Here is a 72,089-nt window from a genome sequence, read left to right on the forward strand (position 1 = left end):
ATAATGTGTGTGTGTGTGTGTGTGTGTGTGTTGTTTTTTATTTTATATTACCAGTATTATTTGGTGTAATTTACTGTATGTCATAAAGTTTTATTACAGAACTATTTCCTGCTCAGCGGTGTCACCTGAAACACTTTCAGGGAACAAGTCATTGACGCTGCCATATGCCATATAAAGTGTCTTTAGTTCAATGAAAGTATAATGGATTCTTTCATTGTTTTGCCAGGAATAATGACAATTGACTTTAACATTTGGGCATGTATTTGCAAGACAAAGAAAACATGAGTCATTGTCAATAAAACTTTTCCAGTAAAATCAAGTCATAAAAAGGGAAAGACAAAAAATAAAGAAAATCAGGTTTCTGCAAATAAGAATTAATGGCAGTCTCCATTTGGCATTTCAAAACATTGCCTGTCTTGACATGAGTACAAGATAACCTTACTGAATTCCTAAAGGCTTGGTTTCAAATTGAGGTGCCTATATGAAAAGGTCACTTTCCAGCTATACCAAGTTTTTTTTTTTTTTTTTTTTTTTTTTTACCTATGTAAAAAGCATTACCACAAAGCCTTGATCTATCACTGCTTAGAACTATTAAATATACCCAAGATTGCAGTATAGCTTTGTCTTGTGTTTTCCTCAGCACACAACCTAGTTAATGAACACATTCTTATAACCAGTGATGAAAATGTTAACTTTCTCCAATGAGAGGAAAATGTTTTCAAACCCAGGCCCTTGCTATGACCTCTTCTATTTTTACATTTCTATTTCCAGTTGATAAATCCCTTCTAAATAAGCCATGTGATCATTGACCTCCACATGACTGCCATCTCCAAGTCATTTATGGTAATCCACACAATGAGAAAGATCAGGTTGTTTATATGTAGAGTCCTTCTACTGGTGCATCCTTGCACATTTGAGATAAATAAAAGAGGCATTGTAAAGCAATTTCTGAGAATATACATACAATATACCATTGTAAAAGTTTACCACAGTATTTGTACACATTATTTTTGCAGTTTTTTTCACATGGTTCTACTACTGTATGCATTTACTGTAGTTTACCCCATTTATCATGCTTATGAATATGCTTTACCATACCTCATTGGTCTTTACAATGCCTACCCGTGTTTTACTATGCTTTATAACACGGTGCTACGTGAGACATAACCATAAAGGTGACCCATTATACAGTATATAAAACACTGAAATCATCACATCTCCATGCAGTGCTGTGTATAACGGTGGAATCTGAACTGGCTGTACTTTTCATAAATATAAATAACAAAGTTTAAAGGTGTGTATTGTTGCCTTTAAATGAAAACAACAGCTTCAAACATTTTTTTTGTAATTATGTAGAAATGATACCTTAGCTTTCGCAGTATGTGCTTATAGTTGCCCTATAGTCAGAACATGATCAGTAACCAGTCATGTGTATGTGCTACAAATAATGCAGTCACTTTAGTTTTTGCTTTTTTAAAGTACAATTTTAAAACCTTTCAAGTCAAATACGTTAAACAAACAGTTGTATGTTACTAATAATTGTGATGCATTTGAACTAGACCTAATGGTTTAGTTAGTGGCCTTGATCCGACTGCAAGATTTCTAATGAACTTAAGCATCATAGGGATTCCCGCCAAAACAAACCCTAACTACAAATCCTTTACATTTTATTATTGTGTTCCAGGAAGGAACTGTGAAACACACACAAAGAATGGCTAAACCAGTCTTGTGTAAAGTTTGCACGGATGACTTGTTTGGGAAAAAATAGCTTTTTTGTTGAAGTTTACTGTGGTGGGCAATTCTGATTTTTAGTGTTTTGTGTTACCTTGGACTCTTCTGGCTTTCCTCTATTCATGTTAGGAATCTCATTGTTGGTTTGGACAGCATTCAAGCTGGTGCTTTAGGGCTGGAGAGAGGCTCTGGTCCCATCACTACCATATTTGTAGAGGGAGGAAGAGGATAACACAGCCACATTCTGTACCTCACCCACAGTACATACAACAAATCTTATTGTAAAAAGATCAAGCAGGGATTAAACTGATAGTTGGTTTGGGCTTTTTTTAAAAATGGCTCTCTTGGGCTTGGCGCTTCCATGGTCCTTGTTAACTTTATTGATAGGTTCTTCAACTTCATTCTATCTGGAGCCTGAGGAGGGTAAGTGAATTAAACATGAGTCAATTAGTCATTTTTCATTAATGTAAATGTATATATTGTGTCCTAAACAAACAAATGTAAATCAGATAACAGCTATACAAATTAAACCCAGATTGGGGTGGCAAGAACAGCAGTGGAAAAGCACTGGTACTGTTACGTGTGAATTCAAATCTAGTTTTAATAAACATTTAAATCATTTGACACAAAAGTGATATTGACACATTAAAAAGTGATATGCATAATATTAAATATGGCTATATTATAAATTATCTTACATGTGCTCTAAAGGTTCTTTTAATCAGTGATATTTAAATGGTTTAAATAGTTTAGTCCTGCATCAGATGTATTTGCTGTTGACTGTTCTTTCCCATAGTTATTTATTCACAATGATTAAACTAGAAAATCCATTTAAGGTGCTCCATCTTGTTTCCAGGGGTGACCTGCAGGCAGCAGCAATAAACCCAGGACAATGAGACATAAAGATACACAGGGCTGCATGAGACTGGGATCAGAAACGGGCATCCAGTCTGTTAATCGCACTGGCATGTCATAATCTAGCATAGTTAATTTCAGTATGTGGGCTTAAGGTTAAGAAAGTGTCCTGTTCAGGTGTACTGACTTTTTTCCCCAGAGTGCATTGGTAATCTGTTTATTTATTTGCTTAAATAGTAAAAGTGAGGAAGACAGGAATTTTGCCAACAAATGGTAGACACTTTTTTTTTTTCTTTTTTGTAATGGGTGTTTGCAGAAATGAACTTGTCTATTTTGCCATATTGTTATTTTTCCCACTTGTATAAAATCCGATGTAGGCCCACTTATACAATTTTGCTTAAGGTTTTTGTGAGTGCTGCAATATCATCTTTCAATGTTTTCACATCTCATTATGCTAAACAACATACTGAAGACTTGTAAGCGAAACCCCATGTTATAGATTTTTGTTATTTAGTGTTTATAGTAGGAGCTATCAGTGGCACTGTCAATACTGAGCCCCACTCAGAGACTGCTAATTATGCCAAACATGAAGTGACCTAAGGTGGATTTAAACCCCTGTTCCCAGGGGTAAAGGGCTAGAAAATAAGCATGCCTAGTCACCAGTCCCAAGCGTTTCTGTTTGAGTGCCACCAAAATGTATAGAATAGGGGAGACTGGGAAGGCGGTTTGTCCTGTATAATATAATGAGCTGTGCTGGTCCATATGAAAGAAGTACAACAAAGTTTTTAATAGGATCCGCTAAATATGTGTATGCAAAACAAAGGTCTGTTGTTCAGGTGAGAAGTGGAAACTAAAGCTAAAGAAAGTTCCTCTTACAGGTATATACAGGTAAAATGTATATTATATTAAAAGGTAAAAGGGTACTGCATAATCAGTGTTGTATAGTTTTTCTTCTTTCTGATTCCTCTTAGAAATCAATGAGACTGTCATTTGTACCAAAGACCTTATGGAAGTGGACATACCTAGTGCCTTCTTTCTCAACAAAGTTCCTCCAGTCTATGTAAGTAAAAACCTTCACTATCTTAAAACTTAAAGGATTAATTAAACCAGTACAATCAGTATAACTTACCTGTTACTAAAAGTAAGGACCAGAAGGTCTTATTGTGTGCATGATGAATGTATATTATTCATTTTTGAATGCAGTGTTTTCACACAGTACTGAATGTTAGAGTTCACTCAGCGCACAAGGAGAAATGTGGCCAGTTCAATCTTATACTTTACCAGCATGGTACCCATTGCGAGCTAAGCTGACAAGGAATGGACCCCACAGTACATATTGTACCAGGGCTCCTTCGACTGCAACACACTGCTCTAAAACTACTGAACAACGTACATATTGGCAAATGACATCAGACCAGTGGTAAAGAAAACCTTTGCAAGTTAGTTATAAAACTAGAACAACTATCTTGCAGGAAGGGTCTGGAAAGGTCAGAATAGTTTCTTGCTAGTAGTTTTTTTTACTATTAATAAAAGGATTTTATTCCACTGAATATTGTCCTTTCCCTTTGATTTGTACATCAAGATCATGTGCCCATCCTTTCCACAATGTGGAGAGTATGCATATGAAACCGAGTACCAAGCACTGTCAAGTTTAATCGTGATGTGTACTAATTCTACTAACGAGTGATAAGTATATCAAGAATCTCCGCTGAGCAAGCAAGGTAGAGATGAAGAAGATTGTTTAGTCTTACCAGCTGTCTTTTAGATTGATTGCGTATTTGAAACATAGTGGCATATTTATAAAATGCTTATCCCCAATCTTTATTGTTTTTCTTGCTCTTCAGATTTGGGATTTACACCTTAATGACCCTGAATGTAGAGGGATGGAAACAGAGAACTCCTATGTATTCGCAATTAAAACCAACCTGTCAGACTGTGGAACCATCACGGTACAGTGCTCTTAGTTACCTTTGTTTGTAAGTTAGCTGTACTGTATACTTATTGAAAGCCCTCATAGAAGTTTAAAATTTCTGATGTTTCCATGGTTAAAATGACCCATCAACTCCTCTTTAACTCTAGATCACACTAAGTTTCAATGTATAGCCATCATTGTATTGATAAATGCAGTATTGTAAAACAGTGGCATTGAAACAGAAGTGAATAATAATTGAAGTTAATGAACATTTTACAACATCCCTTTAAAACCACATAAGTCCTTGTGACTATCACAACATTGACATTAAAATGCAAATGAACTAACGGTCTAATTTATTATTTCTCTTCCGCCATGGCCTCTATGACAATAAATAACATAATATTAAATTAATCAATTTCACAACTAGTGATTGCGCTGCAGTGGAGTACATTGCAAAAGCATTAACCTTTTGATAAGTTGCTAAATGCTGAATGCTCAAAATAAATTAAACCTCTAAAAGACATAATAGAGAATGGATGACAATGACTCATGAAGCCATTTTGCTTAACAATGATTGGAGAAGTGTCTTCCCTAAAGCTTAATGGGGATCTTTCACTATTGTGAAGTATATGTTAATATGTGGAAAGACTATTTCTTCTTTGAAAAAGGGGGTGTCTTGTTTTTCTTCTACATTCATTCTATGAGTACTTCTTTAGAACACTGTTAAGGAGCCTCACAGCACTAAATTATCTGGATTTATATGGAAATTATAGCAGTGTTTTCAAGGGCTGTGAATAGGCCGGTCGTATGTCAATGTCTGTGTTTGCAGTTCCTGTATCTTTTTCAGCTCTTCTCATGGCGTGACCACATTGCAAGGATGATCGTTTTCTTTTTTACAAGATATAAATCTGGGCCCCAAGCAGTCTTAAGTATCTTTGAATTTCTTACTTAGAATGCACAGAGCATTCCTTGTAAAGAGTGTAAAAGGTTAACTTGACTTTGTCGGGGGAGAAGTTTTCTTTGTTTCAAGCAGTTTTACACATGCCACGTACATATACCACATACCTCCACATACCAGCCTGGGCAAAACTAGAAGGCCCAAATTGGATTTACTCAGCTAGAGCGTCGGTCTGAGCTTATGTTACTCAGCTTGCTTTTGTGCCCTATAATGCTGTTCTATTACCTGTCAAAAGTTTGAAAATATATCTTGACCTTATGAAGTCACGTGACAAGAATGACTTTTCTAAGCAGCACTATACATACATAATAGCGCAATATGTATGTACTGTAACTGAAGAGCTTATAGTTAAGGCGTGTTTGTATGAAATAACTTACAGATAGACATATATATATTTTTTACTATAAATAGAAAAAAAATCTTGGTACATTTTTTAAAAGAATAAAAATAGAAAAAAATCATGGTGTTGAGCTAATTTCACGATTTCCGCGAAATCGCGATTTTCTCAGGGCCCTATTTATTAATCACCAGATGATTTACTCATGCCAAAAAAAAAAAAGCGGTATTTTAATGATTGTAATATGAACCACTACTGTAACAAGTTAATAGGAGAGTGAAGAAAAAAAATATAACAATGTAATTTCAGTGTACTTACTCTTTAAAAAAATGTTTCTCTACACTTCAGGCTTCTGATGACACCCACATCATGTTTATAAACAACATACACAATAATAACACGGATGTCATCACAAGAACCTACATCAACATCACGTTTGTGTGCCGCTACCCTGCCAACTACATGGTCAAGCAAACTAATGGCAACAACATGATAAATGTTGATATAAGGTAATAACTTTCTCCTTGTTATAGAACTAAGGTAAGCAGTATTGTATTCATTTATGATGAAATGGCCCCCATTCTCAAATATTTATTATTATTATTATTATTATTATTATTATTATTATTATTATTATTATTATTATTATTATATACTAAAATGCTGCTAGTTTTTCATAGTGCTGTGATAAAAATGCTAATTACTTTAATAAAAAAACAAACAAAAAAAAAAACACATAGTGACTCATCAGTACTCTTAGTGGCTCATCTTAAGAATACTGTTAAGGGATAGTTTTGTTCAGAAACATCCCAAATCTGAAAAAAAAAAAAAAAAAAACCTTCATAGTTTAATTCTAAAGTGGACACATGATCACCAGATTTGTGTCTTTTAAACTGAGGAATACATATATACAGTACAAGTCTTGGCATTTGTCAAGAAGTTCCCTACACTATATATACTGCAAGTGAAGGTTTTATATTTATGTATGCATGTATGTTGTGCAGGACAATTACACTCAGCACTGAAGATGGCAACTTTTCTGTTTCAATGATGCTTTACAAGGATGAGGGTTTTGAAGACAAATGGACAGATGTTCCTTTCCTAGCATTGGAAGACAACATTTATGTAAACATCTACATGGTATGACCTGTTCTGTAAACCAAAGAGCCACTTGAGTATGGGTATGACTATCGCAGTTATCTTAACTAATGTATTCTGCTTGATGTTTAGGTTAACTTTTTATGTCATTTTCTGTTCTGGTCATCACATGCTGGTCTGTTTTTTAAGAATATGAAAGGTCCCCAGTATATATACCCACTAGGGCATAGTGTTGTAGTGGGCAGGTTAATAGTTAGACATATTCCTAATATCTCTGTTGAGGCTGTGGGTTGCTTTAAATTTGTGAATTTACCAGGATGTGATGATGGAAAACAAAAATGATATACAAAATCATTGTAAACAACAGGAAGAAAGCAACACAGGCACCTGGTGAAAGCAAGTGGACACCTACAGGGCTGGCCTTTGTCCTCCAGAGGCCGGTAGCTCACTGACATCCTTTCTTGAGTTCCTGGGTGTAAATAGGAAATTGGCTTGGTCATGGGATTGGAGGTCCACTGACATTCTAATTTGGGGAGAAAATCAGGGCTAGAATAATTGGCACGCTAAATAAAACAATTTAAAAAATGAAAAGCTGTAGCTGGCCCTATGTGCATTTGAAATGAAAAAGCATTCCCACTTTATACACAGTATGACCAGCTTAATACAATAGTAGTTAACATAGAACCTTTAGATCTAGGAACTGGGTTTGACCCTAGTTAAGGTTGGGTCTGCAATAATAAGATATTCAGTATTATTTTTAAAAGGTTTCCCTATGCTGGGCAGCATCTGCACTAATGGTCAGCATGCCTAAGCATGGCCAGTTTTAGAGTTGACATTTTAGGATGTCCGAAGTCATAGGGGTATATTTACCAATATAAGCAAATTGCCCTCACCCTTGTGATGTACAGTTTGGCATGGAAAAATTAATGCCCGCTGAGTTTTAAAACTGGTACCTAGTTTTGAGTGTGAGATCAGATTTTATTTGTGTGAGAAAATGGATTCTGGCAAACTGTAAGGCTGCTTTAAACTGCTTGCGGTCTGAAAACTGGAGATGGGATCAGCAGCTTGCCATTAGGGCTGATGATATTTCCCTTGACTGGAAAGATTTACTGTAGCTCACTTTGAAAACTGCAGCTGCTGAATATGACAAGGAAAGCACAGGCTCCTTGAGAATACTGATAGCTCCCACTGGCTTTATCAGCCACATCCCCTTGTATCTGTTTCCCCCAAGTTTAGATATGAAGACCGACCATTCCAACCACAACCTAGATCTTCAGCTAGTTTATAATTATAGTCTTTAAAGATCAGGGTTGAGTGGGCACTTTAGCATCAAGCTTTCATTCTGTATGAGATGTATCAGCCCTAGTCTGTACAGATAGCCTGCTTGCATGAGAGAATAACAAGTTGATTTACAGCATTTGACTTTGGCGCAGAGTCAGGAACTGCTCCAATTACAAGACAGCATGAATTTGATTAAAACAATCAGTAGGGAAGGTGCTTTTAACCCTTTATGTGTCTTGGTATTGTCTTTTTCCAAGCAACTATATCTCATGAAAGAATACACTGCAGACACTATCATGTAACTCAGTTCAAGTGTTTCTAGCTAATGAAATAATTCCATAAATTGTACCTGCCGTGCCATTCGCTATGGTGGTCTCACATGTGCAGCTTTGAAAGAAGCACATGTTATAAAAAACATGTATTTTCATAAGTCACCCTTATCCAGGGTGACTTACAACTGTTACAAGATGTCACATTATTTTACATACAATTACCCATTTATACAGTTGGGTTTTTACTAGAGCAATCTAGGAAAAGTACCTTGCTCAAGGGTACAGCAGCATTGTCCCCCACCTGGGATTGAACCCACGATCCTCCGGTCAAGAGTCCAGAACCCTAACCGCTACTCCACACTGCTGCCCTTGCATAAAGGCATACAAACTGAGACCTTGTATGGTACCAAATATAGCACGCTTCCTTTAAAACTGCACCTGAGGCTTATGCAGTGTGATTTGTTTTTGGTAGATGGGATTCACGTTAACTCCACTGCCAGGTCATCACGTTTTTAAATACTTATAATCACTCCTTTTGAAAGAAGCTGTACTGTATGTACATTTTTAGCCTGTGCCCTGTGCTCTGGCTTGTTACTGCTATATGTTGTTTTGCTACGTAGGTAAATAACTATACTACTAAACACATTGATAATCACTACTGAATACATTGACAGTCAATCCTCTGTCATTTTTTAAAAATAATTATTCAATAATACACTGCAGTTTGTTAATCATTCCATGTGTACAATGTAATTTTAGATCGAGCAGATGTGGATTCAGCCTGCTTATGGCAGGGCTGCTTGATGCTGTGCAATAAACCTTATTGGATTTAACACTTTTTTTTATTTTCTATTGCCTTGCAGGTACCAGCTCATTTAATAATGCGTCTCGAGAGTTGCTGGGCTACTCCAACAAATGATCCATACAGTGACATTCAGTACACTTTCATCAGAGACAGGTCTGTGTGCATACCGTGGTACAAGACTACAATATTCCAACAGTATCCTACACTATTCCATTATAGCCACTTAAAAATAGCAGAAATAGTGAAACTGACATTTAAAGAGACAAATGACTTTGGATTCAGTGAAGGTTCAAATGCAGAAGTCTGTCCAACCATGTATAGTTAGTGAATAGTAAGTTGCAGACCTGGGTTTGAACAACAACTTTGTGACTAGAGTCAGCTGAACATGATGTTGAAACAATATTGTTTTAAACTGAACAGCTGTGCATGTCCTTAAGAACTGTCTGGTATTTTTGGTCTGCTAGCAATTGGGTAACCAAGAAGTACACTGTGATTTCTGTTTACAGAGTCACAAGATGAAAGCTTGTTACAATTAGTTTTTGCCAAGCTATTAGGTAAACATCCTTTTCCAATATCATGCCAAATCTTATCCTTGCATGATTTCAGGATCATGATTTTAGTCTGTTTAAACACTTTTTTTCCACACAGATAGTGAAGTTTAATTTTGCAACATATTCAAAATATATTCAAATAGAAATACAATTTAAGATTGAGAGGATATACTTCATAAGTCTATAATAAGTCATAATGTAGCACAATACTGGCGGTATATGAAGTTTATAGCAGTAAAATAGATAGAGAAAGTTATAAATGTGATACCTTTCTCTGAAGAAATAGAGAATGTCCACATGCCATAGATGCATTATAATTGTATAGTTACTGTAATACATGTACTGATAACTAAAAAATAATGACAATCGGGACTACAATAATAGGCTCAAATTGTGGTTATTGGGAATAAACAGGGAATTTGTCTTCAGTTTGAATTTGGGCAAGTCACTTCCCTTTACTGTGCCCGGGGCCTCTCAGCTCCCTATTAAACATACAGCTAGTAGAAATTCCTGTATAAAAAGGGGATAAAATAAACTTGTGAGTTCAGCCTGGTCTGCCACTGAAACCGGTGTGTGGGTTAGAAGGGTTGGAATGATTCCATAATTATCAAAGCCAGAGAGACAACAGTGAAGTCAGGCCTTAAGTAATGGATAATGCTTTCAAAGATGAATGCCTTCATTTAATTGTATTTCATTCACAGCTGTCCTGAAGGAACTAATGAGCAAACATTAGCGGTATTAAAGAACGGCGAGAGCTCGGAGGCAATGTTTCGGATACAAATGTTCAAGTTTGTGGGCGACTCCTATAAAGACGTATTTCTCCACTGCAATGTTCAAATATGTCACAACAAAGTGGGGGTCTGCCAACCAGTAAGTGTTCTACCACAGTTCATGCTTCTTCATTTCATATGCACATTATCTTAGTCGTCTTTGATATGGTCTGTAAACCTAGAAAATACAGTATTTCTATACAACTTCTTTTTTTTAAAACTGACATGAAACTATTCCATATATAACTGTACTGTTTTCCTATTCTCACTTATGTCTTGCTTTACTATAACTGGATGTTCTGAATACATCCTTAAGGCTTAAGTTCACTATAATACAAATACACCAAGTGACAAGAAATAAGCGTCCTTTTTAAGTGCTCTATGCAGTAATGGGTTCATTGCAATACATTATGCCTAGGGAGTAGTAGTTCCTATATCACACGTGTGATATAAAAGCTGTGAGCAATCTATCAACAGAACTGTTCGGAAGAAGCGATGACAAGGACAAAAAGAGACATTGTACCATCTCACACAGTTTCCTATGGTCCCATTAGAAGACAGACACCCACTAAAGGAGAAGCAGGTCAAAGTAAGTAATCATCTTTCCACCCCTTTAAACATGAAAGGACGACAGTCATTTTTGATTTCCATTAATAGTTCAATCAACAGAAAGCCAGTAAAACATATCAATATGGCGACCTGCTCATTATGATGGAGTGCCCAACTGCTATGTTGTAAACAGTGTGGTTTCTATGGTGCTTCAAGATAGGTATGTCAATAAATTGTGTAATGGAGTCTATTAAAGTAGATGGATCATTCAATATTTTACAATTGTGTTTACAATTCATAACCAACCAAAATACAAATTCCTGTAGTACTAAACTAAATTGGACGTGTCTGATCTAAAAAGACACTGGTACTAAAAAGACAATTTCCACAAAACTAGGAACATTGTGGATTGGTAAAAGGCCTAGCCTAGAGTAATTAAAGATAAAGGCAATGAGATTATCTTGAAACCCCTAAAATGGATTTGAACATATTTTCTGCTTTCTAATACAAACATACCATGAATATGGTAACTTAACAATTTCTTTCGACTAGGCACCTACCCCAGCACTATAAGCTGTATCAATACAAAAACATACGAAGGTAGCTCAAACACCTTTACCTAAATTTCATAACTGACTGATTTCAGGTGATTATTTTTCACTCAGGGATCAGCTACTGAACTGTAATTTCACTCTCATGTAACCCAATGGAACAACTACTTTTGGAGTTGGTTTTACTCCAGCAGTAACTAATCCACTGCCCAATGAGAGCATAATGTATGCAATATTGATATGCTATTGCAGTCTTATTAACAGTGCCAGTTGCAGGGTGTCTTTGTGAACCATTATCATGACACCAAATCTGTCACCTGTCGTAAATTAATAGTTTACCTGCTTCACAAATGTAAATGCTAATGATGAAATGTACTTTCTCAACCCTTCTTCATGTTGCTTGCAGGCACTGCACATCTGCCACTGGTGCAGACCTTTGTGCTAGGAGGACTGCTGCTGGTTGTTCTTTTACTCATTGGAGTATTTGGAAAGCTCTGGATGCGGTCACGAGGGCAGTATCCCACAATGCAAGCTCAGCTGACCTTGTCGAATATTCACCACCACTCAGAAGTTGCCTCTTAACCAAAGTACCATGTACTTCACCCTCCCCTTGGAAAAGGGTTTAACATGTCCGAAAGTTTATAGGGATATCCTGGCTGTATATAATGTATATGTTCCCAGTGAGCTAATGATGGATGTTATCTGTCATGCTCTTCCATGCACTGTGCTGGTCTTGCATATGTCGTTTTGAAAGAAGCACATGTTATAGCAAAAGTGTACCTTTCATTGTACAAAATATATATCTGCTACCCCTTCAAAGCCTTCTTTCCTGTCATTAACCAACCAGCTACTTCCCGTGATGACTGACATGCCAGTGACATGTTTTCTCAACGCCAAATCCCAAAGTCTCAAGTATAACAGACATCCTGACAGACATGCAAACTGGGGGCTTTCTTTAAACTAGTAAGGTTAAAGATATTATTTGAAAATGAAAAGGAATGTTTGATAAAACATGTGCTATTGAAACTGCACATGTGAGACCTTAGCAAACGGAAGAGAGGTATAGTTTATGGAATTATTTCATTGCCTATAAGCCCTTTAAAGGAATGTGAATCAAGTTTGTAAAATCAATTTTCTTATAACGTTCTATTTGATATTTTTGCATATGGTACTTTTAAGAAATGTAACACCATCCGTTAAATCAAGAATGGTGTAAGTTAATAAAGGAGCATCCTATTATAGAAAATCTGTATGCATCTCATCTCATGATGTTATTACTTCAGCAGTGACCATTATTTTCACAACATGATTCTTTTCACAACAAAAATGTTAATTAATGTATAGTCTGAAACTCCTTTCATTAACCATGTCAGAGCACTTGAACAGTACCGTATTCATGTAAAATGACATTTGATTTCTAACACAGAACAGAAACAAAAAGGCCTTCAATATTCTGGCTTTATTATCAAAAATGACTGCATTTTATATACATCTTGTGCTGTGTTGCTATTCTTTTTTGTACAGGGGCAATAGACCATCTTTGGAACATAGCCTACATATTTTAACTGAATACATTTTCACAAATAAACTGTAAGTAAGAAAAGCTGCTCTAGTATTGCAATCAGACAGGTCTACCTTTTTTTTGTTTTTTTTACAATAAACACTTTTAAATATTGTATTTGATTTGTATTCTGATTTAATATATTTTTCTATGTATATTGTCTTGTCTAGTCATGTGTGTTTAAGCAAATTAATTAAGCTACAGCTGCCTTATTCAACTGTAGTACCGGTAGCAGAATACCAACCAAGCCAGGCTGTGTCTCATTTGATGAAACTTTTTTTTCTTCAGAGTACCTAAAGTAAAGACTTGGAATGCAATTGCATCAAAGTCAAATTGGTAATGCCTTTAATATTCTAGCTTGACTATCAAAAGCAACTGTGTTCCAATAGACATACACATTTATAATGTTCATCTACAATGAATTTCAAACCAATATAAAGAAATTAAAAAAAAAACTGCCATAACAGTGGTAATTTGAACCACCATAGGCAGCAATGATGTCAGGTCTACTAGATGCTTATATTGCTCTGGACTGGAGGTATAACATTTTCATTAACGACAGTAGAGCTGCAGTGCAATCCAGTCTAATGGTATTTCGACATGCATGACTTGCCTTATTCAATTGAAGTACCGGTAGCAGAATACCAACCAAGCCAGGCTGTCTCACATTTGGTGCAACTTTTTTTTTTCTTCAGAGTACCTAAATAGTCCAAATCTTTTATGTAGCATGTGATAACTGGTGCGGTTTCATCTTTGCACAACAGTTATTTTTCCTTTTGCACGCTATCGAACTTTGACTGCTGCGTAGTGACGCCATAGACGAGCGTTCGCCAGCAGCCAGCCAGACAGGAGACCAGATGCCGACAGTGACAGCGCGAGCGAGAAGGAGAGAAGGCGAATTGTAAGACTAGAAAAGAGAAGTTAAAAAAATAAATAAATAAACATCATCCTTTTAAACCAGAATCACCCAGGGCCAGAGAGAAGAACGGGCTTATGAACTGCGAAGGTAAGGGAAATTGTGTCAGTTTATTGTTCTTGAGACTAGTAGTGAAAGTTTAGTCCCCAATCGAGCACAGTCACAGTGGAGTCGAGAGACTTCTTTTTTCTCACCAGTTTCTTTTCAGCCTTAAAACTGCAACACGGGGCCATGGAACTAACTCCACTGGGCCTGTCGTCAAACTTTACCAACATTTTATGATCTAATAAAGATAAGAGAACTACTATTACAACTGTTTGTAACAATACTTACCGTCTTCAATGAAGTGACAGATTGGAGGCCGGGAAGAAGGGGGGCAGTGGGTAATTGAAGTCTTGAGTTTTTTCTTTTTCTTTTTTTTTTTTTCCATACAAATGACAAACATTGGACAACGTAGTACTGTGAGGACTTACGGCACTTTTTTTCTGTTTTTATTCTTCATATTTTATTTATACGGGTACCTTTATACGCTAATAGAAAGTTTTTAAAACTAAAACAAAAGCTGGATTGTAAGACGTACGATGTTTACGCCATGTAGGTGTAACATTGTTAACAAAATGCTGGCAGCAGTAGAAATAAAGTATGCAGGTTGTCCCTGTTAGCATTCAACAGTACAGTTATTCATTTATCAGTCGTAAAATACAGTAGTCTCGGTCTTTCTATTTTGTGAGCAATGTTAGTGTTTAATCTGATAAAGACAGCGTTGTTATGAACTTGTTTAACTATACACGTCTAGTGAAGTCTTCAACGTAATGTTATTAGTATTTATTAAAAACAGAACAATACAAATATTTTTAACCTAGAAAAAAAACTCGTATTTAAATAGGTTCTTTAAAACGCTTACCATTGTTATACATCTTTTATAAGACGGTCTGAATGACCAATCACAATCATTCACTCTTGACATTCTCAATCGTTCATGTCATTGCACCCTACTATCGGTGGAATAGCCCCAACTGGCATGGTCCTAATACCCATTACCATGATTGTTATGGGTCCTATTTTAATACGAAGAAGTGATGTTGATGATTTATTCAATGTAACATTTCATGGTCTAAAACCCTTTTGTAATTTGTAATGTTTTTAACAATTAATTGATGTACGCCATTGATACAAGGGGTCGAGTTTGTGTGTTAACTTTGTGTTTTCAATACCAGCCACTCTCTGAACATATTGGGTTATTTTTCTGCCATTTTAAAAATAATAGTTAAATAAATAAATAAATAATTAAATAATTAATTAAAGAATGGTGGAAACACTGAAAATGTGGTCCATTGCATCTTAACAGATCAGATCTAGACACAGTTGTAGTAATGGTAAATACATTGGATTTGTTTTTAGTTTTTTCTACAAGTACAGTCAAGCTCACATTCTTCAGCATTTGTGCCTAGCTTGGCCGAGTTGCTGAAATTACTCCAAGTAAGATGCAGCTGTTTTCTGTCTGTTGTGTCAGCCTGCTTGTCTGTATTTGATTTCAATGCACCAGCATTTTTTAATTTTTTTTTAACATTTCTGTGTGCCAGCTGGTGCACTTGAAGTGGATTGTTAAATTCACACTCGGCATGTTCTGGGCCAGATGCTCTGTCAGAGAAATGGGATGATTTTGCTTGTTAAGAAGGAAAAGACTGGGCCTATTTTTCATAATAATCCATATAACTGGGCCTATTTTTCATAATAATCCATATAACAAGGCCACATCAAGCTGTGGAACATATGAGACTGTTTTGACAGGTTGGTGGTCAGGAGTTTTGTTTTTAAGCTAATGCTTAGTGTTAAAATAACGCAACGTTTATCCCAGCCTCGTGAATATTGTGCAATAGCCTTGGCTGAAACATCTTTAAATAAATCTTGCTGTGAAACTACAAAGTGACATTACAAAATTGGCCTATAGAACATTACAATGTCACTTATACCCACATTTTTCCCAACATTTCAAAATGTTGATAAACATCTGTTTTTCAGTTATTATAAATGGTCACAAGAAGACATTTAAAAACAAAAAAACAGTGTAGGTCTAATTGTTTGATCATTAAAGGTACCACTATAGATAAACTAAAGCACCTCATGTTGTAAATTGTTATGCTTTTTGTATCTGTCCATTTTCCATCTTGACGGGGTGATAGGACCCAGTGGTACTAGTCTAGACTGCAAAATTATAAAAATTACTGCCAGGCACATTTTACACTGAGGTTTATAAACGTGTTCAAAATGATATTTAAATAATTAATTTGTTGGTGCAGTACAAGTTTGTTGTAAACTCATTTCTGTTGACAAATTACAGATATCAATAACTTTTTTTTTTTTTTTTAAACATACAATTTGCATAAAAGTGTACTGGTAAATTAAAGCCTATACATAATTTATTTACACGTATGCGATCTCTGAATTAATATAAAAAAAAAACCTTCCTTTTAAAATCGTGTTCTATGTATTCACAGGGATGTAAAGGCTAAATAAATGTCAGTCACCATCTGGAGCGTTCTGTTTATTATGGATATTTGCTTTTTACTGCAATCAGTAACCCCATCCACAGTAATTAATGAATGTTTTCATTGCAAATGGTGAAGCATTGAACACGTTTTTGTGGTACGGCAATTTTGTTTGGCATAATTATTTACATATTACGGTTTTCTCGTCCGGTTCCTCAGAATACTTCCAAACGTGGCTTTGCTTCGTTTCTTTGTAGAGATGCCATTTTATTAAAAATATATAACAACGTCAGAAAAAAACGCTTGTCATCTTTATTACCCCGTGGACTTGATCCCATGCCACGCCTAGTACAGCGTGAAAAACAGAGTGCACCAATGAAACAATGAAGCAATGAAGCACCAGATTGACTGATTGACCTGCCCCAGTGTCAATCTTTCTGTTGCACCAATTAGAAAAGCTACTTGGAGGCAGTTACTAAATCCCTTCCTTTTTATAATATCCGCCCTTACTCTGGCACCACAGCAGTTGGATACGTGACGGACTGACTGTATATGATGATAAATTACTAAAATTAATACATAAAAAAATATGCGTTTGGTGAAATTTGTCACATGACCAATTATTCAATGTTTAACCACTTCTTTGAAGTTTATACTTTTAAACATTTAAAATTCCTATCCCTACATGCTACCTCTGTTTTGTTGTAAGTGTAGCCTTGGTTAACTTTCAGAATAAAATACATTGCCCTTGAAATAATATAAATTATATGATAGTCTAAAAGTAATGATTGAAATAATGGTGTAACTGCCATACTTCAAATGACAAGTATTAAAGCTTAACAGCATTTATGTCGTATGCAGTATTCTATATGAATAGCTGATTATTTTGCAGTGCTCAGTACAATTTGTCTGTGATTAGGTCACGCTATTTAAGCTCTGTTAGTGTTGTGAAATCATGTCTTAGGACTGCAGAGGGATTTTGTAACCTCTGTCATCTAACTGTAACCTATCAAAATACATACATACCCATGTAACTCACCCTCTCTCGTGTTTGATTAATTCACATCCCTCCACCTCCCCATCTCTGCAGGAACTTATCCTAATTACAATCACTATGAGGGGTCTCCTGCCTCGTCCAAACGGCCAGGTAGTGGTCTCTCAAACCAAGCAGGTTTGATGCCAAATTGTTTTCCTGTCAACCTTCACATACCTCACATTCTTTGCATTTGCATTATCATAAATAAAATCTTTAAAGTCATATTCTGTGTAGGGGGGGTGGGGGTTGTCCTTAAACTACTGAATTGCAAGATAGTGGATGTTTGAACTGAAATATTTGAGTAACCAGGATGATTTGTGATTTATATATCTAGAGAACCATTTATTCAGTTGTGATGAAACTTGGTCAGGACATTCTCTTTGCCATATGCTATCGACAGCATCAGAATCTAGTGATATACAGAGGAACCTGTCAGTCCTTATGTCTCACTTATTTATTTACAGTGATTGTATGTTATGTGGACCTACTTTTTAATGATACCAATATCTCTAATTTTCTGTTTACAGCAGGTAATGTTTCTAACACTTGTTGTTCAGTTCTGGAAATCAATCAGTCAATCACTCAATCAGTGCCATGTTGGGGTCCTGTGAGGTTTCTGCACGAGAGAGATGGCACACTTTAAGATATTGTCTTCATTTGGTACACACGTGTATACTGTGAATATCACGTTCTGTGATAAATATCTGCAAAGTGCTTTCCAGGTGTTATATAGTACAGAACCTGTTTCACTGCCATAATGTTTTGACTGCTCTATAAAAATAATAAAAAAAATAATGTTCATCAATAAATTGACTGTGGTACACTGGGTCTAATGATAATGTCATTTTGATGTAGTTTTATTACTTTTTGTAGAAATTGGTTCATATTATTAGATAATAATAATACTTGTGCTTATTAAAATGTCTTAACCAAATCTGTAAATGGCACTAAGGCTAAACAGACATTGAAAGAGTATGAGTTCAATACGATACAATTGCTATCTAACATGGAATTGAATGTGCTTCATTTTATCTTCCAGGGTTGGTGACCCCCAAAATGGAGGAGCAGCATTTACACTGCATGAACTGTGTCAGCCGACGCTGTATGGCTAGACCAGAGACTGGCGTGTCTTGTGACCTAATTGGTTGTCCCTTGGTTTGCGGAGCTGTTTTCCATTCATGTAAAATAGATGAGCATCGTCTTTTGTGCCCTCTTGAAAGAGTGCCTTGTTTGAACAGTGGCTTTGGATGCCCGTTTATACTTGCTCGGAAGAAAATTGCTGAGCATCTTGAAATTTGCCCAGCCAGTGTGGTCTGCTGTACGATGGAATGGAACCGATGGCCAGTGAGCTATGCTGATCGAAAATCTTATGAAAACTTTAGCAAGGATATTGATGACGTAGAACAGCTTGATATGGCTTTAGCACTGCAGGACCAGCGAATGCTGCTAGAATCACTTAAAGTGGCAACTATGATGTCAAAAACAGCTAACAAACAGCCTCTTGCTTGTGAAAATATACTTGTGACATCAAGTATACCAGAAGACAAACCTTCAAATGGATTAATTGCAATGGATGAGGAGTCCTATAACGAACTTTATCGAGCTACGGTAGAGACAACCAGAAGCTTGGCTGCAGCCCTGGATATCCTCAGCAGTGCAACAAGTGATATGGACTTAATCAATGGAAGACTTCGAGAGGATCGGTCTGAAAGGAATGGAGAAGTTCGTTCAGAAAAAGTAAAAGTTTTAGACATGGAGAATGTTGAGATGCAGAACCATGATGATGAGTTTGACTGTGAACTGGGAGCAGTTGGTGGAATGGATCATGATATTGTTACAGGAGGTGTAAGTGAGAGGAAGATCTGGGCTGAGCAAAATGGATTTATTGACTTCTTAGAAGTAGAGGAGGAAGGAAACATAAACACAGTTGATTTGAAAGAAAATGTATCCTTTTGTAATGGTTTTCACAATGTAGATGCTTACCAAGATAACCTGGAACAAGATGAAATGGATTTAGATGCATCTGAATCAAAGCACTCTGAAATAAATGGGTCCTGGGACATAAGTGGATCTGAAAGTAAGCCAGCAATGCCTTTTCATTCATTACCTGTTGTAGTACCCCAGCCTACCAGTGCCCAACCACCAGCACCAGTTCCTGACAGCTTGCAAAATAGTGCACTTCAACACTTGCCTATTGACTTTGGTGACAGAAGGTTGCAGCGCAAGTTATATAACCTCCAAGTACTAAGAAGTATGGGTATGTTTACATTTAATGGACGGAGAGGGTTGTTTGCTGACACTTTTGTGTTTCGTGCAAAAATGGAAGACAAAGCAGTTGACACATCTGATCTGGAAGTCGCAGAGGATCCCATGGGCCTTTGTGGAATTGACCTTATTACAGCTGCCTTGTTGTTTTGTCTGGGAGACTCACCAGGTGGCAGAGGAATTTCTGACAGTAGATTTGTCGATGGATATCGCATTGATTTTGGGACCCAGACCTTTTCATTTCCTTCTGCTATCTTAGCTACAAACACCATGGTTGGTGAAATAGCCTCAGCCTCAGCCTGTGATCATGCAAACCCACAGCTTTCGAACCCAAGCCCTTTCCAGACACTCGGGCTGGACCTAGTTCTGGAATGTGTGGCTAGATACCAAACCAAGCAACGATCCATGTTTACTTTTGTTTGCGGGCAGTTGTTCAGAAGAGACGAGTTTTCTTCTCACTTTAAGAATGTGCATGGGGATATTCATGCTGGCTTGAATGGCTGGATGGAGCACAGGTGTCCACTTGCTTATTATGGCTGTACTTACTCCCAGAGAAGGCTCTGTCCCTCAGTGCAAGGTTCAAAAATTATTCACGATCGGCACCTTCGTTCATTTGGAGTCCAGCCTAGTGTGCCCACACACCTGTCTGAACCTTTTTTTTTCAACACTTGTCCCATTGATTCTCAATATGACCATCTGAGTAATCTTCCTTTTGAAATTCTTCAGCATATTTCTGGGTTTCTTGATGGCTTTAGTCTTTGTCAGCTGTCAAAAGTATCCCGGTTGATGAGAGACATATGTGCCAGTTTGCTTCATGTCCGTGGAATGGTCATCCTTTTGTGGGAGAAGAGACAGTACACAAATGGAACTTTTTCATGGAAAATAAAAGACAAGGTGGGTTAATAAACCTTAGGTAATTAACCTTCATATATTGTGCCTGCGTGATTGCCCACCACACAAAAGCTAAATTTGCAGCAAACCAAAACATGTGGTTTAAATACATTGGGTGAGTTTAATAGTGAGAATTATCGGGGTTCAGAGTGGGCTTTACAAAGTAATTTCATATTTGTAGGATATATAAGCAATACATAATTGTGTTGGTGATGATGACCTTGAAATCTGAACTAAAATGGCTCACTTTTATCGAGACAGTGCACTGAGTTGACACAGCTGCTTTCTGTGATTTTTCTCAGTTACATTCTCTTACAGGTGTTGTGCAGTAAATATGTACCTTTTTCACTGCTGCATTGTTTAAACGAACAACCATTTCCACACACCTGGAAATAGCATCTTCACATGTGATACAAAGCTGTGTTTTATGATTTCTCATTCAAGTTCCTTTGCAGATTGTGTCCAGTAAAAATGAATGGTTTCTGTATCGATGATTTACTGACTTATCTTTTTTGTTTCCCAGGTGTGGAAATTCAGTACTGCTTTTGGCACGGTGAATGTCTGGAAGTTTGCTAACATCACCAGCATGGCTGACCATCTGAAGAAGTGCAAGTTCAATACTGTGGAGAGGCGGGAGGAGGCAGTCCCTTTGCCTTGCATGTGTGTGACAAGGGAACTCACTAAAGAAGGACGATCGCTGCGCTCGGTTCTAAAGCCATTATTATAAAACACAGATCCATTACTCCACCAACTTCATAAAAGAGCTGAAGCCCTCCATGTACCCTCTTTGTAATATGACACTTTACCATTGTACCGCAGACAACTTCAACAGCAAATCCACTTTTACTGTATTTTATATAATGTTTTGATGTTACATGTATGTATGTATGTGTGTGTGTGTATATATATATATACACACACACACACACACACACACGCACACACATATATATATATATAATGAAGAGCCTAATGTATGTAATAACACTGAACTTGCTGGACATGGTAGAGTTGATTAGATTTGTGTCTTTCTTTTAACTTTCCCTGTGGGATTCTTATGTGTATATTGAACTATTATCTTGCATGGTTTGCTCTTCAATGCCCTATTTGTGGGTAACGTTAAAAGAAAAAGTGTTCTTGCACATCGCAGCAAGCAACTCAAGGAAACGTTTTTTGTTTGTTTGTTTGTTTTGCATCCTGGCCAAACAGTAAACGTTTATATATCATAAGTAAACACTTTTGACTATATATTAAATGCATGTAACTGTGTACTCGTGTTAACTAGCCATACCTGGTCTTCTGATATAAAGTTGAATCTTGACACATTCAGGTTTAAAGACAAGTTTGATTATATTTCAGTGATTTATGAAAATACAAGTGGTGAAGAAGTAATTCACCTTACTAATAAAAAAAAGTGCTGCTTGTGAAGATTATACTTTTTTGTCACAAAGGAAAGCTTGCAAGGTTTCTTCCCATTTTATAGCAATGTAATATAAGCAGAAATGATTGTATACAAATCATAATATAAGAGTTCTATACTGTGCATATGAAAAGAAATATTTTATTGTAAAAGAAAGTATTTTATTGTAAAAAAAATAATAATTTAATACAAGCCTGTAGTGTTAATATCACTTCTAGCACTTTATTCTTGAAGTGTAATTAAGTTTACTTTTTAATTTAAAGTGCACTTGTAAAATCTTTGATACATGGGGGGAGCAAAATTATTTATTTTCTTTAAAAAATAATAATAATAAAAAAAAAAATACCCCCATCTACATTCAGTTTTTTCTTTCACATTAATTAATTTTCACAATTTATATTACTTTTCATAACAAGTTTACAATAAACAAATAATTAAAAAAAAAACAAAAAAAAAACAGCAAGACTAGCTATTTTAATACTTAACCCCATTTCTGACAGTCAGAAATGTATTGTTTTGCACAAGAATATTTGTATTTAACTAGCTTGTTACCGTAGTACCATGGTTAAACACACTTTAAAATAAAGGAATTAAAACATGTGGAAGCACACTTGTGCAGTCAGAATGTTTCTTGATGGGAGTAGAAGTGGGTTATATGGAGCTAATATCTCTTTACAGTATTTCTGCAACACGTGTAGCATCTACTTGTGTGTTGTTGTTTTGTTATTGGGGCTGTAAAGTGACAAATACAATTGAGACCTCTGGGATGAACTGTGGTCCTAATCATTGTATTATGCGAGTGAACACTATTTCATGCTACATAGTAACAGGAACTGTAACAATTAAACACCTTGAAGTATTCTTTTTTTGCGTTGCTAATTGGAAAAAGGTGGTAAATATACACTGCCCCTGAGCTGTCAAAAATTGCATAATGGGGAAGAACATGTTACAAAATGACAACTTATCTGTCTTAATGCGTTCTGTGCAATAAAAAAGTACCATAATACACTCTTTACTTCAGACCCTTTATGCATGGCTTGCCTTTTACACTAGCCTCTAATTGTTTGTATCTTAAAGTACGATAAATGTTAAAAAATGAGAAGTGAAATGACAACCTCATTTAAATTAATTGATTGTGATAGTAAAGTGTCTACCTTAATTAGCACTGGAGCTATCCATGAGGCAATAGCAAGCCTTTTTTGTGGTTAACATGACATTACTTTTTCTCTTGTTAAAGGTCAGAGATTTGGTTGACTAGACATTACATTTATGGATGAGTTGATTTATAGCTGCTGTTGTGCTTGTAAGGGGATGAAACAATGCACTGCAATATTAATTATCGTGTTATGTATTGATTAGATTAATTGGTATCCTTGGTTACAAAAATGATTAACATTTCTTTCACATTTGGCAAATATGTGATGCATTTTATTTTTGTTGGTTTATTATAGAATTGAACTTTGTAGTAGTGCATTGAATGACAGTATTGCTATTCCTTGAAGTTAAGTAATTTATTGGCAACAGAAAAATAAGTTATTTAAGTTAAATCAAAATAGGTATATTTAGTCGAACTACACAGTATAGTGAAGGTATACAGTAGTATATACAGTACAGTTGGGTTTTTTGGGGGGGCGGCGGGAGGGGTGATTAAAAGTGGTGTTTATCAATTTTTTTTTATGAGAATAAACAGTAGGTCAAAAAACTATCACCAATACAACTCAAACAAGATATCCACAGAAGACTATCTGCTGTTTGCTGCAAAGGGAAACTTGCACTACTGACATCTATGTGCGGACACCTATCACAGTCAAAATACAATTCACGTACTTGGCAAATCATTTGCTGATCATTGGTAGTTAAACAGTGCACCGAATGTACACTTACTTTTATAACATGTTTATCTGGCCTGTTGTGTATAAATCAGTTCCACTATGATGTATAATAATAATATAAAAATGCCCTTTAAAAAAAAAAAAAAACAAGGTGCTGGTGAATGCTGTTGTCACTAATACATGTCTCTGAATACAACTTTTATATCACTGAGATAGCAGTTATCAGTGACCCTCTCTGTCTCCTGCACGGTGGTCTCCATGGGACAGTGGCTAGGTATATGGTTCAGTCATGCAGAATGTGTGATTCTTTGCTGTACATGGTCTTGGAAAGCACTTTGTACCAATTGTGATATGTAAATGCAGAATGGTTTTGTCAAATCTGTAAACATCCATTATGTTACACTGTTATGCCTGATTTTAGTTTCTGTTATGTGTTTTGCAGTAGTCCAATATAATTCTTGCACCACCCTTTGCATTAATTTATCAGTTTGATTAATAATAAAATGTGTCATTTTTCTTCAAGTAGCATTTCTGTTCAGTTTCCAACTCTGCATGATAGTGTCCATATTTTATGTAAAATCCATATAGCATATACTTATGATGATGGAGCCAATAATAGTAGTCCTTGTGCAGTTCCCCATGCTTATGAATATTTCAATAGAAATAAAATTATATATATATATATATATATATATATATATATATATATATATATATATATATATAGAAAAGATTTCCATTACATGAGAGTAGATGTTAAAACTTCATGCTGATTTGCACTATATACAGTATATAATATATAGCTTTTGAGAGATACAGAACACGCCAGTCTTGTATAGAGTGTGTACTGTGTTTTGTATTTGATTTAATACTGTACATTTATATACAGTAGACTGCAATCCCATATTTAAGTTTGATTTAATGTGACTATTGTCCTATTCATAACTAAATAATATAAATAGTAGCTTAAGCTACAGCATCAGAAATTAGATCATAGCTGACCCAGTGGAGATGCTAGTTCTATTAAATATTTTATAAATATCAAGTACATCAAAAAGAAGCAACCAATGGCCTGCGCAACAATTTAGAAAACAAAACATATGATCATGTATTTTTCATGTTTCAGTCTTGCTGGCAAGACCAATTCTTAATAAACAAAACATTAACCTTGCCAACCCCAGTTGCTAAGGGAACTGCTTTGACTTCAAACAGAGTGGTATTCTTTTCATCATAAACAGCAAGTGTCCTTCCAAGAAAGAATCTATTTCTTTTCATTCTCCTTTCAAGAAAAGAAAGTTCATGATAGTGTGAGGCCACTCTCGTCTACAGAAGACTAATGAGGCATAATTAATATGTTGAAGCCTCTCAAGGACATCTTTCAAACATGCTGTTAAGAGTCTGCAGTTTCTTTGTTTTGTTATTCAAGTGCAATAATTTCATGGAGAATGGTGACTATAAAACTGTAACTTATCCTTACACATTGAATATGGTGTGGTACGAGAGATTTAAATATGTTTGTCTTTTTAGAGGAGCACAAATCACATCTACTGAATTCCAGTACTTATTGAAAAGGGAATAATAAGGTAGCTTCTTGTTACAGCATGCCATTTCAGCCATAAATACAAATAATGGAAATGACCAGCTTAGTTTGTTCCAATTCCAATTTGAAATGTTATACATTCATCGCAACTAATGTAGAGGCACTGCCATAACGCCAGAGCTGGAATAAAATGTGTTTTGCTCAAAATATATATATATAAGCAGAGAACACCTTTACTGTAACTTTACTTACAGGGCCAAACGTTATAGGAAATCTTGAGTATTTACATGGCAATTCCAGTTGTTGGGAGTCCCTGGGTCTTCTTATGTTGCTGTTTAGAAACATCACATGCTAAAATTAATTTAAATAAATAAATGCGTTAAGAAGAAATGACCATATATTTATACGTTTGTGGGAGAAGCATGAGCATTTACTGTCAAATATACCCAGTATTATCTAATTGTACTTCTTGTTGAATAATAATAATTAAAAAAAAATCTGTAGCTTGACACTAACCCATGCATTGCTTTTAAAAGTTGGTCTGCATACATTCTGATGAACAAAATTGACTATGACCATTTTTTCTCAACCATACAAGTTTTTCTCAAAATTACCTAATTGATTTGAAAGTTGTAGTTTAGCAACCACTGGAATCCGCTTACACCCAACCATTTCATTGGGATATTTACTGTGCTTCTGTCCCCAGAAAGATGCCTGCAGCAGGATTTGATTCAAAAGTCACGACTAGTTCATAATGTTGGCAGCAATGTCCTTGAAGTGTTATTTATTCAAGAAAGGGCATACGGTTTCTACATACAGTCAATAACATGACCTCTTAAGTATACATTACCCTTCAACAAGTATTGTTATTGTGACAATTGCAGGCACTCTCCCTAGTCTATAGACGGCAGTGTTCATGTTCATGATGTTTTCTTGTCAAATTTCCTGTTATAGGCTATGTGATTCTAAGGATGTGTTAGGCGTCCTGCACGCCACACATGACACAGTTATATAGAAACCCTATAATAAAAAATGTATAGCCACACTTTTCTTTTTTGTTTACATGAACGCTTATATAGCGAGTTTAAAGATTGTCCTTCCTCAGGAGCTGTACTCGTATCTGACCCCTAGTATATTTTTAGTTGCTGTTAATTCTCCGGAGCTGAACAACAGCTTACTTTAAATAATTCCAGAGGTCAATTTTACTGCAGATCACAGGACAACTGGAAAACGTCTTGATTTATTTGTTTATACTTATTTTTATTAAGAATTAATACATTGATAAGGCGGCTGGTAAATGAAACTGAGCGAGTAAACAATTGAGTATTCAGCAATTAATGTTGGGAGAGTAATACTTTTAGTTAGCCTGCCTGTAACAGTATGCTTTTGGGAGACGGTTGTGTTAGCAGTATTTCACTAACACAATGATGCTGTTCAGGTTTGGTGTAATCTTGACTCCGGAATGCACAGACACTGAAGTTTTTGTGTTAGGATCGAGGTCAGAAATGGGACAGTGGGACCCTAATAATGCAGTGCCAATGAAACCAGCGCAAGCTATGCTATCGACGTCTGAACCCTCGTGCTGGATTGGAGAAATTATTCTGAAAGAACCCTTCAAGGAGACCTTCTGGTTTAAATTCATAAAACGGTTCGGTGACCACTTTACGTGGGAAGGTACTATACCCTAGTACTTGTTAAATAATATCTCCTTTTTACATGCAATGTCAAATGTCAAAAAACGTTAGTCACTCATTAGTCATTATTGTGATGTATGTGTGTGTTTTGATAATGGTGGTTAATTTGGCTTCGCTTCACAAGGTAATTAAATTACATTAATTTTTATATAGTCTTTGTCTCTATGAAAGCTTTCAAGATGTCAATTTCGTGCTAAAACATGACCACCCTCGGCTATAAAAAACATCACAATCGATTTTCAGATTTCATTTTTTAATAGCTTTACTCCTTTATGAATATGCTTTTCCATTCAGTTTTAAACAGTATTCCTTAATATGTGGCTATGTGCTGGTTGTGTATTGGGATGTTTTATGTGAAGTGCCCAATATAGTACTGGTAGCCGGTCTTGCGGATGCCCACAAAGAATTCAAAAAGGTGCAGGAATAATGTTTCACCAGTAGGTGTCACTAGGTGGCTGCATAACATAAACCTGTGAAATACACATAGTGGTAGGATACTGTGCAGACCACTCAAAATTCTGTCGCATTTCCGTGGAAGTGCGAGACTTTGGGGGAGGGGGGATTCTAAAATTTTAGGGGGAATGGCAAAAGAAAAGGCACTTTTGCATATAAAAACTATATATATATATATATATATATATATATATATATATATATATATATATATATATATATATATATATATAGTACTGCATCATCATTCACACTGGTGTTGCTTTAAAATAAGCTGCTTTCAGGAGACCTAACAGCTGTTCATCACCGTGACAGAGCACTCTCCATTTCTTTTGCCATTGCCTGACGTGAAGTTTTTGCATGCAGCAGAAGAAAAAGGGTGCTTTTCTTTTTAACCAGCGCCAAATGGGCTTCCAAATGTCCAGCACTACTTTTATTTATTTATTTATTTTAACCCACTTCCTTATAGACTGTTGTAGCATTTCAGGCATTCTAAATTGGGTGAAAAATACAGTAGCTTGGTGTCTTAAAATATCTCTGCAGGTTTTTCCGCTCTGAAATTCAAGCTCTGCTGCCCACTATGCCTCTAAGAGAATTAGCTCGGTATTCCTCGCCATCTTTCTTGCAGACACACTTTATAAAATTGGAGTGGACTGGGTCGAGCTTCACCCAGGACATTTGATGAATTTACTGTGTCTCACCGAAGGTAGCTACAGGAGGTGTTGTTAAATATTCAAAGACTGCAAATATTTTCTGTGCTGTGGTAATATTTTCTTTTGCCTTTGTCCTGAGTTGACTATGGCTGTTAACATATGCAGGTGAATTAAATATAAATCAATACTGAATTGTGTGCGTTTAATTTTGTCCCCATCAGTGGTACTTCTGTCAGCGCACGTTTGGTATTTTAAGCTGTAATTACCACTGTTCAAATCCAGTGAATCACTGAGCCTGGAAAAGAAAACGTATTGTTAGAAGTGGTGGAAATGTAGATATTTCATTTTCAGGTCTCTGTCCTTATATATCTGCATGCAACAAAATGTACCACTAAGCTTAAGTTGCCCTTTTCCTGCGTAGCCACTCTGTCAAGGCTTTTGATGCTTTGGCCATCTCCTTGTCTCTCAGGGTGTATGTCCTTCCTGTTACAGTTGTTGGCTCCACTCATGTCAGCACATCCCCCATGTCTACAGTAAATTGATCTGGACGGCGTGGGAAACAGAATGATCGTGCTGGTCCATTCGGGTGCAGGAAGTTAATTTCTGCCTTCCGTTTCTTCTGATCAGCAGACACCACCAGCCCGAGCCACCAGTGACTGTCATACTGAACAGTAACATATCCTTTCACTTGGTCAAATGGTAGGACATCCTCTTCGACTGTGATTGATTCTTCTCTTTGTTTTGTTGACTCTCGTACAAGGACTTTTGCTTTGGAAACTAGTTGAAATAATTGGAGATGCCACAGTTCTTACCTTGAGGAATCATTGCTCCAGAAAATCTTACTCATCTTGCCATTGTGCTATGGTGAAGTATTCTACTTCAAGAGCAGGAATGTTGTATTTTGCTAACCTGTACAACTGGTGTGGAGTTTGGATCTGGTCATGGTATGGACGCTGCAAACTGGCTTTTGTTGCCATTCGTTTAATGGTTCCTCCTACACCATCACAGGGTCCTTTGCCATGAGATGTTGCAAAGAAGTTCCACTCTGCTTCCACGCCAGAATCTTCCAAGTGCTGGCAGATGTTGAGAACATTTTTAAAGTTCTTATATTGCTCTGCACACCAGAGAAGTAATAGGTTTATATTGGGCGCCTCCCAAATTTGTTCTCCAAGAACCTCAAAAGATGCTTTTGAAAGAGATGAACAGTGACTGTCATGAGTCATGCATTCTGATATTGCAACATATGAGATGTGCTGAGAATTCCCATTTTTGTCTCGCCAATAGTAAACAAAAGAATGTATGGTTGCCTGAGAGTTGTACCAATGGTGTGATTAGTGATTCATCTTGCATGACGAAAGTGAAGTTTTCTGCAAAATCACCAACAACTAGGAATTCATTTTCTTGAAGGAGTTCATCCCTCAGCTGTTGATAATATGCAGTCTGCATCTTTGCAATGAAATCATGTCGACAAAGACGTTGGAGAGGACATGTGAAAGTCTCTATGAATTGATCAACAGGTTCATTGATTATCTGAAGGGTGGATCTGTCAGTTGTAGTCCACTTCCAATACTCCACTGCGTCCACCAGGCTATCTTGAAAGAGCATTTGTAGATGACCTTGAAATCTTCAAATGATGGATAATTTTCACACTTTCCTAAGTGGCAATTGACATTAGGTGGGGAACATATGAGATAAGATAAGCAATGACATTAGTGATTCAAAGGCACTTCTGTACTGGCACTCAGTTGTGGAAGCTTAGAACAAATGAACACCAGCTTTACATTCTGGTGTGCTGTGCAGACAAACACAGCATGTGCACCACTACTGACTGCCAACACACGCTCCTTTGGTTTCAGCCCTGCAAACTTGGAGAAGCCAATCTTAATGTCAGAATGCTGTAATTTGTAGAAACGACAGGTCTCTGGACTCTATTATAAACAAAAACAACATGAGTCAACTAACATCTTGTAGAACAATTTTACCATTTGAGCAGTCTCCTGTTAGCGTTCTCCCCCCAATTTTTGGATTTGGATCCGATAGGCATCCCTTATTATTATTATTATTATATATTATTTATTTCTTAGCAGACACCCTTATCCAGGGTGACTTACAATTGTTACAAGATATCACATTATTTTTTTTACATACAATTACATTATTTTTTACACATTATTCTTACATACATTTACCCATTTATACAGTTGGGTTTTTACTGGAGCAATCTAGGTAAAGTACCTTGCTCAAGAGTACAGCAGCAGTGTCCCCCACCTGGGATTGAACCCACAACCCTCCCGTCAAGAGTCCAGAGCCCTAACCACTACTCCACACTGCTGCCCCTCTTCCTGTAAAGCCTTGGCTGTCCTGGACATATAGTACCAAACTCAGCAGCTGTCCTCTGTATAGACATTGGGACAGCTGTCAAAATATGAACTTGCTGACTTCGACTGATATTTGAATTACATTTTTCAGGCCATCATCTCTTGATATGCCTGAGCCTGCTCCTTGATTGTTTCATGGTCTTCCACTTCTGTTTGTGGGAAAACCTTTCTTAGCGTTCTCTTCATTGCTTCTCCGACCTTCTTTACCTTCTGAGCTGCATATACCTTTTGTGACAATTTCCTTCTCTTCAGTGGAGATTCTTGTATTGCCTCCAAGGCCTAGTTTATTTGTGAAATCTCATGTTCCTTTTCAGCTTAGAAAATTCTGTTGCTTTCAGGTTTATCAAAAAGCCAAAAAGCGAAACTAGCAGAAGAGGTTCAGATGAGGCAGAGGATGCATAGCGCTGCAAATACTGCTACACTGAGGTACATGTTCGCGCTGACAATAAAAGAACATACTGAAAAATAAGCGACAAATTAAACTTAAACAAGAATGTGAACTGAGAGACAAGCAATCCATTTATGCAGCTTTTACACACGCATTAATAAAAGAGAGTGCAGAATGACTGTGTTAATGAGTTTGTCAGAGCTGTGCTTTGCTGGACAGCCATTGTTTATTGCAGAGACTCATGTATTGGTGACTTCGTGCGACACTACTGACCAAGGTTGTATGAGGCACCTGAGGCACGGGCCTCGGTTAAAATCATACTAATAATTATTTATTTACGCACTCTTGCACAGTGCATGGGCAAGTTGTAAACTTTCGTATGTTCTTATGTTCTTAAGTGCCTAAGTGATTTTTCATGGCTGGCTACTGCCCTGCTGTCCATCAGCTAAAACACTGCCTAATGCCGACAATCTTAATTGTAAATATTTGACAGTTCTGTCAATTTTCCTTTCTTTTTATGATTTCAAGGTGAATAAACCTGGCTTTTTTTGCTGATGTCATGTTCATACCTTCTGTAGATACTATTTCCATCAGCACAGCAATTGCCCAAATGTTCGCAAAGTACCAGCTAACTTGGGAAAATGTGGCTTTGACTTGCACAGATTCTGCATCATACATGCCAGGGAGCAGGGATATTAACCTTAATCAGAAACCAGATGTATCATATTCCACATGTAAAGTGTGTATACTGAGATTTTTACCCCCTAGATGAATAAAGAAGTGATTCGGCTCTGCAGTTTACAACATTACAGGATGGCATCAAACAGAGAAATGAATCAAAGGCTTGAATCAAACAATCAATTTGTTACCGTCTTAGAGTACCCCAGTCTGTGGTAATGTTATGTGAACCTGTTTATACACATCAAACTAGTTCCTTACTAGTTGGTTGAAGATTGGGTCCATTAACAGTGGGGCAAGGAAGAGTGGTGAAATTGTCTGTGCATCTATATATTTGCTTTTTCCAACTGTAATTACCAGCAGGTAAGATACTGTTATTGTATCTATATAGCAACTTGAACACAGCTTGCTCTAAGACATGGCAGAGGCGATGAAAAACAAAAGACAGACAGTTTTATCGGTTCCAGACCACTATAACTGGTCCACTAGAATGTCAAACGGATAACACAGCAATAACGATACATGATGTAGTACGGAACAGAAAAGTCAAACCACTTGTTATGTTTTTTTGTTTTTTTTCTAATCTTCCTGCAGTGATTTAGACGACAGACCTCAAAACCCAGGGCACTACAGCGGACATTTTGAAAAGAGCTTTGAAACAGACTTTAAAGTTATAAGTGTAAAAGTTGTAAGGATATTAACAATGAAAATAAAAATTACAGGTACATTATTTAAACAGTTGTAGCAACACATGGGGACATTTAATGCTATATTTTTCAGAACCCCGCAACTTACTCTTTAAGACCCCTTTCAATTAACTTGATAGCTTGATGAACGTAATTGTAACTGAACATTTTGATAGGCAGTCTTGACAGTAACTGAGGTAAAATAAAATTGCAGTAAAGCACTTGAAGATAATTATCCCTTTTCCCAGATATAACCTGAGTAGTGCATTTTAATGGACTTGTTCTCTAGGTGGCACTTTACTATAGAAAGCTTTACTGATTTTATTTCACACAGTCTGTTTGTAGTGTTTGGACCAAATGCTTTGTGTAAATTGTTCAACATGTCACATAAAAATATCCTTATAGACACAGAGCAAGACGTACATTTTTTTTGTGGTGCCAAAATAATCCACTTTACTGGAGCACTATTGCTGTGTATATACCGTTGATAAGGTGTGTCAAGCAATATGTGATGAAACTTGCTAAGGTTTATATGAAGTTAATGAGATTTATCTTGGGCTGCGAGTTCAATACTCATCACTGCATAGTGCTGTCCAGGCATGTGGAGAATTGCATTGGAACTGGGTGATTTATGAAGGTATAAATACTAACCTACCTTAATATTTTCTTGATAAATTTGTGGTCAGAATTTCTGCGAAATCTGTCATATCAAATAGTCATGTTTCATTTATCATCCCAGAAATCGGGACAGTGTATGCCTGTGGATTGTTTAGTCATTTACTTGAACCTAACTGACCCCAATATAAAGGCTCAAAAACACAAAATAGTTTAAAACAGACATTTCTTTTTTCATAGATGTTCTAATGTTCATTATTATTATTATGTGTATTTGGTAAGGGGAGCTATTTTCAGGTCATTAGCCTGTTTTTCAATAAGCCTGTAGATTTTTTTTCTTCGCATTTTAAATGGAATAAATGACATTTTCCAGTTTTTATCATTCTAATAGAACATTTCTAAAATGATGCTGTTGATAACAGTTAATGACATTACATGAGTGTTTTTGTACAATAGGCCTACTACAAACTCACTACTCTGTATACTGTACTTTATCAAATGACATTACGTAAAACTCATCACTCCATCCTGTGTGTCAGTTTTCTGAATGAATTTGTTTTTATTTTTAGGTTTTATGTCCATGAAGCATATGCAGTTATCTTTGTTATCTCGCCCTTAAAAGGAACTGTTTTTCCCTTCCCATTGTTCTAGGCAATGGACCACACCATGACCGATTCTGCACCTATGATGACAGCAATGTGGTGGATGGTGTTTACTGTTACCCGATTGGTCACTGGATAGAAACAACTGGATACACCAATGAGATGAAGCACACCACTGATTTTTACTTCAACATTGCCGACCACCAGGCGATGCATTTTTCCAAGTAAGTCACAAACAGCACTAATGAAGCATTTGATTGCAAAAGCCATACCAAAATATAACAGATGTAACTGCCAAAGTAACTACATTTTTCAGAACCTAAAATGAAGGTGTTGCAATAAGCAAATATGCAGTGATGTGACACAATTAATAGAACCTATACTTTCACACCCCAGGCAACGCAGGGGCGACACCAGGGAGATGCTGGAGCAACGCAACATAAATAGTATTGAATACTTGCGTTACTCAGAACTTTATAACAAAGGTCATCGCAATTATAATGATATAGAGATGAAAGATAATATATGGGAGTCCATTTTGAAGGAACTGGGTATGCCTGGTATGCGTGATTTACTGCCACATATGTTAAAATACCATCAATTTCCACATAATGTTGATGAGTCTTGGTCATAGCCTTGTCCATAACAATTTTTAATAGTTTTATATTTGTTTTGGAGTGAAATTAATCCCATATAAAGTACCTGGCAGTTTTCCAATCTGTTGCATTGCCTCTGTGTCACTTCAGGTGTGTATGGTCATGTCTCTGCAAAGGTATCTTGCTGCACAATGAAAAATCACATTGTGTAATGGCCTTTAGATGGAATTGAATTGAATGGAAACAACAAAATCTACCTTCCAACCCTATTTTTACATCAGTAGAGGGATGCTAAAATATTTCTTGATTGGAAAATCAGTTTTCAGAGTAAATTTAAGACTTGTGAATACCAGTAGGTAGTTTGTGGTTTGTGCCTTTCAGTTTCAGTTTCAGTTTTATGTAAGATTGTGCAGATATTTTGTATACAGATTAAAATAACGACTTTATATATTGTTTTTTTGGAGCCCAATATATGAACATGTAGGTGCTTAGATAAGTAATGTAATTCCTATAAATATTTTTTACAGTCTGAAGCTTTTAGCCAATGTCATGTCTATAAATATTTCTTACCATCTGTGCTGTTGTCATCCCGAGTGGTTTTATTTAAGCCCATGGATGTTGAAGGGGAAAAACATAATTCAGTGATAACAGTATCTTGGGCTTTGAATCAAATGCACTATTTTGAGACCTAATAATGATGTCTCCTTTGTTTCGAAATATTCATAATATACTTAAAAAAAGCCTTAGTTGAATTTCATTAAGGTACAGTATGTCATTTCTAATTTGTATCCTGTTTTCTTATGTTTAATGCATAATGCTTAGAAACAACATATTCTATCAAATAACAAAAGGGGTGTCAAAGTGAAAAGGCTTAGCTTGGTGACTAGTGGAAGCCCTGAAAGTTAGAGAGGGATGTGTAGCACCTTATACCCCTTCTCCACTGGCACTGCCGACCCATGAGGGCTCGGTATGGTACGGGTACGGGTGGTTCTCCACTGGCTATTTGTCAAGCTGAGCAAGAACCAAACCATGAAACTCCAGCCTCACAAGACATCTGAATCCGGCTGCGAGCCGAGTCGAGCCAGGGGCGGGGTTAAGGATTTTTCTTGCATCAGTCAGTCTGTACACTCCACAAAGACAAACAACAAACAGCATGCCGAGCAGCGAGTGTGATGAGAGAAAAATACAACAATTATAAACTTATTTACAAAAATATAGTAAAACAAAATACAGCTGTACCATACACACAACTACGGCTCTCATTGCGCTCGCGCAGCTTCTTTTCTTAAGCACCCAAACAAAAAACAACTCTAGAAAAAAAAGACAACTATCCTTAAAACAAGATATCTTTGGCAAATCATATTTTTAAAATCTTTTTTCCCCTTCAACAGAACCAATTGAACTTCATTAAGTTGATATAATCAGTAAAATGTGTGGATTATAAAGAAATTCCTAAAGATACAAGATGCAGCTGTACCGTTGGTCTATTAATTTTTTAACAATATTTGTTTGTGCATCATTTGGCAAACTGAGTTAATTAATAACAATTATTAATAACAACTGTCTTTTGTTGCACGGCTCAGCTCTGCAGTGGAAAAATAACCCAAGCTCCCCTTATCTGCACTGTGAGGGCTCTGTACAGCCCTGGTGCTGCTCGGTTGTACAGTGGAAAAGAGACATTAGAGGACTGATACCAACAGCTTTCAAAATACAGTGCCCACAAGCATAGTATGTTTACCCACTTCCCAACAACACCAAGCTCACATTGGCACCAGGCCTTCTCATCTCAAGTTTAAAGCTTGCTCCTGTGGATGTAGAGAGTATCAAATCATTGTGCAAGCCTTATTGAGCCAGTCCTGTCTGTTTACAGCACTCTGAATTAATCTAAATTGACTGGTGTAATGTATGGCGGTTGTCACTTCCCCCCCGCCCCTCCCCCAAAAAAACCCAAAACTTAAACAGTGCTAATTCAGTGTATAAAAAAGTGTTTTTTCTAACATTTATTCTCCAGACACAAAGTGTTAACTAATGCATATTTAGATTAAACATAAAAATGTAAATAAAAAATACTCAGAAGAGTATTTAAACTACTGAATGTAATAATCATATCTCAAAATGATCACTAAGGGAGTTGCATTATTATTATTATTATTTTTTTATCTAGCCTATAAGTTACATTACCTTGTTATATTTTCAAGATAAAGTAGAGGTACTGTGCATCGCATGCTCAGAGCATTCTGTAATGGGAGTCAAGGAGTAGGCCAAGGTGGTGCATTTCATTATCACCCAATTAAACCATGACTAGAGACTTAACAAAATTTATGAGCCAATTTGCTTTTTAAAAGTTCTGTAACTTGATGTTCTAGGTGCAGTGCCAGACTGTTGACCTAGTTTAATCCATTGAAAACACTTATTGAAAACGCTTGCTGGTGCTATTTTCTATTGTTTCTTTGTGGAATGTGTTTTGAAGTTCAAAATGACTATTTTAATATCGCAGCTAGTATTTTATTTATTTATTTATTTATTTATTTATTTATTTATATATTTATTTAATTTAGTCGTTGCCAATTATTTTTTATTATTTTCTCCCAATTTGGAATGGCCAATTATTTTTAGGCTCAGCTCACCGCTACCACCCCTGCGCTGACTCAGGAGGGCGAAGACGAACACACACTGTCCTCCGAAGCATGTGCCGTCAGCCGACCACTTTTTTTCACACTGCGGATTCACCATGCAGCCACCCAAGAGCTGCAGCGTCGGAGGACAACGCAGCTCTCGGGCAGCTTACAGGCAAGCCCGCGCCTGGCCAGATTACAGGGGTCGCTGGTGCGCGGTGAGCCGAGGACACCCTGGCTGACCTAAACCCTCCCCATCCCCCGGGCGACGCTCGGTCAATTGTGCGTCGCACCCTGGGAGCTCCCGTCCACGGTCGGCTGTGGAATAGCCTGGACTCGAACCGGCAACGTCCAGGCTATAGAGCACATCCTGCACTCCACGTGGAGCGCCTTTACTGGATGCGCCACTTGGGAGCCTAATTTATTTTATGCAACTCAAAAGTAAAATGTCTTCTTAAGTAGCACCCAGAGAAACCCTTTAAGCATGCACCTGCCACTGAGCTGCATACTTATGTAGTTGTGAGATGTGCTCTTTTTAACACATTACCCAGGTCTTACATTCTCATTAGTGAGTACTTGAATACTAATGCAGTCTGTGTCTTATAAGCACAGCAGGTTACAAATGTCTGCAGGGGTTTGCGGAAACAAATGGTAACAGAGCAAATTGTAATTCCAGGTTTCAAATTATGATTGCAGATTGAGGTCCATGGTATCGTGATTCCTGATTGCTTGGCAAGACGTAATCAGATTGTTTAACCTTCCTCCAGGGTTCTCCCCAGGATCTGGCTTGGTAGCTGCCCACGTCAGTTAGAACATGTAACAGTGAAACTGAAGCACGAGCTGGGGGTCACTGCAGTTATGAACTTCCAAACTGAGTGGGATGTCGTCCAGAATTCCAGTGGCTGTAGACCCAGAAAATCTGAGTCCATGAGACCAGAGACTATGATGGAGCTGTACAGAGACAACGGTCTTGTCTATGTGTGGATCCCAACTCCAGACATGAGCACAGAAGGTAAAGCATGAGGTTATTCTTGTTGCAAAAGTTAGTCAATGTTGATGGGAAAGCTTTTTAATCTTGATTCCCATTTAGTGGTCATCTTTTGAAATCATCCTCAGTCACTACTTCTATATACTGATAAGGACACTGATGTATTTTCCATCGTCTCCTTTTAATACCTTATGACTGGCTTACCTCTAGATTTTCATACTGATTGTATGAGTAGCACATTACTTGCTGTTCATCATGGCGTTTGTGCTACTGTGCCACAGTGTAGAATACAAGTGTTTGTTTCACCCTTATCCTTACTTTTTGACATTTGCACAGTAAACTTTATCTATGAATCAGCAGTATTGATTCACTTAAGACTTTACATTGTGGCAAAGTACAGCAATACACAAAAACATATTCCAAGGAGATAAAAGTTACAAACCAAATAACTGGGGTCCTATTTACTGTAAAGAAAGATATATCAAAGTAGATACAGTATATCTAGCTAGTATATACTACATTCTTACTGCTATAGTATATAGCAGTAATGATGAAATTAAAAGCTTTTAGGGTTTCATTAAAACAGCTGATGATTATTTCACAGCTTACTTGCAGCGTGAATAGCCTGCTGCACTATGTGTATATCTACTTACATGCAGTGTAAGCACCAGGGAGAGACTGCCTCCCTTCATGTCTCCTGTGATGAAAGATGTCTATAATGAGGCGTATACAATGGGCTCTGTTTTAAATGTATCACTATATCTGGTCAGTAGCACAAGAAGTGTGCTGACCATTGACACTGAAAATATTATAAACACAGATTGTAATCCTACAGCCAAATTCATAACGCTGTGGAATACACCAGTAGGAATCATAACTGATCAAAGAGATCCAGTATTTTTTAAGAATGATTATTATTATTATTATTATTATTATTATTATTATTATTATTATTATTATTATTATTATTATTATTATTATTATTATATGTTTGTGACACTTAGATGCAATACCAACTTTTTTGGGATGTCCTGCCCCTATTTATTGACCTGTATCAGAACTTATCCAAGACACCAAGGTTAATACCCGTGATCATGCTTGAAAGATGTCAATGAGATCTGCCAGTACAAATTTCTACAAAGTAGACCTCATGTCTCATCTGAAAGATGGCAGCTCCTGCAACTGAGTCCCCCTAACATCATGCTGGGGCACTGATTAGGCTCAGAATAGAGAAAGTTGGAGATCTGCCAAGAAGAGGCTTCAAGGTCAGTGAACAGAACAAACAGAAATTGATTTTTCTTTTTCCTACGTTGCATTTGTCAGTAATCAAATAATTATTTAGTACAAAATAAATTATCCTGCTATACTATGTTTCTTTTTTTTTTCAAAAGCTGAAAGCTACACAAGCCCTATTATAAATAGCTTTTAATGTTCATCTTTGAATAGTGCCTCTCAATATAATGAAAATGAATCTATTTTGCAGGTAGGATACGAATGTTGCCTCAGGCTGTCTTCCTGCTCCACGGGCTTCTAGAGAATGGCCATACTGTCTATGTCCACTGCAATGCTGGGGTTGGCAGGTCTACGGCTGCAGTGTGTGGGCTCCTCATGTATGTCATGGGGTGGAGTCTCAGGAAGGTGCAGTACTATGTAACTTCAAGAAGAGCTGCAGTATACATTGATGAAGATGCTCTTGTTCACGCTCAAGAAGACTTCTATCAGAAATTTGGCCGTCTTCGATCTTCTGTCTCCCTCAGTCAAAGCTGAAGTCTTTCCTCTTACCATTTTCTGATGGAATAAGCCATAGGGTTTAAACTTGATGAATTCAGAGGGCTTTTCGTCTTTTGTGTTTTGTTTTTTTCCCCATACGCAATTGCAGTATGCTATTAAAATATGTGATTTGTCAAGTGTCAGCCATAACAAACAGAAATTGACTTTATGAGTTTGTTATTTGTTTGATCAGATTAACAGTTTTATTTTACTTAAACAAGTTAAAAAATTACTATGATAAATCATGCCCTGTAAATCTGTGTCTATAACAATTTATCAAAGTCACTTTACTCCATTTAAAAAGAGATGTACAAGTTGATAGTACGATGGGTTCTGTATGTTTTAATGTATTAGTTGCCCATGGTAGAATGACAGTTCACTTAAATGACATTTCAATTACCGTTTAATATTACAGGTATCAAGTAGCATTAAAATACTAGGCATTACCCATTTTCTTTTAATGGGACGAAAAGAGTAGTCAAACTGAAATAAAATGTGTTTTATTCTATTTATATTTTTGTCTCCATTGTTTCTTGAAGAGTGGTTGTTACTTTATTTAAGCTGAAACTGTTTTTTGTAAACAGAGAGTACATTTCTCTAAAACAATTGAATTGAAATTGTATTAATCTAAATAGGCTTTAAAAACAGTCCAAAAATATTCCTTAAATCCTTAAAGTTTTGTGAATAGTGCCCAATAATTCCTAAATATGTTGATAGAATGTTAAGCTATATTGAAAGTGGTTAGAGAAGCGATGCCAAGCATATTTAGGCCAGGTATCTTTTTTTAATTGCTATGGCTACAGGGACATCAGTGGTTGTGAAAACAGGAAGATGAGTAACAGGTTTAGTAGTTAATTTTGTATTTGTAATTTGATTTTGACAACATTTTAAAAAAATGTCAGACATAAATACTTACTGTAAAATGGCACAGCATATTGCCACAGGTGTAGTAGCGTAGGACACTTTGTTATACAATTTAAGAGGTAAAAGATAGTGCTGTTTAGTGGCATGCGAGAAAGGGACACCGCTATGCATGTGATGCTGTAAAAAACTAAAAACTAACTCAAATTGCAACTGTCTTTGGCAAAATCTAATTTGTGTAAAAAAATAGAAATGAGAATGTACATTCAACAATAAAAAAATGCTATATTTTTGAATAATGGTATTGGTGATAATGTTATTTCTGAATGGCTTTTCTAGTAAACAAAAAAAACTTCAATGAAAAGTAAAAAGTTCATGATTAATAAAAACAATAACATTTTAAACAACAACATATTATTACTGTAGTTATAAAGAAATTGACAGTACAGTACATATGAAAAAAATCCCACTTTCTATTTTTTCTATTATACACACCAATTTTACACTTCAGCAAAAATCTTCCATTAGTACTATTATTATTAGTTTAATGAACATCAAAATGGATCTAAGTCACCTCATCCCACCAAAAGAGAGGAATGATGATGTCCCTTCAATACATGATCACCAGGGTATGATGCAGACACTTGTTTCATCTCCTCTCCTGACCCATGTGTTATCTGAGGAGGCAGAAATGTGTAGTAAGTAATGAGTTACTTTAAGGGAATTATTAGTGTTTGCACAACTTCCAGAACATTCACCCCTGATTTTGAGCTTTGAGGGAATCTTAAGGGAAACATTGAACAAATAATTGCGTTTATCTATTTTTGTGACCCAAAAAAGATTGGCCAAAGAGTGGGATATGGTGAATCTAATTTACACGTGTAAATTATGAAAATCGCTGGAAAATCCATGCCAATTTTTGCATGGAAACCCGCATGTTAATGAGCTTGTTTATCCTGACATCACTATAAATATTGCAAGGAAGTAGGTCAGTTGTTACTGTGGATTTGAAGACGGCATAAAGTAAGTGGCTGATGGGCGGTTCTTCTTAATTCTATCCCTGGCTTTGCTGTCAACATATCAGCATTTGTGTGTTTGTGTGTGTTTGTGTGTGTGTGTGTGTCTTTGTGACCTTGTGTCACACTTAATTGGAGGTTACTGGGGGTCATACATTGTGACACCAGCATAACTGTGTCTGTAGCGAGAGACTACTAACTGTATTACTAATACTATTAGGTTTTAGCCTAGGTCACAGCCAGATACATGCTTGAACTTGCAAGCAGGAGCACCATTGCTGCCTTTATGAAAAAGGCTTTCCTGTTAAAAATGTCCTGATTGGTATGACTTTGCATCTTAAAAATAATATTGAAGCCCTTCTAATGCTTCTAATTAATTAATTAATCTGTAGATATATGCCTACTTCTCTGATGTTATTTATGATTCATATTTATTGTTATTCATGCTTATATACACTGCTGTTCAAACGTCTTAGACACATTCAGGAGTTACAATATAGGGATGTTATGAGCATCAACAATTTGCTCAAAGCCTCCACTAGTTTTCCACTATTATAACAACTTTGACTGTTATTAATACGGCTTAGTTTGGGTGAGAAGAAACCAAGCTTGTCATTTAGCAATCTTTAATTCACATTGATCAAAATCTTCAAAAACTAATCCAATAGTAGTAACAAAAGTAATTTGCAAAAGTAAACGTGATTTATACATTGTGTAAAATCAAAAAGACAAACATTAAATCAAAAGTGATAAATCAAGCAGTGAATCAACTACAAACCATCGTTAATAAAACATGCCCAATTAAATTGACGTGAGCAACCCTGTGACATATATAAAGATTATTTTTGATAAAATCGTGCAAATGTTATATATAGCCTACTGATAATTTTGGAATTTATATATATATATATTGTAAATGAACTCACCCACTGGGTTCGTTGCCCCTTTAAAAGTACGACCCAACACACGAGAAATGGAGTTTTAAGCGCTGACGCGCTAATTTTTAATAAAACCAAAAATAAACAAAACACAAACAAACACCTAACTCCCACTGGAGCGCTAACTAAACAGGATTTTCCCTTACTACCTTGCAGGACGGCTAAGCCGTTTACCTGACACCGAACACAAACGCTAACACAGCACTTATTTCTTCTGACTGCTCGGAAGCAGAGCACCTCTCTTCTGCTTCCTTCTACTCAGCAGCCCTGTGCAGACAAGCTGCACGTCTTAAATACCCCGGTGCGGGTGATAATTAATCAATAAACAAATTAACTAAACAATAAAACAATTAAACAAAACAATAAGACAATTAAGAAATCAAATGAAACAATAAAGCAACACAAATCAAAACGGTGCATTTCTATTGCAGGGAGGTTTTAACCCCCTCCCTGCTGTCTCTCACAACCCTCTATCTCACATATCCCCCCCCCCCCCTTGTCTTTACAAGACACAGGCCACGAGACGGCCACCTCCTCCCCTAAAACACAACCACCCACCCTCAAGTCCATAAATGTCCTTTCTTGCCCTCTTCCTCGGGCAGGCTTGAGGGTGGATCGGTCCACATCCCGGCTCAGCCAGGTAAGGACCGCGCACCGGCGACAAGGGGACCCAACGGTTCAACAGGGGCGACCGGAGCGTAGACCGTGGCACTGGAGGATGCATCAGTGGACAGAGATCTTCCCCTGGGAACCGGCGCAGTGATGTCCGATCACCCAGGGGAAGCGAAGCAGCGAACAGGGGGAGCGAAAGCGACGTCTGGCAGCAGCCCAACGACGTCTGGGTGCTCGGGAAGAGCGGAGCAGGGACCCAGGGGAAAAGCTGTGGCCAGTGCTGCATACTCCTGGGCTCTAGGTCCAGCGCAGGAAGGTCCGGGAAGACCGGCCGGGTGTCCTGGAGCAAGGGGTGAGGGACTGGACGCAGCGGTGCCGGACTGGACCGTAGGGGCGGTGGTCGGGGCTGTGGTGGAGGTATGCTTTTCACCTCCCCCCTGGGCTCCGGAAGCGGCGGCTCCTCCCCCCTGGGCTCCGGAAGCGTCGGCTCCTACCCCCTGGGCTCCGGAAGCGGCGGCTCCTCCCCTCTGGGCTCCGGAAGCGGCGGCTCCTCCCCTCTGGGCTCTGGCAGCGGCAGCTCCTCCCTTTCTGGCTCCGGAAGCGGCGGCTCCTCCCCTCTGGGCTCTGGCAGCGGCAGCTCCTCCCTTTCTGGCTCCGGAAGCGGCGGCTCCTCCCCTCTGGGCTCTGGCAGCGGCAGCTCCTCCCTTTCTGGCTCCGGAAGCGGCGGCTCCTCCCCTCTGGGCTCTGGCAGCGGCAGCTCCTCCCTTTCTGGCTCCGGAAGCGCCGGCTCCTCCCCTCTGGGCTCTGGCAGCGGCAGCTCCTCCCTTTCTGGCTCGGGAGACTGCGGAGCTGCGCTAGCCTGCTCCCACTTTTGGAGTAACAGCTCCAATTCGGTTGGCTCCCTTCTTTTCTGCGGTGCCAACCCCATCTCTCTCCCCCATCTCTCAAGTTGCTCTCCTTGAGCAACGGCATTCTTCGTGATCTGCTCGATCATTTGTAACAAATCCATTTTCTCTGGGTCGTAGGGGCGCCCACACTTTCTGCCACCATATGTAAACAAACTCACCCCCTCGGGTTCTTTGCCCCTTTAAAAGTACGACCCAACACACGAGAAATTGAGTTTTAAGCGCTGACGCGCTAATTTTTAATAAAACCAAAAATAAACAAAACACAAACAAACACCTAACTCCCACTGGAGCGCTAACTAAACAGGATTTTCCCTTACTACCTTGCAGGACGGCTAAGCCGTTTACCTGACACCGAACACAAATGCTAACACAGCACTTATTTCTTCTGACTGCTCGGAAGCAGAGCACCTCTCTTCTGCTTCCTTCTACTCAGCAGCCCTGTGCAGACAAGCTGCACGTCTTAAATACCCCGGTGCGGGTGATAATTAATCAATAAACAAATTAACAAAACAATAAAACAATTAAACAAAACAATAAGACAATTAAGAAATCAAATGAAACAATAAAGCAACACAAATCAAAACGGTGCGTTTCTATTGCAGGGAGGTTTTAACCCCCTCCCTGCTGTCTCTCACAACCCTCTATCTCACAATATATATATATATATATATATATATATATATATATATATATATATATATATATATATATATATATATATATTGTAGCGACCTGGGGATACTGCTTAAGGCACTGCGCCGGAAGGGACACGTTATGTTGTTGTTTGTTTGTTTGTTTGTTTCACAGCAGGTGCATGTATTGTTCAGGCAGGGACCACGTCGGGGAGGGTTAGGTTGAGAGAGCAGGGCAGTGTGTGTGTGTGTGTGTGCGTGTGCGTGTGTGTGAGGGAGAGGGGTGGAGTTATAGAGAGTGATGCACTGCAGTGATTGGAGGAGAGCAGATCGGGGTGGGGAGCATGCCAGAGGGGTGGTACAAGAACAGGAGGGGCATCAGTTGGAGCGCGAGTTGTGAGAGTGGTGAATGAAAGTAGGAGACAAAGTGACAGTGAGTAACGACCTGACAAACTGCAAGACCAAGAACCGACAGGAGTCTGTGAGAAATAGAGAGATAGAGCGATAGAGCGAGAGAGCCAGTACGAGCTGTGAGTGAGTGAGTCCGGAGAAGCACTAAAATTAAGAGAATAAAAGAGGCGTGGAGTGGAGAACTAGATGGCTAGAGAATAGGGGGGTTTATTGTTTTGGCGTGGTCTTAGCCTATAAAGACAGATTGGACTGCAAAATAATTAAAAGAAAAAGGAGGATATTCCGTTTGCATCTGCAACCCTTGAGTCTGTCCATTTATTCTGCTGAAAATAAAAGCGAGAGACCCTGTTTCGCCACAATATATATATATATATATATATATATATATATATATGAATAAATAACGCAGGGTCGTGGGTTCAATCCCAGGTGGGGGACACTGCTGCTGTACCCTTGAGCAAGGTACTTTACCTAAATTGCTCCAGTAAAAACACAACTGTATAAATGGGTAGGTTTAATTGTATGTAAATAAATAAATAAATAAATAAATAAATAATAATAATAATAATAATAATAATAATAATAATAATAATAATAATAATGTAAACAGATAAGTAGGTTCATCTACCTCTCATTCAGAACCATGAACAGCTTGTGTTTGCAATGTTCCTACTTGAGTTCAGCCACTGCAAAAACTATGCTATTTATTATTAATATGTGTATCGGACGGTACCGGACGGGACGAAAAGTGTATCGGACAGTTTTAGTCACACCCACGTCACTTTTGATTTTTTTTAAATCCTCTGGTATAGAGGTTCAAACTCAGCACATCTACCTAAATTAACATTTATCCAATTACGCGTATACAGTTTGTATTTAAAGTTTTGCATTTATGTGAACAACAGCTGCGATCACTTTGTGCAGCCATAAGGGATGCGACACGATGCGTCCCGTACAGCAAATAGTGAAACTGCACAGCTTTTAGCTGTCTGCTCCAGATGTATCGCATTCATCTGCAACAGAAGTACTGCATGAACAAACAAGGCTTATAGTTTTCCACGATTCTGAAACAAACAGCATGTTGTAAAGAAAGCCATTTAAGTTGGTAAACTTCTGTTGTCTGATGCATTTGATCTTCTGTCTTTACAGAAAACAGGTCACTCACACTTTTTTTTGCATTTTAGCTGTCACTGATTTACATGCTTGCTCGCTCGCACAGCTATCATTCGCTGACCTATAGCTACACGTAAATGTTGCTTGAAACAACCAAACAATTTACAGATACTCACAGATTTATATTTTCAGTGCATGATAATGCATATTTTAAAGGAAATAAAGGAACCGCCTAATCAAAACTGTTTATATATCCATTTTCAAGATTTCACTGATTTTTTTTTCAATTCACGATTTTCACGATTTCCGTGACCTCAGTGACAAAATCGTAGCCTTACGTAACATTGTTATCGTCGGTGTGCACATTTTACAGTAAGACATGCAACAAATTCAACACGTGCAACTTTTACATACTTCTTTTGGATATAACAATGAAAATGAAACACTGAACAATTAAATCATGAATCGTTATATGATTGAGAATACAACGAAAGAAATGTGTTATACAATAAACATTGCTGTTTTCTCAAGTCGACTGTAAAATGTCTTAACTCTTAATATCCAGGAATATAACTAGCAAACCTCTGTTTATTAACAAAGCACTTCACTTGCCATACATATTTTTACAGCTTGTTTTCTGTGTACATAACTTAATAATAAGTTAATAACAGCACCAGATTATTCTGAGCGATCACGTAACGTGGTTCCGGAAGACGGAAGCCTGAACTGAAGGCAAAGTCAATATAGTGCGATTTGATTCGCTGTTGGCTGCTCCAAAAAGCAAGCTAAATGTAATTTTGAATTTCCTAAGCTGGCTGTGATGTAATTTATTTATTTCTTAGCAGATGCCCTTATCCAGGGGCGACTTACAATTGTTACAAAATCACATTATACATTATTTCACATTATACAGATATCACATTATTTTTACATACAATTACCAATTTATACAGTTGGGTTTTTACTGGAGCAATCTAGTTAAAGTACCTTGCTCAAGGGTACAGCGTCCCCCACCTGTGATTGAACCCACAACCCTCCGGTCAAGAGTCCAGAGCCCTAACCACTACTCCTCAATGCTTTGTCATTGACCACTGGGGCGTAAGACCATGGGAAGAGCGCTTTTTTCAAATGATTGTATGTTTGAAAACAATGGAAAGAAACAGAGAACAGGCTGAAAGGGAATGAAAAAAAAACGTTATTAACTTGAATATCGTTTTTGTTCCAGAACATAATAAATTATTTTGTTATGTTTGTTTATCGTTCCGGTTTCCATTCCGTTCCGAATCCCTGCCTGTGACACTTGTGGAATTACCACCTGGAATAACTTCATGGTGGTTACTTTTCCAGTACCCGAGAACACTGTGGCTACTGACAAGCGATTGCTTAACATGCTGTCGCAGTCACAAATCAGAGAAAGTAATTCCATGTAATTACCTCTATTTGAAGAATTGGTGCCTTCATTGTGCCCTCTGCATGCCAGTTCTTGCTTGCCAAGATAAACAACAGAATCAATAAAGCGTTTAAGAACCTCACAATATTGTATTACTTGCTCATTGTGATGTATTGTATCCCTATGCTTCTGCTCATCCAGTTGAACATCAATCTGGGTTTATCCAAATGTTTTGAGTGTTACAGTGGCTCGCAAGTGACTTTGAGAACGCTCATGTTCTTGTGCTGACTTCAATAGACATCCTAGATTGCTGTAGTCAGTGCTGTTCCATATCACCTTTTCTGTACTGAACAAAAGACAGTCCTGACGGTATATATATTTTTTTAATTGACAGCTACCGATAAGCCACAGATATCTTTCATAATTTGAATGTTGGAATTGACGAGTATATCCCTTCCCTTCCTGTGTCAGTTCAGGTATTTGTGATATATATCTCCCTTTTTTAACAAACATTTGTTCTGAGAAAGTTCTTCTGGAAAATTGATTCATAATCACATCGACTACGATGTCATTGTCTGATGACATTTTTTTATTTTCATTTGTAAAAAGCAAATAATATAATATAATTCTCAATAACATTCTCTATAATATTAGCAATATCGCTCGAAATTCAGCTATTCTTACACCACGCACCCTAGCATATTTATGTCCTGCCCCTGCTCTCTAATGACTGGACAGCTGTAAAACCAGGCCAGATCTCTCCAGACCTTTAAGTGTTTATGTCCCGCCTCCACTCACTTATGAATGGACTGCCGCAGAGAAAATGCAGATCTTCTATTGGTTGATTTTATTTTATATTAAAAAATTAAATTCTGCACTATTAGATTGTAAACAAGTTGATTAATCGGAGTAGCCCTAATTATAATCATTGCAACTATCGTTAAACAGACTACTTTAAGAGAAAAACATCTAACTTAATATCTTGCTGTTTAAATGCTAAATAAGCTGTTATGAGTGGAGAAGAGCAGACAGTTTATAGCCAGGTAACCTGTGTGCTCTGCTCCATTTACAATTGAAGACATTGAGAAAGACTTCTAGTAGAAACATTTGTCATTGAATTCATAAAGTTTCTTTTAGTATTTCAAAATTTTGCATGATTAGATGATTGCTTGAATAGCAATGAGAATCTACTTGTAGTATACTATTGCTTAATCATAAATTCTGAGGTAAAAGTTAAAAAACTAAATTAAGTAGTCAAACTTTTTAGTTATAGCACACGTACATTCTCATTTTAAAACGTGTATCTGGTACAACGTTAGGTTAAAGGAAGCTCTCAGATCATGCCTCATTCTTGGGTTATCTGTTTGCATGTGTAGCCAGCTAGTTTAACAAGTCAGCAAAAGAACTACAAACTGGTGGGGCATTCTGGGACACTTCCTGTTTCCTCGGCAGGAAGGAAACCTTTCTTCTCCATGCGCGTAGTTTACATTAGCATACTGGAGTTAGTTGTAAAATGGTTTCCATCTGTGCAACAGTGTGCTGATGTCAGTCTGTTATACTATTCGTTTGCAGGAGCCGAGATGAAAATAAACTCTGTTGTACATGAGTCTGAGTAAAGGTGATTGTGGTCTGTGTCAAACAAATAACAATACACAATACAACGCAAGTTGTTTTATTCAAAGTAATACTTCCCATTTCATACAAACCAAAACTGATACACAGCCTGGCTGCCCATTACGTAAACGTGTGGTCCTGCATGTAGTGTTGTTTTAATAAGGGTTACACATGCACTTTCTGGGTCAATTTACCTCAGCAGTGTCTTCTGTGTCAAAGCATGTTACTGGCTGGAAGCATGTCAGTCAGCAGAGGAAACAGCTCATTGGTTATTGACAGTAAGGAAGCCAGTGAAGAAGTGGGTACAATTTCATGGAACTATTTTGTTAGCTACAATTACTTTAATTAGCAGTGTTATGATGAAGTTATCTACTTTCGTATAATGATGCTTATGCTAAGACTAGACTGTACCTGTACCTCTTTCAACCATATAACAATCTAAAGACACAAGGGACTTTTTTTGTGCAAATACATACTCAATTAATGGTAAAATAAACTAAAGATATATCTGTAAAATAAACTAAAGATATATCGATAGACTGGAGAGAAGAGTAGCCCTAGAAGTTTTCCCCTTTTGATTGAATCCTGGGAGGGGTCAGGCAAAGTGGAGGAGGAAGCACACATTTTTGTAGGAGGGGGGGGGGGCATAAATTCTGCCTGTTTGAATTCATGTATTCATTATCTTTCATTTATCAAGTGTAGCATGTCATTTAGCCAGCTTCAATACAGCAGCACAGAGGGCAGTAATTAATCGATATACATGGGCTAAAATGTAGAGATTGCAATTAAATTATAACATGTATTCAGCTTATTCAATTTATATTAGAGGTGGGGATGAAAAAGAAATACTCTTCAAAAAATGAAAGGAGCAAACATTAATGGAAACACCATGAACAGTCAAAAAAGTTGTTAAACCATTCACTGGTATACCTAAATTAATTTTGCACCGTCTGCCCCCATTTAAAATCAGGTACTCCTATTTAGACCAGATTTGATTATTAGTCAAGTGGCTGCTCAGGTGATAACATTGTTTGCTGTTGTTGGTTTGGGAATCATGGCTTCTAATGATGCCAGGTGGTTTTGACTGAGGTCCAGATTGCCAGGACTGTTTAAACCTTTCACTACAGCGCCGCTAGAAATCATTCATGAACGATGATGTAATTGTGACATTAGACGCAATTTTAAGCAGTTTTAAACAACCATTGATGGCTTACCAAATGACTGACATCTCCAAAGACTCCAACAACCAACCAGGGATGGTTTTATATACTTTCAAAATGAAAATGAAGTTAGATAGACAGAAAGCTAGACAAGTGAGTTTTCTTAGATTTTTTTTGTCAGGAGATTGGGCGATCACAAGTACAAGTGTGGTGAGGTTTAACTCTGTATTACAGGGGTTGGGCCACAATCTACACACCACCCTCACTATCCAATATCATTGAAATGTAGTCTACCGAGCTACGCCACCTAATGAATTATAGGGCATTAGGACCCTCAGTCAAATATGGTCATTTTAACAGTCTATAGTAGATCAGGTCTAATTCTTCTCCGTTCCCAGGTTCGTATATTCCCAACCAATCTAGAGCAGCAGTACCACCCACCTTCCACCAAGAGAGAGAGAGATACACTCAAGTATCTGTAACAAGGGTTTTTTATTTTTATTTCACAGGTTAAAAATAAATACAATGGGCAGGAAATAAAGCTCCACTGATTAGCTAGGAGCTAAAAGTAGCAAAAAAAGTTAAATAAATACTCCCCTCTCACCAGGAGTGAAAGTAGCAAAACAAACAATAAAAAAGTACCAAAACACAACAAATGTGCCAAACAAAAGTGTCCATCAAAAATTAAAACAAAGAAAACACTCCAAACCAAAATTAGAAAATTGTGTGCAGTTTGAACAGTTTGAACAATGTCTTCTTCCAAATCCCAGTGAAAGACAGGAGTCATTAGTTCTCCCCCTCCCAATTAATGCTACACAGTCTAAAACAAGAGGTAAAAATCAGACAGGGATTAAGAGCAGGTCCAAAAAAAAAAAAAAAAAAAAAAACAATAGTCCTTGTTGCTATGTTATACATTATTTTAAAATCTCCCAATTACACTAAAATCAATCATAAAATTATGAACAGTTAGAATCTGGCCAATGCAAGTTAAAAATAGTTAGCAGAAGTTCTATCTCTAACTTCTTGCCTAAAAAATAAAGCACTGTCCACAAACACTGATAAAATCACATGGGGGGCTTATCTGCAGTGAAGCTGGGACAGCTTGGAGGGGTGATTCAACAGCACACAAGATAGCTGACCGGCGCCAGGTTCCTCAATCTGATTGCGACGTCAGCAACGTATATTCACTGGGTAATCCAGCCAAGATAAGTATACTTCCCGCTGGCCTGATCCAAGTCCTCATTATCCTCTTCCTTCACAAATCCAACTGTGCCCAGCTACTGTACAGCCAACAGCACTTCACTCTTCTTCTCCTGGTTATTTTAGCTTAATTACTCCACTTTAATTCCTGTTCCCATCATGGTCAACCCAACTCTTCCTTTGTCCAGCTTCACTTTCTCTGTCCAGCTTCATTTTCTCTGTCCAGTTCCCCTCTGGTTTTCCTGTTGCTCACCTCCTTGTTGTATAGGCAGGAAGGACAATAAGGTGCAAGCAATTAGAATGATTAATACAATCTGACCTCTTTCATCATCTTGATGGAAAACAGATGCAGAGTTAAACAGTAATAATGATCTAGTTAATGGCAACCGGCAAACTGAGATTCCCTTCCACAAGCGGAGCACCGTCTGAAAACACAAAAGCACATCCTGGTCTCCCTCATTCAGCAGGTAAACACAACATAAATAAATCACACATGAGTACAAGTCCTAATAAAAAAAAATACATATAATCAATAATATACTAAAACACTCATTTCAAAATGTGATAATAAAATACAACCAGTGATTGATAAAAAACGATATATAAAACTTGCTGAATGTATTATGCTTGATCACCCCGTGTAACACAAGCTTACCAGAAATCATACTAAATCGTCCAAAATGTTTATAAACCCAAAAATAAATGTACAAAATATTAATTGTAGTGAAATACTCGTAGGATAAACATCACGGATGACTCTCCAATCAAAAGGCATTTCACTAAAGCCCCAGGCCAATAGAAATACCTTTTTATTATGAGGTGCAGCATATCAGTATCTTAGGTTTCTGTTTTGATTATTGTATATACCATGATTTTAAAGCACAGTACTAAATTACTTTACATAATCAAGAATGCTTACCGATCGGAAGATAATAATAATTATTATTATTATTATTTTACAGTAAATGTTGATGAGTTGACAGATCTATCTGATGGCGAACTTCTTCACATTACGTACCTGTCAAACAATTTGGTGTAAAATGAAAACCAGACACAGTATTTATACAATTCTTTCTGATCCTATTTCCTGAGAGTTGTGGCTACCACTGACACTTTACAGTTTGTAGGTAGGAGATCACTAAATTACAGTTATGGAGACATTTCTAAAGGAAGATTAATTTTTGAGTATATTTTAAAACTTATTTTTTACATTCAAACTAGGTAATTGTAGGGTATATTTTATCATAGAGTGAAAACATTAGTCTCTTAATAATTCTTAGATTCTCAGCTGTTTAGAAAGGTAAATATGGTATACTTTTGTTGGATATTTGTCCTGATACTCAAGCTGAAAGTCATGTTATATCAGTCAGACCTCAAACAGGTCGAATGTTCACCGGAGCAGAAGGGTTAAATGCTGGAATCTGAAGATATACAAAGACATGTACTGTAGCTGGTCAGTTTGATGTGGCCCTTTCTGTTGTTTCCCAATTGTGGACAAATTATCAAAACACAGCTTTGTACACTAGACGTCCTGGACAAGGGCATCGGGGGTCAGGCACACCACGCATTGGCTGATATCTACACAATATGGCACTGAGGAATCACTAGTCAGTTGCACATGGGCTCAATATGCTCTTCAGGACAGCAACTGGAGTTACCAAAAGCAAACTAAATGTAAGAAACAGATTGCATGAGACTGGTTTCAGGTCAAGATGACCAGCTTCTCAATTGACCGGACAGCATCGGAGAGACCCTTGATTGCTGCCTTGCTCCCCAGAACTGTCGGCTGTCATTGGGCACTGTCCACTAATGAACAACATGCTTGAGTATAGAGAGTCTGAGGAGAACGATTTGCTCAACATAGTTAAATATGACCGTTTTGAAGGGGACTCACTTATGGTGTAAGGAGGCTATATTGCAGGCTGCACAGATCTTATTATGCTTCCAAGGGGTGAATTTACAGGTCCATGGTACATAGACAAGTATCGGAGAACAACATCTACCGAAATAAACATCTTGGCATGTCTAACAGTGCTGGAGCCTTTCTAAAAAGTGGGTGTGTGGGGGAGGGGCACGGTCCAGTGGTGAAGGTGTAGCGGGGTATGGGGAGTATTTAAGGGTTTTGAAGAACCACCCTTGTATCTTCCATGCATGTCTTCTCTAAATATGATAATTACTGGAGATGTTTAAAGTTAGCAATCAACATCAACAGCAAAGATGTGCCTGCTGATTCTGTAATAATCTCAGATGTCAACACATGTGCAGATGAGTGTTCTGGGCTATGTGGCTTACAGCAACTCTGCACGGTCCACTAAATATTATTTCATGAATATATCTTCAAGAAGAGCTTATCTTTGCTTGTAAAATTGCTTTCAATTAAGACTGAATTTTGTAACCGGGCATTTATATTGCATGAAATCCTTATATGACAGGTTCAATTGCCTCTTATATTATCAAGACAAACGAAGCATGACAAAAAAAAAACCAACATGTTATCCTATTAATATGGTAATAACTGATAGCATTTAGTTTTAAATAAGCGAAGAGCAGTCCAATGGACACCACTACAATGCAATCCTCTCGCTCAAGATTGTAATAAATATAATGTATAAAGTTGGGTTTAGGCAGCTTGACTCACTTTATAAATGAGGAAGCATTCAAGATAAATCATTGAAATGCAGCAGATAAAATACAAAAATAATTTAGACTTGCCTTGGAGAAGGGATTTTTGAGGGAACATGAATGATGCTTTCTTATCACATAAAACATTTCTCCTGTAAACATTGCACTACAGAGAAAATCTAATAAGCTAGAAGACATCTTGGTGAGGGGAGAGGCAGTTTGTTTACGTGGGCCTACAACAACTTAGCACATGTCACATGTACAGTATAACGAATAAGAAAATTGACCAGAATTAGTGGAAGGGACAAAGATGGAATACAATACAGTAATACTGAAAGAAAAAGTGCAGTTATAGTCTTTCAGAGTTTTGATACATTTTTTTATTAATTTTTTTTATTAGATTTTTTTTTATTAACAGAAATTTGTCATTTTAAATCTGGGGCATAATGACAAATAACATTCTACCCATATATTTTAGTTTGTAAATTAGGCTAGTTGCACAGCATTAAGAAGTCTATATCTTGTACCAAGCCTATGCTATGGTGGAGTTGTAAGATAGAAATTTAATCTTGACTCTTACACGAAGGTCTAAGAAAGTCAAAACTCCAGGAAAAATATAGGGACGATAACAGCATACAAAATAGCAGACCAGTAAACATGCAATATACTAATATGTATCAATGCACATTTTTATTTATTTTTCAGTAAAGGGCGTTGTAACTATTTAATCGGTTATCCTGGGGTAGTCTTTCTGTATGGTTAGTGTTCAAAATAGTTCAATCAATCAATACAGAATTGCACAGGAATTTGAAGTTGGATCAGTTCCCGAGTAATATAATCAAAGCACGGGAAATACCGCCTCCCATCTGAACACTGAAGGAGTGCTCAGTCTGGCTATCAATGAGTCCAGTTGTCAATATGTGATTTGAAAAATGCATGCACTATAGATGTTGCTACTGATGGCCATGTGGTTCACATCCAATAAAGCACGTGATTACTGATGCAGGGCATTCAAATTACTTGTTTTTGATGAGGCAGGATTAATCAATTTATCATAATCTAATTTCATACTTTCTGGTCAGCTGCAAACAACATTACCTTAGTTTTAGATGTGTTTTGTCTCAGAAAAAAGACATGCACGGTATCATCGTGCACTAAAAGCATTACACAGACGGATCACCAATGGCAACACATTGAAAATGAAGGTCAGAATGAAATTATTGCAGTGAAATCTGGTAACCATAAAAGACCAGTGAGACTAAACAGATTGTCTAACATAGTGTTTTAACATACTGTAGAAGCAGTTCTGTCTAGAAGAATGAGTGATAATCAGTTGGTTGTAGCTAACAAAATAATTCCATACAGTAGATTATAACAACAATTAGATTACCTGAACACCCCCTGGTGCCAGTCAGTTTGGATGATAGAAGTTTTACTGTATAGGATTGCCATACTGCCCTTAGTAACAGTCGTAACACCCACCTGGAAGTGGGAGGCGATGCAACAGATTGTTTTTACAACTATTTCTTTAAAAATGGTGAATCAAATTAAAAAAGTAGATTGTGCCAACAAGAACACTCAAAACTATTGACAAGGCAGTTTTTTAATTGTGGACATTTTGATTTTCTGGGTTTTTTTTATGATGTTTTGGAATGTAACAGATATTACGTTTGCTACCGTTTTTTAAACAACCGCAGCCAGGAAAGTAAATGGCACACAGTGTGGAAATTACTCAAAAAGAAACCAATAACACTAAAACAATGTAAGTAGACATTTTTTTATTTTATTATTATTTTTTATTTCAATACACGTTATTTAGAGGTGAAAATATGTGCATTTAAAACAGGAATTTCAGTATATCACATTTTCCCTGTTTAAGAACGGGGATGTTTCTTCAAATATGACACCTGACTTTCACGTTATCTTATTTATCTATACATATACCCCTTATTGATTTACAATTATAACTGCAGTCCTGTTGTATTTTATTTTTGTAATTTCAGTATACAGGTTTAATTAGCATACATTAGTAACCCTTTTTCATGACTCTAGAGCCAAGTTTTCAATTCAGTTCTCAAACATCAAAGTCTATTTTTTACTGCAACTTATTCACAGCCACATCCATATATAAAAAGCTTTTCATAGTTCCCCCTGCCATTACAATTAAAGAGTAAGTAGTGGGTTCCAGAGCACTTGCTATGTTTTTTTTTTTTTTTAATCGCTCTTCCTGTGTAATGCTATATTTTTTGGAACCACGCTACTTACTCTTTAAGGGTTGCAATGCATGACCATGATCTGAAATTCCATAGTCTTACAACTAAAATTGTTTGGCTTTGGTACCGTTGATGCAATATGTAAAAACACAGATGTTCTGCTTGAAAACGTAGATTTTGAGACGGTATGCTTTTTACAAATGCACATTGTAAAAGCTAGCGCTACCTCTGCATCTCATTAAATGGTCACGCAAATTGGCCGAACCATCTCCAGAAAATGAGTACTGGAAGGGAACGCGACAACAGTGGCCAGAAATGTCCCATGCTGTGCTTCAAATATTGGCATTGCCAGTTTCCAGTGCCAATGTGGAGAGGGCCTTTTCGACGATGAAAATAATCCCAGGTCACAAAGAGCGAGCAAAGATGTCGAAGATGTACAGGATAATCTGCTACAAATTTGACCTCTGAATGGTAAATTCTAAACTTTTGTTTTTGTTCATGTGAATTGTAATGCTTCGGTTGTAGGTGTTGTTGCTATATGTTTTTAGGGCAAACTGTAGCAGGAAAAGTACTAGTATATTTGTCATACAATAGGAGTTTGCTTTGTCTACCAAAATATATATTTTTTCTAAACATATCTAAGATGTAAAAAGAGATGCAGTACAGGAAATAGGCCTAACTATTCAAATTAACGCGAAACATAGATTTGAAACAGTTTTTTCTTTTGTAAAAATGACTACTCAATATAACCGATAAAGACCTAATTTTGCTAAGACTGAAATTGGTTAAAAAAAAACCCACTGAAATGTTAAAAAACATAAACACAGAAACCCTAATTACACTATAAAACCTCTGCTCGATTCAGGCGTGAGACGTTGGAATTTTTACTTTCTAAACTGACAGACTGAAAGCAGCATGGATGAGAGCTTTGTTTTATGCTTAAAAAAAAGCAGTCAGTCATAATAAACCTGTTTGGACTTTGATTCTGTTGCCAATAAGGAACACTATAGTTTTCCTGCAATAATAAAAACAACTATTTGTTTTACAAATTGCCTTATAAGCCCCAGTTGAAATTAAAATGTATTTAGTTTTGTTTTTTAGTAGAATATTACTCAGGTGACTGAAACAAGCACTTAAATAAGACATCATTAAAGATTAATTAAAAGCACAGCATAGCAAAACTCAATTGACAGCAACTAAATCAACTAAAAAAAACTAAAGATTAAACACTAAAATACAACCCTATTCTTTTTACTTTTCATTCCTTACAGACAAAATTTAGAGGAATAGTCACCAAGTGAGGGGCACTCCATGTAGGCAACTTTACTAAAATATGTAACGTCTTTGTCATCTGCTGTATGAATGACCTCATTTTTTTCTGTATTTTTTTTCTTTTTCTTGGGGTATGTGACCCGGATGGCTTGTAGTGACGTCAGACCAGGAAGAGATACATATAGTATTAGGGTATGGGAGCGCTGATGCACACGTTTATTAATTAAATAAAAAGGTTGAACAGAAAACAAAACACTTCCACAAAACAAAATGGCACGGTGGCCAAAACAAACAAACAGATACAAAAACAAGTAACGTGCTGGTTTATAGCCAGCACGAGTAGCAATTGTTTTTATTCTTACTTTCTTTATCTCACGACTCACGTCTCTCGTTCTCCACACCAACCTCGTTCAGCCAAAGCTGCAGGTTTTTTATATATTTAAATAATAATAATACAAAAATTCACACAGGGGTGGGGTGTACCCCATCACAGGGTGTTACAGTGTCATATAAAGCCTTGATAAATCCTAACAGCCTTGCAACAAACCGTAATTTGAGCTAATCGAGTGTGACTTTTTGGACCTTTCATGTTTATTTGCACAGATACTTATTTAAATGCCAGTTTATGGAAGGACAAATCCATCAAAAAACGCACTGAGGACAAATCGATTTGACTTAAACAATGAGAAAAAACAGCAACTTATTTCATACTTTTTCAATATTGGTATGAGAAGCCCAGACAGAATTTCATGCAACTTAAATATATTCATGCTTTAAAATGACTATAGAGGATTTTTAGTCAGAGAACTGGGATTGCATATAATTTTCTATATCTTTGATTTAAAGGCTGCATTTCTCTCTGCTGAAAGATTAATCTATGCTATCCCCAGAGGTTTCCTCTTTTCAGTACTCTCAAACTTCAATCCAAATTTAACTGATTTCTGATATATTACTTTTGTTATTCTGTGCCACTTATACTATAATCTTCAATAATGTATATGTTATTTTTTGTTGTGTAGTGAAGAGGTGGGCAGATCCTATATGGGAGTTGTCTTGGTTTTTGTAAATTAAATTTGTTTATAAGCTTTTACAAAATAAATAGTATTTATGTATTTCAGATCATCTGTAGCTGTGCAAGCCTAATCTACCACTTTTTCATCTTATTTTCACATACCTATTTCCTTCTAGACTTTACTCTTGATGTTTGTCTGTTGGCATCAGCCCTGATTTTTTTTGTATTATTCCGGTTCGGCCAGGTTACTGTCTATCTCAGCACATTGTGAGGCATTATAAGGATGAAGAAAGAGACAATTTCACTAACACAAAATTCAAGTAACACATTGCCTTTGAATTCCCTGCTGATGCATCAAAATTCAATTGTGGGTCAGCATTTATAAAATAAAATTGTGAACAGCAATTATTCTGTCAACACCCCCTCCCTTTGTGAGATACAGTCGCCACCGCTTAAAACGGGCGTGTTTGTGTTAACGTGATTCACCCGCAGTAAGCGATGGACGGTATAAACACCCACACAATAACCTGACATTCAAAATGTCCCCCAATCACCAGTACAGTAATCAAAACAAACAAGCATGTATACGGTTAAAAATCTTCATTAAGACACTCATTACACTGATAAAAAAGATTTATTAAAACCTGTGAATGTAATAAAAAGTACAGTAATCTGACTTCGATGGGACCAGAGTAAGAGCTGATATGTAAAAAGGCAGATAAATAAATCCTGTTTTAAATACCATTATACACAGCTGTAACAATTACTGTACTGTATTATTATTGTTTTGAGATTCAGCTTTTATTAGGGAGCTCCCTCTCACTCTCACTCTCACACTCAACCTCTCAACTCTCTCTCTCTCAATAATCCCACCGCTAGATCCTGCTTCTCTTTTTCAAACTGTCATACCCTCACACACACCCAAGTCCCTCCCCCTCTCTCACTCATTGGTCCAGCACTCCCTAACTCTGACTGGTCGTGTCAGACCTGCTTCCACCCCCCTCAGTGACACACTCACACACAGGCAGTCTTTCAGCTCTAAGTCACACTAGCACCAAAACACACAGAGAACGCCAACAGATCTGAACAAGAATAACACAGTTTACAAGCACACGATATTTACAGAGTACTCCCATCCCCTTCCCCAGTCCATAATCAGGTCCATTCCCACATTGTCCCCAGCTTTTAGAAGCAATGTTGCATTGTTTGCTGACTGACAGAGTCCAAGCATGCTTTAGCAAGCACACAGCATCTAACAGAGTCATTTTATTTACATTGAAATTTTGTGCTGATTTTTCTTTCCAGCCATACTTGCTTGCTGTTGCAGTCAGTGCTGTTTTTTCAAACTGTAAATAAACCTGACACTGCATACAGGGATTAAATAGCCAAGGTACAGTACAGAGGTAATCGCTCAGTAATGAGGTGCAAACAGCTGATTGATTGATCTGTAAAGTTTTTTTTTTACTACAGTAAAGTGCTGCCTTTTGTATTGTAATCTATGTGAATGACAAGGTAAGAGGTGAAAACAGCTGACTGGTGGATTAGTAAGAGTGATTACTACAGTCTACACAGTGCGTTTGCTATTTAAATCTTTGTGAATGACACATAACAAGATCCAAACAGCCCGAAATATATGGTGTGCTTAAAACAGTATAAACAATGGCTCTGTTATTGAAATCAGTGAGAATGGCAAACACTATTTGTCCAATTAAACGGCTGCCCAAAATAACCCTGTATGGTGTAATTGGTGGCGACTGTATCTATTATTGTTTCATTTTCATCTACATTAGCTGAGTGATCAGGGCGGGGAAGGGCCACCTACTTCAGGACTTTGATGGAAGTTTAATTGGTTCAATTAAACAGTTTTGGAAAACAGTTTTTATTATTTTAAAAACCTGGACTGGGAGGGACAATTTTGCATTCAACTGAATAAGGAGATCATTGCAACAAAGATATACAGTAAAAAAGTGGCAGTACAACATTAAAAGAAAACCTCCGATTGAATCCCTATGATGATTGTAATTCTAAAATTGAGGATGGTAAATTAAAGAATGACATTCCCACACTCCTGTCTGTTACCAATGATTGTCTTTAGCCAGCCCAATGTACTTGATTGGATGCTCCTCCTCCACTGATGACACCAACATGAGATGGTGCCATCTACAGGGTACCGCAAGAGCATAGCAATGGTATTATTGATTCAATTTCAATTGCACTAGCTCAACTCAGTGTCACAAATCTGATAAATTACCCAATCCTTTACGTTTTAGTAACACAATTCATATATATTATTCCTCCCACAACCTCTCCCTTCTCCACCTGGAGGTAGGGTTTGTCTCGAGGGGCTGCTTCGTTTTAGGCTATAGCTGATTGTGCTGAAGGCTCCAGCTGGCAAGACCAATAGACCAACTTATTGCATCAATTATATTATTGTATTGCAACAGGAAATAAAAAAAAACGTATTATCCTAATTTTTGTTTCCTGACTGAAAAATAAGATCTCTTGAATTTGCAATGTATTTCCTCCTTGTTCTGTGGTCCATTATTAATGAGGTACTTTATTATTATTAGAATTATTATTTATTTCTTAGCAGACGCCCTTATCCAGGGCGACTTACAATTGTTACAAGATATCACATTATTTTTACATACAATTTCCCATTTATACAGTTTGGTTTTTACTGGAGCAATCTAGGTAAAGTACCTTGCTCAAGGGTACAGCAGCAGTGTCCCCAACCTGGGATTGAACCCACGACCCTCCGGTCAAGAGTCCAGAGACTTAACCACTACTCCACACTGCTGCCAAATACTTCCAAACAGTTTATTTATGTTCCAATAATGTATAATGGTATGTAATGGGCTTATATAGAAATATACTGGGGTTTATTTTTATTTTTTTTATCCAAGCAGTGACTGATCTAAATATTGCCACTCTTTAACTCCATATTCAGCCTGGGACTTGTAGGTTACCAGGTAAATAAAAATCAATAGGCTACAGTCAATAACAATATAAAACTATTATTGACCCTTTTTAAATCTAATTGCAAATACACATTACCCACTTGAATTAGTTTTTCCTTAAAGAACAAAATGTGATTTTATATATAATAAGCCATTAGTGACATTATATATATATATATATATATATATATATATATATATATATATATATATATATATATATATATATAATATCACTAATGGCTTATTATATAACTGCAGCAAGAATCACTTTGCACCAGTTGAGATGCATGTTCTGTGGTGCAGGATTTTTACCGAACGTATTGCCATCTTCTGCATTGGCGCTGATCTTTCTGCCTTGGATCTGAACGTGTTTCCTGCTGGTTCGACTGTAGAGCTGGTACACCCGGACCTGCCGCCGGCTCAGCTGGTCTGTCACGGCACCCTGGTCCCTCACATACTCTGCATTGCACCACAGCACAAGGAAATGAAAAGATATGTAAATGTAGCCGTGTGAATACATAGCTGCTGTTCTTCCGGCTGATCCTGTCCCTCAGTGATTCTCAAACGATGTAAATCCCAAACTGGACAGAAGTCCCAAATCTGGCAGTTTGACAAACTCGATAACATTAATAACTTTGCACAATTTATCCAAACCGTCCGGGGTGGGGCTTTAAGCCAACCTGTCGTTACTGTGCAATTACAATAAATTGTCAAATATCATAAATCCATAAAAATGCATGGTAACGTAATGGCACGCATTACTTCTTTTGTATACCAGTCAATTGAATCGTGTATTCACTGGTTGCATAGTACTAGTTCCATGAAGCAACAAAAAGCCCGGTCTGCGTCTGTCATTCAGTTTCATCAAAAGTGGAATTATTTTAACTCGAAGAACCTTTAAAATCCATGTTCCTTAGCAGTTGCGCTTTTTTTAATAGGATACAAATCTGCAACGCCTTTGCGCCTGAGTCAAAGCGTACGATTCTTCAATGCTCTAAATGAATAATGCCACTCTCAGTATTCCATCCGGTACTGCTATAGCCTGTCAATGTGTTCCCCCTCATCAGTCCAAGGGAGAAGTTTCCTTGCAGTACTTTATACTGTAATCACAAAGTATGCTACTGTATGTTCATTAACACATTAACAATTGATTAAACAATTTAATTGTTTTTTTTCCTGTAGTATGTTCCCCTTAAACAGAAGATTCATCATCACCATGAATCGTCCTCAAACTCAGCATGACAAATGGAAACTAAGCCAATCTAACCTGAGTACTGTTCAGCAAACCAAATCAGGAAGCATAGCAGTTCACAGGATTTGTAAACTACAGTGCCTTGCGAAAGTATTCGGCCCCCTTGAACTTTGCGACCTTTTGCCACATTTCAGGCTTCAAACATAAAGATATGAAACTGTAATTTTTTGTGAAGAATCAACAACAAGTGGGACACAATCATGAAGTGGAACGAAATTTATTGGATATTTCAAACTTTTTTAACAAATAAAAAACTGAAAAATTGGGCGTGCAAAATTATTCAGCCCCCTTAAGTTAATACTTTGTAGCGCCACCTTTTGCTGCGATTACAGCTGTAAGTCGCTTGGGGTATGTCTCTATCAGTTTTGCACATCGAGAGACTGAAATTTTTGCCCATTCCTCCTTGCAAAACAGCTCGAGCTCAGTGAGGTTGGATGGAGAGCATTTGTGAACAGCAGTTTTCAGTTCTTTCCACAGATTCTCGATTGGATTCAGGTCTGGACTTTGACTTGGCCATTCTAACACCTGGATATGTTTATTTGTGAACCATTCCATTGTAGATTTTGCTTTATGTTTTGGATCATTGTCTTGTTGGAAGACAAATCTCCGTCCCAGTCTCAGGTCTTTTGCAGACTCCATCAGGTTTTCTTCCAGAATGGTCCTGTATTTGGCTCCATCCATCTTCCCATCAATTTTAACCATCTTCCCTGTCCCTGCTGAAGAAAAGCAGGCCCAAACCATGATGCTGCCACCACCATGTTTGACAGTGGGGATGGTGTGTTCAGGGTGATGAGCTGTGTTGCTTTTACGCCAAACATAACGTTTTGCATTGTTGCCAAAAAGTTAGATTTTGGTTTCATCTGACCAGAGCACCTTCTTCCACATGTTTGGTGTGTCTCCCAGGTGGCTTGTGGCAAACTGTAAACGACACTTTTTATGGATATCTTTAAGAAATGGCTTTCTTCTTGCCACTCTTCCATAAAGGCCAGATTTGTGCAGTATACGACTGATTGTTGTCCTATGGACAGAGTCTCCCACCTCAGCTGTAGATCTCTGCAGTTCATCCAGAGTGATCATGGGCCTCTTGGCTGCATCTCTGATCAGTCTTCTCCTTGTATGAGCTGAAAGTTTAGAGGGACGGCCAGGTCTTGGTAGATTTGCAGTGGTCTGATACTCCTTCCATTTCAATATTATCGCTTGCACAGTGCTCCTTAGGATGTTTGAAGCTTGGGAAATCTTTTTGTATCCAAATCCGGCTTTAAACTTCTCCACAACAGTATCTCGGACCTGCCTGGTGTGTACCTTGTTCTTCATGATGCTCTCTGCGCTTTAAACGGACCTCTGAGACTATCACAGTGCAGGTGCATTTATACGGAGACTTGATTACACACAGGTGGATTCTATTTATCATCATTAGTCATTTAGGTCAACATTGGATCATTCAGAGATCCTCACTGAACTTCTGGAGAGAGTTTGCTGCACTGAAAGTAAAGGGGCTGAATAATTTTGCACGCCCAATTTTTCAGTTTTTTATTTGTTAAAAAAGTTTGAAATATCCAATAAATTTCGTTCCACTTCATGATTGTGTCCCACTTGTTGTTGATTCTTCACAAAAAATTACAGTTTCATATCTTTATGTTTGAAGCCTGAAATGTGGCAAAAGGTCGCAAAGTTCAAGGGGGCCGAATACTTTCGCAAGGCACTGTATACAGGATGATAAACAATGCACCATGTGAGTACAGTGTAAAACTCAGCAATATGACAAATTAGGATAAAATGCTAAACTGAAGCAAAATATATCAGGTTGTGCAATAGCTTTGTGATATGGTGTTGTATTGTACATGGCAACTGAGAATATTTCAACACAGATACAGTAGATGGATTTTTACAATCTTGTGCTACTCAGCCATGCCATGGTTTTTGAAAGAGTGCCCTATTGATTAAAGAGGTGACCGTGAGATCTTATTTCAACTCCAGATCATGTAGGGTCCTCATCCTTGAATTTCCCATGAGCCATCCATAATTGAGCTGAGCCTCTGTTGAGCTCTTTATACCCATTTAATTCAGCATGCTCTGACATAAGGGAACCAGTTGATTTATATTTCCTTGTTGAACAATGATGCCTTAAAATACTTGGAAAGATGCAGCAAGTTACATGAATAATAGACTCCAAGCTATTCAGCTAGGTGCAGGCATGGTATTTATAGGTCAGTACCTTGATCATGTTTAGTTTTATGTATCCAAATCCATACCTATCATTAAGTTAGTGGTAAGGCAAAATTGTCTAAAAAATAAATACTGGAACCAGATTTAGAAAATATACTTTCAACTGATCTCTGACAGGTGCATCAGTTGGTCCTAAGCTTTTGAATTTCCAATTTGTCACACAACACAATTCAGTTGCAGAGGGTAAAACAATGGAGAAATAAACCAGACTAAATTATTATGTTTTTGTTATTTCTTAAATAAAATTCAGTTCACTTCTGGGGATTTAACAGGTTCAGGTAAAACAAAATAGTAATGTTTTCCTTGTTTATATTTCATCATTGTTCTAACAAACACAGTATAAAATCCCTCTCAAAAACTGTAACTTCAGCAAGGGGTCAGTTTAAAATACCATATCTAACATTTTCTTAAATTGTTCATCTGTAAAATGTGAGATATGGCAGGCTGGCAATGAGGGCTGGCTATAATAAACAGTTACAGCTTGTGCATATTTTCCTTTCCTATGGAAATATAGAAGGTGTGGTATTATATCACTTTTGTTAATTAGTTAATACATCATGTTTAGGCGAGGGGACTGTAATATTTGTGCCATCTTCATTAATGCTACAGAACTCTGTGCAAACTCTTTCTGTCTCCTTTCTTTACTTATTCGATTTGACTCCCATAAACACTACAAGGACTGCAAACCATAGCTAAGCAGTTGTCGTTGCTCAAACTTTGCAAAAGTTTGGATAATAAGAGACGCCATACACACAACATATTAACTTAATATAAATCACAAAAATGAAGATTTTACTCAAGAACTACTATTAAACATGAAAAAATCATACTTTAGAATGGTCAGACTTTATGTTCTATGCACGTACATAGAGGATACTGAATGATTGTTTGTGGTACTCGTTTTTTATTCAGTGCAAGAGGATGCCCAGTAAATCTTGAGCCCCGATAGGGGCGAGTGGTTTATGTCATTTTGCATGCCTGATTTCACTAAATATATGGAGTGTTACAACATGCTTTTAATATAAAATGTAACCAATTTGAATTTAATGACAGCTACAGCATAATCTGAACACATTTCAATATGAATTTATATATGTATGAGTGGGAAATGGGAAATAGAATCCAAGTTGTTTTTATAGACGTGCTGTACTTGTACTATAAAACTCATTTCCCTGCTAAATAACTAAGATACGAACAGACCAGGGGAGTTAATTATTTTAATGAATTGCAGTTTAAACATATTGTAGCTCAGAGAACAAGCACGTCTCCCTGATGACAGGTAATGTGACTAAATTATGGTAAAATTATGAGATTTGTTTTCATCAGACTAAAAGCTTTAGTTGTTGAAAGTTAATATGAATCAAACCAAATTGCTCGGAAGACACTGAAATAATTTAGCAATATAATGACTTCCTTTTTAAATTGAGATTTTAATATACTTACAAATGAATCACATTTTATAAACAAGGTGGGAATAACTGTTGCATCCTGGCACCTTTGCTGTAGGTCACATGCAGCATCGTAACCAGAGCTGACATTCTACCGAGGTCAAACTGAGGCTTCAAGCCATAGGGGGCAGTATTTATATGACTGCTTGGTATTTACTATTCAACCTCCAAATCTATGTTACGCGGCAAAGCGTCTTTTGTACTTTACCAGAATTTTTACATATGCATCAGCATTGATGATGCAAAAAAACATCAGAGGACACAACCTCGGTGTCCTCATAGCTAGCTACGGCCATAGTCACGTGGTCTAATTGCAGCTACACAATTAGAGTTAACTACAACACATGGAGTAATTAGGTGCCAGGATTCAGTCTTGAGAAACTGGTTGTACTGTATAAGTTAATAGGTATATTTTACCCTGTCCTATAGTATAAAAGCATATTCTCATGAGCATGTTTGGTGGGCATAACCTTAAATTATTATAAATCATGTTTTAATTAAAAAAAAAAAAAAAAAAAAAAGAAACATTGTAAATGCCATTATTCATGTTTTAAGAATTATTGTCAGTTGATTGTGCATGATATAAGTCTTACTGGAATCTGGTGTTTTGATATATTTATAATATATAATACGAGCAAGGAACTAAAAGATCTTTAGCAGTTAAAGGGAGACCAGTGATAATACTGTTAGAGACACAAAGGGCCCTATTAATAAAGTACTTGCCGACTGCCATAATAAAACAAATTTTGTTTAAAACTAACGAAAATCGTCTGTATTGCTATTCATAAAATGATCTGAGAATATGGACGACTGTCGCGAAGCACTTTATGAATGGGTATACAGTCGTTCAAGAATGAAAATCTACCTTTTTTTGATGACATCATCAGCATTATTAATGTTCCCTGGTTGCCGTTAGTAGCTGCTGCAAAAAGAAAAACGCATTCCACCGACAGTACTACCGAAACCCGTGTCTGCAGCTGCCAGTCACAGGCAGTTTGCAAACCCTGATTCCGATGCCCCTAACAAGTCTGCCAAAAAATCAGGACATGTCATAATTTAGAACAAAAGTCTTTTTTTAAATAAATGCTTTGTATTTTCATTTTGTTTGGCAACGCTGATAAACATATTTCCATACACACACATAAGATTTCCATTCTTAACTGCAGGACCAAAAAAAAAAAAAAAAAACTAAAAAAACTAAACAAAAAGCACTGTAGGAGGACATTTGAAAAAAATACTGTAACTCTAGTAGTAATAATAATAATAATAATAATAATAATAATAATAATAATAATAATAATAATAATAATAATTTTGAAAACTTTAAATGTTATTCTTACAAATTCTCAATTATTATTATTATTATTATTATTATTATTATTATTATTATTATTATTAATAATAATAATAATAATAATAATAATAATAATAATAATAATAATAATCCCTTTTGAAGGGAGGCTCGATCAGTGTTTTTTGCAATACCAAGCAAGCCCAAATTTCCCACCGACTGCAGCACTGGTATACTGTATATTGTAACACTCCATGAAAATAAACAGTATTCATCCAAACTGTTTATTGTGAACACAGGTAAAATAAATAAAAAGAAAAGGACCGATGTCAGTGGATCAGTGGATCAGTCTCTCACTTGCTCTCTGCTTCACAGCGCTGTTTCAAAATTATGCCAGAGAATTTGTTCTTGTGTGAGTATATATTTATATTAAATATTTTCCTTCATATAAAGCTACAGATTTTTTTTTTCAAAATAGGCAGTGTTAATCACGAGTACATCAAACTGTGTAAAGAGCAAGTGTAGTAATAAAATAGGTATTTAAAAGAATAGTCTGCCGAGGCTGTCGTTAGTTTAGACTTGACTGTAGAAAGCGTTCAATAACTCCTAGTTATCAACAGCATTTTGCTGTCGTTCACTCTTATGAATAGCAGGTTGACGCTCAGGACCGATGAAAACTTTATGCTAATGACGTAATCGTTAACCTTTCTCAATTCGTTAAAAAACATGCTTTCATAGACGAAAATCATTGGGGCTTAACAATGTATCTGAATTATCTCTTATGAATAGCAACTGCCGTTGAATAGGCGGCTATGGACTGAATCCGATCATGTACTGTTTTCTCATTTCAACAGGCGTTAACCCTTTGTGAATAGAGCCCAAAGTGACAAGGCTTCAGAGAGGAATGGAACACGTATACCCAGAGTTGAAAGTGAATCTTTACATAATGTAAATAAACTGGAATGCCTGTACACTGAATTAAAGTGCACAGAAGGGTATCAACAATGAAGAACAAACATCTGTTTTGAATGATAAGAGACTACAGCTATTACTTCTTGCATATTGTCTATTCTGAATCTAACAGTGTTGTAACTGTCAAAGCATTATGTAAACGTTTTCTAAGGGTCTATGATGTTGTGTTTTGAACAGCATATTGAACTCCAACCCCTCTATAGAAACAGTCTCACAATAGTTTCATGAATCAACTACTAAAAGCTATGTTAAGGATTTCTGAATAGGGCCAACGCTGTGACCCTGGAAACTGGAAAATATTATTTCTCATATTTGAAAGACCTAGCAATGTTTGCTAGAGATATGCAGTTTCTTATTACAATGCCAATAGTCTTCAATGAATGTGTACTTTGAGTTTTTTTCAAATTCTTTGGAGGTATAAATCCAAAATTGATGACATGTGAAAGACTGCTGTCCTTTTATGTTAAAAAGGCAATATTTTATAGAGTTGAGGTTTACTCCTACAGTGCTCAGTAGGGCTATTATTATACAATCTGCCGAAATGCAGAGTCTGTGGGATAAGAAAAGCAGTGTTCCAGGCATATTTGTGCTGCAAGCACTGAGAGGAGAATACCAAATGCTTTCCACTGAGTCTGCTTGCTATGACAAAGATCAACCCCACCTTTCTGGGTCTGGTAAATAGATTTAAAAAAAATGTTTTAGAAGTATGTTTACATTCACCAACTGTTTAGGGAGATAATTCTTCCTAAGTATTCCCTAAATGCAGTATTGTGATTGCATACAACTGTTTTGCTCAGTCAGACACACAGTACAGACTCAAGTTGTTTGTTGTCTCTTCTGCCTTTTACTCAGTAAGTTTGCCTTACCTGAGATCACTTCTTTATTTTTAGTAATGCGCCCGAGGCAGTTTAATTTTTACTGATGCATCGCAGAGCAGATTCTACATCAGAGAAATTTAATTTCCAATAGATTCTCTGTCAACCTCTATTAATACTTTATAGTGTACAATTGGCTTTGGTTTGGTTTGGTGATTTGGTTATTCTCTCAACTGCAAATATAGCAAATGTATTTCTGGTATGTATAGCACTATGCTTTAAATGCATAAAATACATTTATTCTAAAATACTGTATAATGTGAACACATATTTAAGTTATTTTGCTTAACATCAATATGATTTATTACCTAAATGTTTTAGCAACCATTTTACACAGAAAAAAACACAATGTTCATTTTGATATTATTTTATCATTTTTTTTACCTTATGTGCATAGGGGAGAACGCATGGTAGTGACTGTGAAAGGGTAGCGTCACTGGCAAGGCTGATTACCGGCAGGAGAGAAAGACTGCAGTTTTAAAGCGCTGTTGCACACTTTTTTATTAAACACAAACTCAAAGAAACAAGGCACAGGGGCTAAAACAAAATGTTGACCAAAACAATACAGGTTGAACATTCGCCTTCACACTATATTTTAAAATCACAGTACCAGTACCAGTACCAGTTCCAGTTCCAGTTCCAGTTCCAGTTCCAGTTCCAGCCCAACCCCAACCCCAACCCCAACCCCAACCCCAACCCCCAACCCCAACCCCAACCCCAACCCCAACCCCAACCCCAACACCCCAACAAAGCCTTTTCTCCCTTATATACAGGTGGCCATTCTCCAATTAGCACTCAATTACATCATTGGAGAATGGCCACACCTGTGATTGCTGGCAGGGACAGATTTAACCCCATCCCAGCCAACCTTACATTCCCCCACACATTATTCACAGCAGCAGGGCTTTTGCCCTGCCACAGTGACACAGTGAAGCTACAAATTGATTGATAGATGATGATGATGATGATCAGCACATAGGTTAAATTGGGCAGGCATACTGCTATAAGCTTTACATGGACAAAAAAAGCTATATGCATCCCAGTATGGTCCCTGTGCTTAACTTCCCAAGTAAAACAAAATACGTCTCATTGAATCTTTCCACTCGCAAACGGCAAGGCAGTACAAAAGCTGCCCAGGCCAGTTAACGTGAAAAAAAAAAAAAGAAAGCGCCAATCTGTAGACCATCATAACTGTAGCAACAGAGGTCAAGACTGGAATGTGTTGAAATGTCGAGTAACCCACAAAGGAACGAAAAAAGAAATAATACAAATATAAATGACATGCAGGCCGGTTATCAACCTGTCTGTGTTTTTCATAAATTGAGATCCCATTTTTGATACCTGTACCAGGTGTACAAGTATTCAGGGCAGCAGTGTGGAGTAGTGGTTAGGGCTCTGGACTATTGACCGGAGGGTTGTGGGTTCAATCCCAGGTTGGGGACACTGCTGCTGTACCCTTGAGCAAGGTACTTTACCTAAATTGCGCCAGTAAAAACCCAACTGTATACATGGGTAATTGTATGTAAAAATAATGTGATATCTTGTAACAATTGTAAGTCACCCTGGAAAAGGGTGTCTGCTAAGAAATAAATAATATTTTGCAAGGGATTGATTTATCTATTTGTTACTGATTAAACAATAAACATCAAAAACTGACAACAACATTATTAGGGCGATTAAAATTATTAGGGCTATTAAAATGTCATTACAAAATTTAACCCGAAAGCAGATCTTTATCATGTTTTTTAAGCATTACAGCCACAGGCATTAATATGCTAATTGATGTAATTAAAATATAATTAATGTGTGTAATTCCAAAACAGTTTGCAAATGTATTTTTTATGTTTGCAGATGTTAAGTATTGTAGCGTTTGCGGGGAAATGAAGTAGGCTCACACAGGATTTGCAGATTCTTGAATTCATGGTTTATGAAGCCGGGACTCTACACTGGGCAGGTAAAAGCGTGCTGTTTTACCAGCCAGTGGTACACTTACAGCTGAGCAACGCAGTGTTACTAAGACCATGACAAATAATAAAATAAAAACAAGTCCAAAGCACACTGTTTCGGTAGTGTGCTAAAGCCACTAAGTGCAGTCCTTGGTTCCTTGTTTCTGTAGTCCCACTTCTCTTCTGCTCTCCTTGGCTGTTTCCTTTGCACTCTTTCTCTCGCTACAGCTTGTCTCTCCGTCTCAGCAGCAGCAGCAGCCCACTAAATATACCCTCAACCAGGGCACGCCCCCTGTGCACCAGCCACCAATACCAAACAGAGAGCGATTGAACCTCCCGACCTGTGAGGGCACGATATAACAGGAGCAGTGTGCTCCGGACTGGATGGTTTGACAGTTCATGC

At 37.1% G+C, this 72,089-nt stretch overlaps 3 protein-coding genes across 3 annotated transcripts; all 3 read left to right on the plus strand.

Moving 5' to 3' along the window:
- The first annotated feature begins 2,045 nt into the window (after positions 1-2,045).
- On the plus strand, positions 2,046-13,665 carry LOC117402991 (pancreatic secretory granule membrane major glycoprotein GP2-like). The gene is made up of 9 exons (XM_034004779.3): positions 2,046-2,154; positions 3,558-3,646; positions 4,431-4,535; positions 6,145-6,305; positions 6,801-6,936; positions 9,311-9,405; positions 10,505-10,673; positions 11,051-11,162; positions 12,080-13,665. The coding sequence occupies exons 1-9, from the start codon at positions 2,067-2,069 to the stop codon at positions 12,253-12,255; spliced, it is 1,131 nt and encodes a 376-aa protein (XP_033860670.3). The 5' UTR covers positions 2,046-2,066; the 3' UTR covers positions 12,256-13,665.
- A 130-nt stretch (positions 13,666-13,795) lies between these two features.
- Positions 13,796-23,259, plus strand: LOC117403362 (F-box only protein 30-like). Its single transcript, XM_034005455.3, has 3 exons — positions 13,796-14,240; positions 18,715-20,834; positions 21,355-23,259. Exons 1-3 carry the CDS (start codon positions 14,228-14,230, stop codon positions 21,556-21,558), a joined length of 2,337 nt encoding a protein of 778 aa, XP_033861346.2. The 5' UTR covers positions 13,796-14,227; the 3' UTR covers positions 21,559-23,259.
- Positions 23,260-26,742: 3,483 nt separating this feature from the next.
- On the plus strand, positions 26,743-40,877 carry epm2a (EPM2A glucan phosphatase, laforin). Its single transcript, XM_034005605.3, has 4 exons — positions 26,743-27,297; positions 33,820-33,994; positions 37,749-37,993; positions 39,453-40,877. The coding sequence occupies exons 1-4, from the start codon at positions 27,048-27,050 to the stop codon at positions 39,734-39,736; spliced, it is 954 nt and encodes a 317-aa protein (XP_033861496.3). The 5' UTR covers positions 26,743-27,047; the 3' UTR covers positions 39,737-40,877.
- Positions 40,878-72,089: the final 31,212 nt, after the last annotated feature.

Source organism: Acipenser ruthenus, chromosome 5 (assembly GCF_902713425.1).
Source record: "Acipenser ruthenus chromosome 5, fAciRut3.2 maternal haplotype, whole genome shotgun sequence".
Lineage (NCBI taxonomy): Eukaryota > Metazoa > Chordata > Actinopteri > Acipenseriformes > Acipenseridae > Acipenser > Acipenser ruthenus.

Excerpts from the sequence above, each read along its gene's own strand:
- LOC117402991 (XM_034004779.3), top strand. The coding sequence starts at position 2,067 with ATGGCTCTCTTGGGCTTGGCGCTTCCATGGTCCTTGTTAACTTTATTG. Across the intron at positions 4,536-6,144 it reads CAGACTGTGGAACCATCACG|GCTTCTGATGACACCCACAT; the intron begins GTACAGTGCTCT and ends TCTACACTTCAG. Across the intron at positions 10,674-11,050 it reads AAGTGGGGGTCTGCCAACCA|AACTGTTCGGAAGAAGCGAT; the intron begins GTAAGTGTTCTA and ends ATCTATCAACAG.
- LOC117403362 (XM_034005455.3), top strand. Across the intron at positions 20,835-21,354 it reads CATGGAAAATAAAAGACAAG|GTGTGGAAATTCAGTACTGC; the intron begins GTGGGTTAATAA and ends TTTGTTTCCCAG.
- epm2a (XM_034005605.3), top strand. The coding sequence starts at position 27,048 with ATGATGCTGTTCAGGTTTGGTGTAATCTTGACTCCGGAATGCACAGAC. Across the intron at positions 27,298-33,819 it reads TGACCACTTTACGTGGGAAG|GCAATGGACCACACCATGAC; the intron begins GTACTATACCCT and ends CCATTGTTCTAG. Across the intron at positions 37,994-39,452 it reads TCCAGACATGAGCACAGAAG|GTAGGATACGAATGTTGCCT; the intron begins GTAAAGCATGAG and ends TCTATTTTGCAG.